The 52,816-nt window shown below is 40.0% G+C and overlaps 2 protein-coding genes across 5 annotated transcripts; both read left to right on the top strand.

The window, feature by feature from the left end:
* Positions 1-14,582: 14,582 nt before the first annotated feature.
* LOC125286368 (cGMP-dependent 3',5'-cyclic phosphodiesterase-like) lies at positions 14,583-34,153 on the top strand. Of its 4 annotated transcripts, none has more exons than XM_048231406.1 (29): positions 14,583-14,873; positions 18,616-18,705; positions 18,907-18,992; positions 19,153-19,262; positions 19,453-19,502; positions 19,625-19,684; positions 19,779-19,926; positions 20,024-20,076; positions 20,177-20,248; positions 21,537-21,578; positions 21,943-22,011; positions 22,155-22,285; positions 23,946-24,057; positions 24,326-24,365; positions 24,785-24,848; positions 25,050-25,131; positions 26,163-26,337; positions 26,449-26,561; positions 26,828-26,905; positions 27,118-27,240; positions 27,509-27,579; positions 30,099-30,221; positions 30,454-30,541; positions 30,665-30,712; positions 30,824-30,898; positions 31,353-31,452; positions 31,549-31,700; positions 32,349-32,455; positions 32,716-34,153. In XM_048231406.1, the coding sequence occupies exons 1-29, from the start codon at positions 14,772-14,774 to the stop codon at positions 32,861-32,863; spliced, it is 2,712 nt and encodes a 903-aa protein (XP_048087363.1). In that variant the 5' UTR covers positions 14,583-14,771; the 3' UTR covers positions 32,864-34,153. The 4 variants fall into 4 exon arrangements, 3 of the variants coding, with proteins under 3 accessions (XP_048087363.1, XP_048087371.1, XP_048087380.1); XM_048231414.1 differs by lacking the exon at positions 14,583-14,873 and adding an exon at positions 17,460-17,741; XM_048231423.1 differs by lacking the exon at positions 14,583-14,873 and having other exon boundaries at positions 18,617-18,705; positions 19,155-19,262.
* Positions 34,154-35,394: 1,241 nt separating this feature from the next.
* Positions 35,395-52,336, top strand: rnf128a (ring finger protein 128a). The gene is made up of 7 exons (XM_048231681.1): positions 35,395-35,995; positions 45,425-45,672; positions 47,717-47,788; positions 47,997-48,079; positions 48,277-48,373; positions 48,625-48,784; positions 50,685-52,336. The coding sequence occupies exons 1-7, from the start codon at positions 35,572-35,574 to the stop codon at positions 50,780-50,782; spliced, it is 1,182 nt and encodes a 393-aa protein (XP_048087638.1). The 5' UTR covers positions 35,395-35,571; the 3' UTR covers positions 50,783-52,336.
* The last annotated feature ends 480 nt before the right edge of the window (positions 52,337-52,816 follow it).

Genomic DNA, 52,816 nt, shown 5'->3' with positions numbered 1-52,816 from the left:
ACTACTGGGCGCCACCCCTGCACTCAGCACCCTGCAAGACCCAGCCTTATGAAGAACCACTCCAATGGATCGATCCCAGATGGATAAGTGGAGCTAGGCGGAACGAAATTCATCTGGCGAGAGTCAGGTTAAAAATGTGTAGCATTGTTATAAAACCTTTAAAATCTCTAAACAATCACAAGTAGGGCAGTTCATCAAAGTTCATCCATTGCAACTGGACTGATGAAAGGTCATGTACACCTGTAGGCTACATTGTATTTGGGAAAAGCAGAAGGTATCAGTTTTAGTTTTATTAATTTATTTATTAATAAACAAAACAATCCCTGTCAGTTCCATGCAGTTTTCAACAGCTACATGTATCAAGAAGAGAGGCCATGGATTTTTGTGAATGTTTCTTCTTCTACATAAGTTTAGTCATCTTTAGTTCATATGATTTTCAACTTTATTGTCAATGCACAAATTAAAGGAGAATTCTGGTGTGATATTGACCTAAAGTGTGTTGAAACATGATACCGAGTGTGAACTTTTGTCTCATAGCTCATCTCGGCTTGTCCCCTGCACTCCGAAACCTGGCGCTAGTTAGCTGATGCTACCAACAGGTTTTCGATGGGGGTGCCTCGGGCATCAGCCTAGCCATGAAAATAAATCAGTTTTACACCATTTACGAGGCTCAAAGTAGCTCCACACTTCATTAGTAGACTTCCGAGGGCCCTGACATTTAAAAAGAGACATTTAGAACTTTGAAAAAGTACTGGTAGTTTATTTACAAGACGATTTATACAGACAGTACCTTCAGGAAGTTTACCGTTCTCCGTCATCTTGAATTTAGTCACGATAAGTTGAGCGACGAGTACGAATGAACAGGTATGATTAGGGATCAGATTCCAAAAATAATTCCATGGAAATGTATGGATTCCAGTTGCTGCTACTGTATTAATAAATCTACATTGCAGCGAGTTGACACAAATTATTCACTTTGACGAATTTATGTAGTCAATTACGTCGTCTCAACCCTAGTTACTTTACTCTACAGCCCAGTATAGTTTGATATCTCTTTGTTCCATTAAAATTAATCCCATTCTTCCGACAGCTCAACCAAAGGCTATTTTAGATCACCTCCCTTACCTCTTGTACAGTAAGAATCAACAATGACATGCCAAGTGCAAAGACAATGACAAGCTTGGGACTGAAGCCATGCAGACTCGGCTAGATTTAACAGTGTTTCTCAAACTTTTTTTCTGGGTACCCACTTTTTAAAAATGACAGACTATCGCGACCTAACTCATGACTGTGGTAGTTAACAAACTAGATCAGTGGTTCTCAAACTTTTTCTTTCATTCCCCATTTTGAGGGGGCATTCTCGAGCCCCACCTGTCCCTCATCGCTCTAAGAAAGTGGTAGGTCAAGCTTAAAATTGTCAAATTTATTGAAATAATGACAAGTTCTAAATATATCCTCTTCAACAGAGTTAAAATCAGCTGGTGTTGCAGATATAATAATAAATAAATACATAACACACATATTTATGTTTTCCAGCAACATGTTAGGAAGCATAGGCCATTATACAGCATTGTACAATATATTCAATGAAATGCCAACATGCTGCATTAAATGGATCCATAATCCAGTCATACTGAGCACTGCTGGTTGGGAAATATTGTTGAAATAAACTTTGCAGGGATGTGATGTAGGCCTACTGTTTAATACATGGGATCACAAGAGTGCCTCCCAATCAGACGTTTCAGCGATTTCGCTCGAAATCTCAAAGGCATAATACTGTCGCGATCGAGGCGCCTGTCCCATACTCAAGTTTTTTTGGTGAATGCAGTAATCTTATTTGCTAGGTGAGGTAGGTGCTTGTCTTTGCCTTGTAACTGGACATTTAACTCAAATGTATCGCTAAGATATATCAAATATATCGCTAAGATAGGCCAGCTTCGTCAAGAAATGTTCACTAGTGAACGTGCTTGCAGATTCAAACATGCGCTCTTCCTCCAAGAAGAGGCAACTCGGAGCTCAAACACGCGCGACAGCACTTTACCAACCCGCGCCTTGCCATGCGGCTGCAGTCTACTTGGAAGCAGCGGGGAACATAGAACCCTTTTTTGAAAAAAGCGGGGAACATAGGACCCGGGGAACATAGGGATGACCCCACTTGAAACACCTTTGAAAATAGAGGATTAAAGTGGCCTAGTGGGTGTTTGGAATGAACGTTAGCTCAGATGCTTTTTTGAGACTTTTTGTGGTCTTAATGCAACATTTTACAAAGCACTGACAGGGCCACCAAGGACTGTGAGCGAATCAACAGCAGAAAAACCTATTTAGCAAGCAGAAATGTCCCAGCCCGGTGTTTAGGATGCATCATAGACAGGTTATCTTTCAATACACCAATAATCAAATTGGCCTCCATCACTCAGCCAATGCTAACGCTAACATTATTTTACCTAGGTCCTAGGCTATTGATATAACTTGTATAAACCTGCAGTATATCTCCCGGGACCAAACTAAATTTTTCCATAAAAGTCTAGTGGGGCTACATCCCTGTGTTTTGGCACTGCCACAAATTACCAGTTAATATAATTCCCCATTAACATTAAGCATATCATCATCACAGGGAAAGTGTGAACAAGTGGATGCAAGCTGAAATCACTAGCATTCTGAGCAGACTGATTGCTATATGGAGAAGAAGTGCTTAAAAGCATATGTTATTTGTGTTAGCAACAGTTACTCCCTACACAATGTGTGGCTGAAATGTTTATAACTAGATGTACCGCAGAGCGGTACAAAATATGACCGCCGCCCAGTCCAGCACATATTTTCCACAAAAATAAGTCACGCTGAAAGGCATATATGATTCTAACCAGTGATGGGCAGTAACGCGTTAGAAGTAACGCGGCTGTATTCCAATTCCTTTTTTCAAGTAACGAGTAAAGTAAGGGATTACAATTGCAAAAACAGTAATTAGATTACTTTTACTTTCCTGCAAGCAGCCTGCGTTACTGCGTTACTAAAACGTGATTTTGCCATAGACAGTAAAATAATTTGGGATTTTGCCATATGGATTTTGTGAGACTAACTCCTGACAATGATGTAGCTAGCTGTGAGATATAGATGTAAACAACAGACACACCTGTGCAAGACATGGAGTGCAGGAGAGAGCGGGAACATGGAGCATTTAATTCATTGCAGTTCAGACATTAAGAAAAAACATTAACGCTGTACACTCTTCTGGGAAGAAAAATGTTGTCTACAGCGAAAAATCCCACCTCAAATCTGAGCAAGCACCAAACAAGCCGGCACAGGAATGTGAAACTCATTCAGACACCCAGATCCCGACATGACGGCTACAGCAACAGGTGAAAATAGAGGACGTCGCGGGTTCCCTGTAGCCTACTGGCCCATTATAACAGGAGCCAGCACTGTAACAAGATTCTGTGATTTTCACAGCATCACTGCTGTTTTTGAGAAAAATGTGTACTGTATTTGTGAAAACAGTATGTTGCTGTGGTTTCGCTATGAATTATGGTCAAAAATGGTCAAACTACAGTAATACAAATTTGCTGCGAATCATAACACAGTAATAAATCTGACTCCTCCCTCACTTGTCAGTTTTTTGAAAATTTTGAAAAAACATGGTGGAAAATCAGTTGGGGTTTTCTGTTTTCTTTTTGCACATAAATACAAAGTTAAGCTCCCAGATAGCAAGGTGACATTGATATTATGTTGATTTTCCATCCAAATCATAATTTTGAAAACATATTGAAAAGTCATGGATTTATGGTTTACTGGGAAATTTTGACGTGGTGAAACGTGCACCGCGCGACGACGTTTGAACTGTCCGGCGGCCGGAGATCATTTTTGAGCAACAGTTCAGTCAGAGTCAGACCAACGGTGTTCAGCACTCTGTCAAGTTCGCAGCTCCACCTTAATGGTAAGCAAGCATTTATTTATGTGACGTTAATGTTTCATTGTGAAATTGTACTACATTAAATTCGGGCATGTGTACAGTCTATGTACGCTGTACTGTCTAACTTACAAACTCATCCATGCTTGTTGGATCAACTAAGTAAGTAACGTTAGGCTAGCTATCATAGTTGCTGTTGCTGTGACGGTGGCATTAACGTTAATGTTTTATGTTACGTTAACGTTTTGGCAGTCTCATTTATATTAGGCCTACCTTAGTTCTCAGTAAGTTACAGTTTATTATATTCATATAATTTATATAAAACATTCGCTAGTAGTGCTAGGCCGAGTATGTTACTGTCACAATGTTAGGCTGAAGATGATGTGCTGCTGGTTAACGTTAACGTGGAGGTTTAGCTGCTACCAGCTAACTTATGTAACGTTAACTCCTCGTGAATCATGTAACGGTTTTGTGAGTTTAATAGGCTAACTTTAGCAATATTGATATAAGTTAACTTTAAGTCACATCTGACTATCATTAACCGTTGTTCGGACGAACAGCGTGAATGGCTGTTGCTGCAAGCAAACATCATCAATGAGCTCACCCAGCTGGCTAACGTTAAATATACCGTGCGAAACTGAGTTATGCTAACACCATCTTCAGCCTGGCATTTTGACAGTAAACTCAAAAAACATACAGTGTATATATAAATGATTATTCTAAAGTTTCACTTGTAAGTAGCCTTCAGTTTCAGTTGAAAATTGTTATCTAACACTGTTTATCTTTTTTCTTCTATTTCTGCTAGGTGCTGCTTCACTCTGCTACTGGTGGTGGATCAGGCTGACTGCAACCGTTGGTCTAACGTTAGGAGGCAGCACAACGAGAATTTCTAAACGGAAAAAAGTGAATAAATGTACTTGCTTTTCAAACTGATAACAAGTTGTCAATGGTTATTTATGCAAGTTTGTGTAGCCTAAACCATACCTAGGCCTAGTCAAATTTATCCTGGCTGTAGATAAAGCAGGATATGAATTTCCCAAAATTACTGTATATAATATTACAGCACTGGTATTACTACTGTACTTAGTTACAGTATGATCCATAAGTACTGTGGTTAAAAATACGGTAGACAATTCAATACTGTATACATTACAGCACTGGTAGTACTACTGTAGTTTGCATTTACAGTATCAGGCATAGGTACTGTGATTTCATATACAGTAGGTGTACTGTAGAGTGAAATACAGCAACTTGCTGGTTATTTGCTGCCAGCAAGTTGCTGTAAATTTTACGTTAAACTTTTTACAGTGAGGGCATTATAATATTCTGGCTGAATTCACTGTGATTTGGAAAATGGGCAAAAATATAATGTGGTCTTTGCCTTTTTGTAATGGGGCTGGTGAGTGTTGAGGTCTTCAATAATCCAGTTTCCCTTAAACCAGCGTTTCTCTACTGGGTCGCGGAGACATGCCATAGGGCGCGAAAAACAGGATTTTTTATTTATTTATTTTTTTATCTGTAGCCTATTCCCAGGTAGCACCCGATGCGCAATGGACGCACTGTGTTATTCATAGGGAAGCGCTCGTGTCAAGGCAGCGTGAGCGCATGTTTGAATCTGCAAGCACGTTCACTAATGAACATTTCTTGAAGCTGGCCTGTCTTTGCGATATATTTGGAAAGCTCAATGAGTTAAATCTCCAGTTACAAGGCAAAGACAAGCACCTACCTCACCTAGCAGATAAGATTACTGCATTCACCAAAAAACTTGAGGTATGGGACAGGCGCCTCGATTGCAACAGTATGCCTTTGAGAATCTGAGTGAAATCGCTGAAACGTCTGCTTCGGGAGCCACTCTTGTGATCCCATGTATTAAACAGTAGGCCTACATCACATCCCTGCAAAGTTTATTTCAAAAATATTTCCCAACCAGCAGTGCTCAGTATGACTGGATTATGGATCCATTTAATGCAGCATGTTGGTATTTCATTTAATATATTGTACAATGCTGTAAAATATTGGCCTATGCTTCCTAATATGTTGCTGGAAAACAGAAATATGTGTGTTTAATTTACAATGGCACATTATGTATTTATTTATTATTATATCTGCAGCACCAGCTGATTTTAACTCTGCTGAAGAGGATATATTTAGAACTTGTCATTATTTCAATACATTTGACAATTTTAAGCTTGACCTACCACTTTCTTAGAGCGATGAGGGGCAGGTGGGGCTCGAAAAGGCCCCCTTGATCAAAGTGGGGAATGAAAGAAAAAGTTTGAGAACCACTGCCTTAAACTAAGCATTTACATGAAGCACAGTAGCCTATGCCGATTGAAACACATTCCGATCAGGTAGGTGCTACCAGGCTCATATAGGCTATCACTTTTAATTGTAAACAGAAAATGTCTAGCTAGCTGTTTATACAAACTTAATGTCATGACTATTGCTAATGTAGTGCCAAATGTGGAGTTTGTGGACTAGCCATAGGCTTATATTTGAATGGAGCTGATCATTATGAGAGTTGTGTAGATGCTCTTAAAGTGACAGCGCACCATTTATAAATTAGTTAAACTGCATCAAATTAGTAGTATTTTTTTAAGAAATATTTTAAACTAACAGTTCTGCTTTGGGCACCAAAATAGCCAGCAGCGGCACTGCACACACACAGTTCAAACACATACTCTTCTTGACAATAGAACAGCCTAAATGTGGCATGCAACAGCATTTTCTGTTTTGGTAAATGCATTACTCCTCTCTGCACTGCAACTGTTAAAGTATGTAAATGTTAATAGAGACTTTGGTTTTAATGTATTTTATTTACATCTATTCGAATGAAGGAGTATACACACCAAAAAGTTAAGATTGAAACTAATAAAACCAAGTTTTAAAAAAGCCAGGCTCATATAGGCTATCACTTTTAATTGTAAACAGAAAATGTCTAGCTAGCTGTTTATACAAACTTAATGTCATGACTATTGCTAATGTAGTGCCAAATGTGGAGTTTGTGGACTAGCCATAGGCTTATATTTGAATGGAGCTGATCATTATGAGAGTTGTGTAGATGCTCTTAAAGTGACAGCTAACCATTTATAAATTAGTTAAACTGCATCAAATTAGTAGTATTTTTTTAAGAAATATTTTAAACTAACAGTTCTGCTTTGGGCACCAAAATAGCCAGCAGCGGCACTGCACACACACAGTTCAAACACATACTCTTCTTGACAATAGAACAGCCTAAATGTGGCATGCAACAGCATTTTCTGTTTTGGTAAATGCATTACTCCTCTCTGCACTGCAACTGTTAAAGTATGTAAATGTTAATAGAGACTTTGGTTTTAATGTATTTTATTTACATCTATTCGAATGAAGGAGTATACACACCAAAAGTTAAGATTGAAACTAATAAAACCAAGTTTTAAAAAAAAAATTCAGGTTGTGTATAGCTAGTGTGTTTTTGTAAAGTAACTAAGTAAAGTAATTAGTAAAGTAACTAATTACTTTTGAAAATAAGTAATCAGTAAAGTAATTAGATTACTTTCTTGGATAAGTAATCAGTAATCAGTAACTAATTACTTTTTCCAAGTAACTTGACCAACACTGATTCTAACTGTCTCAATGAATTGCATTATGCACACTCAATTCTCACTGGTATCTGCTAGACAACAAGTACCAAAACATGATTAGTTCATAGATTTCACATGTAATATACATTTTATACAACCCCACCCCCATCTTGCCTGTTCATAATTCTGAGAAATTCTTGAATTGTGTGCATGTACAGCATGTTTATGTGTGTGTGGGTGTGTGTGTGTGTGTGCATGTGCTTGTGTGTTTGCCTGTTTATGTGCCTGTGTGTGTGCATGTGCATGCATGCTTATATATGTCTACTGTGTGAGTATGTGTCATACGTAGGATTACTGTAAATGTTTGTGTGTGCGTGTGTATCTGTTTATGCACATGTGTGCATATGGAATGGGTTTACATGACCCCTACAGATCAAAACGAAAACAGGAGGTTCCATGCTATCCATGTGGGGTTACATGCCCACCAAGTTTCGTGTACCCTGGTCTTACAGTGTCCCGGGAATCCTTGACGGAAATTTGGACATGCAGGGCGGTCATAATAATTCTTCAGTATACATGTCAAATGAGACAAAATAATCCAAAAATAGTGTCACAGCAAAGTTTGTGAAACACAAAATGGCAAACCTTTTGGTTATGACTATACACACACAGACACACACACACACACAGAGGGAAAGAGAGAGAGGCAGAGACAAAGTAATTTAAACAGCAAATAAGCAAACAGTACACAGAGTACACCCTTAAGGGGATGCCACACCAACTTTATCAGTAGAAGAAATTAAGTTGCTGTTTCTAGTTCTGCATGTTTTTTTTTTTGCCTGACTTCATGCCATGAGTTTCAAGCGAGGCAAAAAGCAATAAAAGCATAACACGGTTCAGAGTGACTATCTCAGAATCAGGCCGTTTTTTAACATATATGTAGAGTGGTGATTGAATAAGAATATTCTACAGAATTTGTTTAGATTAACCACCCACCTGCAAGCAGACCACACCCAAGGTTTAAGGCACTTGTGGCAACATGCAATTTCAAATTCTTTCGTCTCAAATCTACAGCTACTGTAGGTTCCATGTTTCAGAAAAATATGCTAACTTGTTTTAAACTCATGTACTTGGATGACATTCTCTACAATACTATGTGAATCACATACAGCAAGTCCTCCAGCATCTCCAAAAGAATTACCTTCATGGGTTGCAATGAGTGGGCCATATAAGTGGCCTTCTTAGGTTTCGGTGTCCATACTTTTTTTCTTTGTAATTCCTGTGGAAGTAAATAGAGCAACATGCAGCTAAACTAGTGTCTGATATCTACGCGACCTCCATTCATATTCCTGGGCCAGAACACCAGTGGGCTGGTTGCTCCAGGGAGACTGGTCCTGTAATAATTAGTGTGCTTGCTAAAGCAGGCACACTATTGTTCTTCTTAAGTTTTCTTATTATTATTATTCCTGTCATTTTTTGGCCAGCTCCTGCTCCTAGATCTTTTGAGATATTGCCACCGGTCCAACTCTGGAAGGTCCAGCCAGAACCGGTGTAAGTTGCTCGAGTTGCGTGTCGTTTGCCTGGTGCAGCAAGCAGGACGGTTGAGAGGTATCCATGGTTACAGATAACTTGTTACTTCCTTTAAGTTTCAAGTGCAAGGAGAGGTAAATAAACACAGGGGGGACCTTAAACAAAGGGAGTTGACATGTACATTTAGGATTCTGACAGCTTGTGGAAAAAAATGTCTCTGAATCATGTGGTGTGGGTGGTAATGTTCCGCTAGCGCTTGCCAGAGGGAAGTGAGAAGAGGGAGTGAGCTGGATGGCTGGCATCCTTGATGATAAAGTCAGCCCTCTTCTAACAGTGTGTGGAGTAGATCATTTGAAGCTGAGGGAGATCAGCCCCAATGATTTTGGATGCAGTCCTGAAAGTCCTTGACAACACTTTGCGATCGTGAGCAGACACGTTCCCCAGCCACACTGTGATGCATCCAGTCAGGATGCTCTCAATAGTGCAGCGATAAAAGTTCACCAGGGTTTTTGTTCTCACGCCAAAGCTTGTTAGCCTCCTCAAAAAGAACAGTCTCTGCTGTGCCTTCTTGAGGATTCAGGTGGAGTGTAGGGACCATGAGAGGGAGTCATGATCTGTATGCCCAGGAACCAAAAACTGCTGACCATTTCCACAGGTGAATCATTGATGCAGAGAGGGACGTGATTGCCACCTTTCTTCCTGAAGCCGATGACTATCTCCAGTTTTGCTGATGTTCAGGGAGAGGTTGTTGTTGTGGCACCATACAGTCAGGTCTCTCACCTCCTTTCTGTAGGAGGCCTCATTGTTGTTGCTAATGAGGCCAATCACTGTAATATCATCTGCAAACTTGATGATGCTGTTGTTTTCATGCCTTACACAGTCATGTGTGAACAGACTGTATAGCAGAGGACTGAGGCAACAGCCTTGTGGGACGCCGGTGTTGAGGATCAGCATGGATGATTTCCTGTTGCCTATTTTAACTAACTGGGTCAAGAAGTCCAGCACCCAACTGCATTATGAGGCTGCTCAGACCCAGTTCTCTGAGGTTTGACACCAGTTTTGATGTACAACAGTGTTAAAGGCAGAGCTGTAATGAACAGCATCCTGACATAGGTGTTATTTTTGTCGAGGTGAGTTAGGGCAGGGTGCCTAAGGTGCCAAGGTGATGGAGATGGACACATCCATGGACCTGTTGTGCTTGTATTTAAACTGGAGTTGATCAAGGAAAGCAGGGTGGTGTGTGTTGAGGTAAGCTGCAACCAGTCTCTCCAGGCACTTCATTACCACCTTCGACTTCTCATGTAACTTTACATTACAGTCATAGTGCCTAAAACATCTGATTTATACTATCCAACCAATTGTGGCTGCCAAACCCTTCTGTAATCGTTTATAGTTTAATAGGGTTTTTTGCTGGTAGCAGAGGCGTAGCTAGTCATATTTTAGAGATATGGCGGATCTAAAGTCCACATGGAGACAACATACACGCTGATTTTATTGAAAAGAAACAAATGCAGGGACTCATGAGCAGTTAATTAACTATCGGGGCGGGGTTATTTTTTATGATTCCCGAAACCCCATTCATGTTGTCATAGGGATTTTTCTTACGAACCGAAACATGCAAAAATGTTAATCAAACGCACACAAAATAACGGTAGTAACTACCACACTCTGTTCTACTTATTCACAACAGCATAGCCTATTGCAGATGCATTACATTGGGATTACATACTGTGGTGTGTGGCATGTTCAGGCTTTTTGGATTATATCCAGTGACATATTCGCTGATGATCTGATAAAAATGCCCTTTTCTTTTGAATTCTACACAGCAGCGCTAGTTGAAAGTTGGATAGCTAACATTTAAAGGGGTGATGTAAAGCAAAACCGAGTTTACCTTGTCATAGTTGAATAACGACAGTTCGGTAGGTAAAATGGACATACATTTCATTTGAGAACCTCAAAGTCCCATTGACACCTCTTTCATATGCAAATTTTTTGAAAGTTTGCAACCCAGTGTACAGTGTATTCAGGACACAGACAGCTAGCGGTTGGTTAGGTGATGCCCAACCAATGTTACATACCTATTTGGGACCTTGGAAATACCCTATATAATCATTCTATCACCCCTTTAAGTTAATCATGCTGGTCGGAGTGTTTAGTTTCTCACCATTTTTTTTAAGTTTGCAACTTTAAATGTAACCAATGTTTTCTCCTATGGGCCTTGGAAATTATGTTTCATAATCCATTGGGCCGGAAAAAAAACAATCAGTGTTAATGATTTAATAGTAACTTTTGTGGTTGATGTTATCCACTTGCACTAGTAGTAATTGACAAGCTGTAACGTGCTGATTTAAAAAAAACAGGCGCATTCAATCACTAGATTGACCATCTTGCCATAATTTCTCTAAGTAGTTTGGTGGCCTCGGTTAACAGCGATAATAACAAACTTAGCAGAGAATGTGCTTTTGGCTCTGGAATCGAGATTGAAATTAAAATGTGATTAATTGCACAGCCCTAACCTATTCCACTGTCTGTGTCATGAGCTCTCTCTCTGCCTGGTAACACGCGCTGATTGAAGTCTGATGACCTCCACCTGTTCCTGCTCTGCTCTGCCTCACCCTCGTTTACCTACCAGCTGCACTGCATTCACCACTCATCATGCCCTGTATATAAAGCCTTGCTTTTCAGTCCACACTTGTCAGATCGTCTGCAACCAGCACCAGTTACCTGCCTGTTTTGGAAAACGCCGCTGACTCTTTGCCTGTGATCCCGGACCCGCTCGACTACTTCTGTGTTCTCCAGCCCCGGTAATCTTGACCTGCCTTCCGTCCCTCTTCTACGAATACCGCCTAGTCCTTGACTGTACTGCTGCTTCGTTTCAATTGCTGTTGTGTGTGTGTGTGTTTCCCCCAGGACTTCCCGGATCATCCAGCTCCTGCCATTGCTGTTCGGCTACTGGGGGAACACACACACGCAGACTCTTGGAACTCCTGTACCCCCCCCGGAACCCCTGAAACCCCCTTAACCCCCAACCCTTAAATAAACTTTTGAACGTGACGCTTTTGTGGTCCTCGTCCTGTTTGGTGTCTGACAGTCTGCTCCTGTTGGTCAACCAAACCTGAGCAAGCACACTTTGCCGTTTCTCGGAATGGCTTTCTAGTTGACATCTGTAAGTCGCTTAAGTCGGACAAAACCATCAGCCAGAATTAAATCTAAAAAATACAATATAATACTAATAGTTTAATCAAGGTGAAATACACTGTTCACAGATGGAGGATAATGTTTTCAGGGAAATCTATAAGGGCAGTTCATGTTTTTTGACCCATATGGATTTGCATTGTATACACATCTGAGAGAACTTATCATGGACAATAAACACCACAGCAATAGTAATAAAAGCACAGCAGCAGCTATACTTTCTCCGCACACTCAGGAAAGCCAATCTCTCACAACAGCACCTGAGGTCCTTCTATCGCTGCTCCATTGGGAGTGTGCTCACCTACGGCATCCTGTTGTGGTATGCAGTTCTGCTGCAGGAAGTCACTGCAGAGGACTATAAAAACCACCCAAAACATCATCAACCAACAGCTGGACACCATCTTCAACTCCTGATGCTTGCAGAAGACACAACATTCTGACTCATTCCACCCTGCTAATGATCTGTTTGAACTGCTACCCTAAGGGAAACATTACAGGTCCATCAGCACACACACCACAAGATGCATGAACAGTTTCTATCCCAAAGCTATCACCATACTCAACTCTGACCTGAAAATAAACCCACTGATATCTGTCAGCATTAATCAATGCCATCAATACCTCATGCATTGCTCTGAACTTATTTATTTTGCACTACTTTGCATAAAATGGCACTGAGTAGATGGTATAGTGTATGACAACATGAATGTATTGAATGAATGAGAATGTATTATTTTACTGACTATTTATTATGCTACCTTTATTTAATGAGTCCAGTACGTGAGTGCACTGAATTTCGTTGTATTACTGTGCAATGACAATAAATCTCTATTCTATTCTATTACAATGGCTGGTTGGTTTCTGACACCAAAAAAATGCAAATAATACATTTGCTCTTATCGTAATTTTGTGCTCTGCTGTATTTGTTTGAATATATTACATTCATTACATTATGCATAAAAAAGTCTTGTAACAGTAGTTGTTTGTATGGTGATTTTCCACAAGAGGTCAGTAAAGAGCATTTTGCCATTTGAAAGCATAGCTTTGCAGTCTGTCAATTACTTCACAATGGAATAAGGTACCCTAGGGAGAAGTTTAGTTTGAAACTATAATTATTTCAAAGTAAAGTCTGAGGCTAGTCCGAGGCACTCATGAAGATTAAATAAAAAGGCTTTATTTAATTTAATCTTCATGAGTGCCTCAGGCTTTGTTTAAAACTTCTTGGATTCCTAACTGACCAGCACCAGAGGAACACCCAGTAGCAGCACTCCTTGCCATTTGTTTTTAGCTGAATATCTAGCTTGAAGCTACTTCTAGTAATTCTACTACTTTTAGTAATTCAACTATTTTTTAAAAATAATGGTCAAATACATTGCCGTATGGTAATATGACATAAAAAATACAAAAAAAGTCACGTCAACAACAAATGCCACTCAATTGAGCTGATTGGTAGCAAGTGACTACGTGTGACACAATCTAAAAATACCTCACAATTCATTGTAAAGTGCTAGGAATGTCAGCTTTGGTGTTGAATGTCATCATTGTCCATTAATCTGCCTTCCAGAAACTAGAATCCGGGCTAATCCCGTTTAATTGGCTAGTAAAGTCAGTGTTAATACACTGACCTTTATATGCGTTCTTAGATTTGTGTTTGATGTCTTTGCGGAAGAGTGTTTTACTCAATTGGCTTGCATAACTTACACTGCAAGAACTGTTTTTATCAAGTGGAGCTTGTCAGGGTCAGAGATTTAGATGGTTTATCCATAATGACGCTGTCACTGTGGGAGCGCCTACAGCAACGTAGATGCACTACCCAAAGGTCAACTGGTGGCTATACTGACAAATGCATTGACTGGGCGTGCCTTCACAGCAGGCAGAATGAAAGGAGAGGGAATGGTCAAAATGGTTTCAATCACAGAGAACCAATTAAAAATGAAATCAAAATGATTCCTTCCTTTTTAAGGATCATTGCTCATATAGTTTCAGTAGTGTATACTGTATACAAAAATTGTAAAAAGTAATGTAGCAATGTAAAAAAAAACACAATCAAAAGCTCATGAAAAGCGTACATGAAATATAGGTGTTCCAATCAAGAAACCAAGCTTTTTTTAATTTGTTTACTGTTATTGTTTACTTCACTCCTTAACCGCAACCACGTGCCCATGTCTGCTGATTTTGACGTGGACTGCATCCTCCACTCTCTCACTTGCTCTCTCTCTCTCTCTCTCTCTCTCTCTCTCTCTCTCTCTCTCTCTCTCTCTCTCCTCTCGTCATACACCTCACCTGCTGCCACACACACCCTTCCGCAGAGACAGCTTGCCCAACCAGTAGAAAGGGAGGGGTGGGGAGAGTGTAGTAGGAAGAGAGGTAGCTGAGACAGAGAGCGGGACAGGAGTGGTGACGAGACCAGCTGCCTTGTTTACAAAGGGACTCCACATTCTCTGCCTGTCACAAGGCAGTGACACACACACACACACATACAAAGAGGATCAGAGAGCAGAGACAAAAAGGTAGGACCTGGAATATTGAGTGAGACAGAGTGAAAATCTCTGTGATCCAGTGTGAAGAGAGGAGTTGAAATGGTGTTGGTGCAAGTGCTTGTTGAGCTCTTTCGCTTTCTTGGCGGACGACAGTTCATTCCTCGAGTGGAGAACAGAACAGCCTCACCTGTCGACTTGCAGGTAAAAACCACCTACATAATTGTTACATGAGCTTGGTTAACTAGTCTTTTAGGGAATTTAAAAACACATTTATTCTGCAACTTTAGTTCCTCTGTGTGGGGTTTCCCTAAAAGACACACTGATCCAGTTCTGGGCATTTGTGTGCGCTTCTATCCTTCATTTTGGTCCAGTTTGTTTATGTGAGGACCGTTCTTGCCGTCGGACTGTTTATTCACTGGAGCCTCACAAGCCGTTAGGGTTTAGTTAGGGTTCTTTTACTTGGCAACAGTATTAAATTATCAATAGTTACCTCCGCCAACGTGGCTACGTTGTTAGGTTTGTTTATCTGTTGTCAGCAGGATAAACTACTGCTCTGATTTTCATGGAATTTGGTGGACATGTGTAGTATGGCCCAAGGAAGAACCTGTTAAGTGTTGGAGGGGATTCTCAAATTAATTTTCACTTTTGCTAACATCATGAGATAGGGCATTTGGCCATGAAGTAGCTCTGGACCCTGTGTGTGCCCATTTGGTTATATTTTTACTTTGTCTGAGCCTTTAAATGTCAGCTCTCACCTAATCAATCTGTCTGCTGCTTTTTCAGCTTTTAAAACAGTCACGCTATATTTACAAACACTTTGTCGGTTCCCTGGTAACTGAGTGCTATAAGCGTATTGCTACTGACTCTGTGAACCTTAATGGACTTGCAGAGGGAAGAATAGCATGGGCATTCCTCAGACCTTCGTCGTAGTTTGTCGTCACAGTCCCTCTGGAATTCATCACATGTTCTTTTCAAATCTGTCTCACAGTTCGACAACTGTCTCTGGAGTACATCAGTGCAGACACGCCACACTCCAGGGCAATATAATAGTTTTTCACCCTAAAGCCCTTGATGAATTAATGGACTCTTTAATCTTTGTTCAGTGTTGGACAAAGTCTGTCTGTAGATAAATATGCATGCATGTGTGTGTGTGAGAGAGAGAGAGAGAGCGAGAGAGAACCATTAGCATAATCAAGTTTAATTTTTATTTTATGTGTTTCAAAGTATTATTGTAGAACTTCATTCAAATACAACAAAGCATGGATGCATGAAAACAGAACGCTACAGCAGTCCAGCCCAAAAGCAGTTAATATTGGATTGTTATTGTGTATTACGGTAAATACCATAAAGGTACTCAAAAGATTACACTTTCAGAAAAAGATAGGAAAGTCCCATATTCCAACCAAAGATTGGTAGAATGTTTCAGGGCTGCTGCTTGTCTAAAGGCATCATTTGGTGTCAAATTCACCTAACGCCAGCAATGCCTTTCAGCATATCAATTTACTGCACTGCAAGATGTGGTGTGACTGTTTGTGTGTGTGTGTGTTTTACGGGTGTAATGTCTGTGCTCATACCAGTGGTTTAAGTTTGCTTTGCAATCACCAATATTAGTCATATATAAAGCCAAGTCAAAAGCTGTTATCGCAAAAAGATTTTATGTGCCCATTCACGCTAGTAATAAAATCACGTAGCTATTAATGGCCTCTAATCTTGTCAACCTCATCAGAACACTGCATCAGGCCTAGTTTCTTTCCATTAAGCATGCGTTTTATCATAAACATAACCATAACATTGCCTACTGGTTAGTAACCTGACTCTCGCCAGATGAATTTCGTTCCACCTAGTTCCACTCACATCCATCTAGGATCGCTTCCGTTGGGAGTGATTTCGGCACCAGATTTTATGCTAGAGCCAATCAGGACGCAGGGCGGGAGTTTCATTGATGTGATGTTGCAGAGAAGCGACTGAAACTGTTTTGATTCAGACAACAATGGCGGCTCGCATCGAGGAAGCAAGCGTCAACATTGATGCTGCTATTTCACCCGTGTTGTCCAATCTACTCAATATTTTTTTGTTAAAAGAGGCTTTTGTTGGTGGAAACAATAAAGATGACGGACAAGTGGCTTATCCAATCATATGCAAGGATTTTTGATAAGGCCCAGCCTTCTGAAACACCTCTCCAATGGAGCAATCCCAGATGGATGAGTGGAGCTAGGCGGAACTAAATTCATCTGGCGAGAGTCAGGTTAACTGGTTAGGGCTTCGGGCTTGTAACCGGAGGGTTGCCGGTTCAATCCCCGACCAGTAGGAACGGCTGAAGTGCCCTTGAGCAAGGCACCTAACCCCTCATTGCTCCCCGAGTGCCGCTGTAGCAAGGCAGCTCACTGCTCCGGGTTAGTGTGTGTTTCACCTTACTGTGTGTTCACTAATTCACGGGTGGGATAAATGCAGAGACCAAATTCCTTGTATACGCAAGTATACTTGGCCGAGAAATCTGATTTACATTAATGATTTACATTTATATAAACAATTTGAACCTGCAGAGTTAATCTTTTAGAGTGAATCTCATAGCCTACGCCTTAAACCTTTTCTCGTCTATAACTTAAGGCCCAATTTATCTGACTTCAGTAAAGTCTTCAAAAAGTTTTCACAAGAGGTCATGTGATCTCTTTGTTCAACACCAAAGGGGAGTTGACATGTTTTGATATTCATGTGAACAGAAACTGAAATGGGGTTAATTTTCACATTTTTTATGGAGCATTAAATTGCATAAATTTCTGCACATAGTTTGCAAATTTGCATTGCAGTTCTGGAGTGACCTACAGTAGGCTAATAGCAAGTGGAAGACTGGAAGTGAATAGGCCTATCTTCCTCTGACTAGAATGGAAACTGGAAAGCAAATCACAGGATGTCTAGTCAAGGTGTTGCCATGCAACATGTGGCCTGAAAAGAGGCTATCACTTAGGCCTACAAAGGAATGGAAATTCACTAGGCTACATTACGTCTGCCAACCACGTCCGAAAACCGCATAGGCTACAGCAAGTAATGACAGGCCTACATGTCTACCAGGTGATAACGTTACACAAACAACTGCATTTTGATGACTGTGTGGCCGAAATAGGCTACGAAGCCTAATGTTAACCACTAATGTTAGCTATTCTGGCTAATGTTACCTGAAATGTTAGGCTTAACTTTAACGTTAGCTTCTACCCAAAATAACTGCAGTTATGGAACAGTTTTACAGCAGTTTTCCCTTTAAGTACTGCCGTACGTTTCATGTCCAAAATGTTGCATTTTTAAGAAAAACGATCAGTTTTAACACTTGAAAAGCCGCCGTTGTTTTTGTAAGCGCTAGCTTCTACCTAACTTATGTTAAACAAACTCCCTGCAACGTTAAAATGTGCAGACAGATATAAAGCAGAAATTCTAATGGGACATCTTACATTAGTGTAGCATAACATATTAGCCTACCTGCTGAAAGTGATGAAGTTACCAAAACTTTATCCATCCTGGAATCAACAAATATCTAACATAGGCTATATGTTCATGTTTGACAAAGAAACAGCGGGCTAACTCTTATTTCACCACATGGCCCTTTTGCAAGTAAGCAAATGTGCTGTTCCGTTTCTTAACAGTATGCATGCCTTAATACTTTAAGGATAGCACCTTACAAAAAATAAATGGTTTTCTTTTTTCTGAAGTGCAGTACAATGTAAAGCAATACAAGGTTTTCATTTTCAAAGTACTGCATTCCCTGCATATGGAATTCTTCAAAAACTAGACTGAACAAAAATGCAGTTATTTTTAGTATCCTAAGGGTCAGGAATCTTCAGTTAAGCCTTTTTTTTTTCACTATCAGCATTAACTGCCGTGTAGCTAGTGATCAAATGGAAAAGCTTAATAATGCCATCACATTAAAATGTCTCTGTCATTGCCTTGACAGGATTCTCTACTGTCACTAGCCTCAGTGACGGACTGTCCATCTTTGAGAGTAGCTGCTCAGGCTGCCCTCAGTGCTGTTCTATCTGGACCAGTAAGCTACTCCCTTTCCACCTCAGCACCCCACAGAACTTCAGATGCTTTACTCACACACACAACATTACTTCTACACACACTATTCTTGAAAGCAAGCAACTGAGATGCTTGCAAGTAGCAATTTCAGGAAAGAAAATTCATACAAGCTTATTTTCAACAGCTTTTGGATACTGCATTGCTTTTTTTTTCTGTCTTGAAGGTCAGTGTTTATACATATCTCCTGGAAGGTGACATCCTGAACTGTGAAGACCCTCAACATAACCTGCAGAATGAGGGGAGCATTCAGTAAGAGCTGTAACTCCAGTGATGTAGCTTAGCTACATCTGCTGTTAATAATGCTAGTAATTATGCAATACGATGATTACGAAAACATGAGCAGAGTAAAACTGGTTAACTTTTGAGACGGCACAAATAAGAGTAGTGTATCTGCACTCCCTGCTCCCAGAGAAGCTGTTGCTCAGCAGAGGAGGGTAATATGCGATGGCATACCTCCAGCAGAGCTGCATGAGGACCAGAGACCAAGCCTGGCTAAGCCACTGCCAGGACAACAGAAAGGTTTGTTTGTCTGTATGTGCTGGGGATGTGTCTTCATGGGGTGTTGTTTGTGCAAGTGTGTGTGTGTGTGTGTGTGAGCGTGTGCACGTCGTCAGTATGTAGTACAGTATGTATGTGTGCAGTATGTAGCCTACAATAAATTGTTCAAATCTGTAATATAATTCATATCTGTACTCCCTCTGTACTGTAGTTGTCATTACACCTCTTATAGATCAAGGAGAAGCTATTGCTGTGCTTTTGGTGAGGGTCCTTACAATTACCTATCTGATTTTGTAAGCAAATTCAGAAACTGATAAAAATGATCATACAGCAAGCTGATGTTTATTGGAGTAATTGTATGCTGTGTTTCACTGTATTTGCAGATTAGTTGTGGAGAGACCAGTGATGAGAAGGACAAGCATTTAGACTTGCTGGAGAAGCATGTAAGCCAAAAGGTCAAATATTTATCAGTTCTTCTGTTAATAGGAAACGACAGGCAGTAATAATGTCCCTTCGTGCCGTGCTGTCTCCTTTCAGATCACCGTAGCCTGTAAAAGAGTGCTCACTCTGAAGGCCAAGAAGTCATTTATGAGCCCATTAATCAATACATCCCAGAATCATTTACCAGCACCACTGGATAATGCAGGAAACAGAGACCTGGATCAAAAAGTCCTACAGCTTTGTGGTATGGGTTGAAATTGAATGTGGTTGTTACAGGGATGAAAACATATCATTCGTGTTTATATACGGAAGACTTGTTGTTAATGGACCTGTTTTCATAGGAAGTCTGTACGATTTGAATGCTGTGACTGTCCAGCAAAAAATCATTCAATATGTGAGTGATTATATTGTCATCATTAATGTTATTGTAATGGTGAGTCTGACAGAATGACTGAGAGACACAACCGGTTTACTTGCTCTGATTGCTTTAACAGCTGGAAAAAGAGATCAAGTCTGTGTACTGCTTTCTACTGGTTTCAGAAGACAGTCACCAGCTGCTTTGCCAGGTAACAAATACCAGTTCATGCACAAATACATCATGATTCTTTATATATGGAGATCTTGGTGGAAAATGACTTTAAGTATAGACATACTCCATTACCCACTGACAGTATGATGATTTGTTCTTTCTCCCTGTTTTAACATAAAATTACTCAAGACCTGTGAAATGACTCAAGAACTACTTTACCCCAATAAATTCAACACAGTCCTGTTGGTTAATAAATGATTGCTGTGAACACCATTGACTAGTAGGGTTGCAAATGGGCGGAAAATTTCCATGGGAAGTTAAGATGGGAAATTTTGGAAATATTCCAAATTGGAAACTTTCATGGAATTAAAGGAAATTATCGGAATTTACGGGAATTAACTGGGAATTTTTGGTAAATCCTACTGTTTCATATACAGACATTAACATTTTGTTTCGTAATAAGCAATATGATTTGTTTGTTCGTATTTTCGCTTAGCTTAGCATACAATGCTAGCTACCATGCTAGCAGGAATGCCATTCTCTGCCTATGGTTTACTGGCGTGCTAAGATAGCAACACTGAAACCACTAAACTGCCCAAGAGACACCACGCCACTCAACAACAAAATCAAATTGGTTGGAACATTGACTGACAATCATTTTGTTCAGTTAGAATCTCAGAAAATGGTAAAACAAATAAAAATATAATGACACAACATACCACCCCAACCAAACCTTAGATACATAACATAGATTATGTAAATTATATATAAATTGTCAAGCTTAATCAGACAGATTAATTGTCCCATTACAGTTTATGCAAAATGACGTACACCCATTTGAATGAGGACAAAAGTGACGACAAGCCCATAACTGGGCAACTCTGTTTGCAAACTTCCCCCAGTTTCACACCAGTTATTCCCACATGAGATGACATTTTCACTGGGAATTTATTTCCCCCCGGAATTTATTTTCCCCATGCACATGAATGCACCATAGGTTTCCTTTCTGTAGCCTATGCTGATTGCTGTGTGCATGGGATTGACGTATGTGCAGGGTAGAAATTTGACTGAAATTGCATTAAATCAGGTTGTTTTAACTAATATTATTCTGCAAGATGGGGTTTTGTCCACTACATTTAAGTTCCCTGTTATTGACTAACTTGCCATATAAAAAATTCCCAATTTATTCCCATTAATTCCCGTTTATTCCTGTTAGTTTCTGTATATTCCCGTTAATTCCCATGGAAAGTTTCCAACTTTGAAAATTCCCGGAATTTTCCCGGAATGCAACCCTATTGACAAGACATCTGCAAATGTGTTCACAGGTGATTGGTGATAATGTTTTACAGGAGGAGATCAGCCTTCCCGTGAGTTATGCAATTTATTCTCCCCTATTCTCTCATATATCATGATTGATGTTGGACAAATATTCCTCATCCACCAGTTTAATTTGGATTATGTCAGTGTATTGGATTGTCTTCAGAGCAGAACACACTCACAACCTCTGTAGCCTTCAACTGAGGCAAGGTGAACTAGCTTGTGCTACACTGAAACATGTGCGCCCTCTATTGGCCTACTGAGATAGCTTTTTTACATTCAAAGTCATATTATCATCAGTCGTACAAATTGAGGCTGCAAGGCCTACACGAGTGCCTAGTGTTTTACCTTAAGGAATAAAACTCATACTGGTTAGTGGTTAATGATAACCACTTCATAATGTGTAATTTATAGCTGGTCACAGGACATCTGGGGAAGGCAGTGAAAGAGAAAAAGTATCTCACTCAACAAGATCTCACCACTGTGAGTAACTTATACATCCTTTTGCATCACATTTCAATTCAATTCTATTGTATTGACACCGTATATAGCATCAGAACAATTGAATTGGTCTCGAGGGCCACCAATCATAATGGAGCCTCTTGTTGCCTTTGACGCTGTGGCAGGAGGACCTGCAGCAGCTGAGCGGTAAGCTGGCTCTTCAGGTGGAGACCATGCTGTGTGTCCCGGTCGAGTGCAGAGACACAGGGAAGGTGGCCGCCCTGCTCTGTTCCTTCAACAAGGAAGGTGCCAGCAGGTAGGACCAATCGGCTTTTGGGTCATTCCACGTCAATTCAACCACGGCCCACGCACTTAGGTCTCAAAAAATTCTGAAAAAATTACCAGGTGTACCTATGTTACCCAGGAGACACACTGTAAAATTACTCTTATGTAAGATCAATACTTTCCAAGATACAGCCAGTTTTACAGGGGGAGGGGGTGTCGATTTTGTTCGGGCTCTTTTTTTTGTCAAAGTTCACAAGCCCACAGCGCAAGAACTAAACCATGTAGGAGGCTCAAATTTTGCATGCTGGTACATAAATAGGAATAGTATGTAGCAAAATCGTCACGTTTGGTCTGGATAATCCTGCATGGTCATAGCTGTCCCTCAAAGTTGATACAAAATTTTGGCTGGGCTCTGTTTAAGCCTTCAGAAGACATATTTGTACTCAACATAGGCTCTTGATTTATTTTCCTTACTGAGATAAGTAGAAACACTCTCACAAAAAACAATGAACAGAAAATAAATTCCTTCAGGGTCTGAACAGCAGACCTTAGAAGTCTAAAAAATCATTTTGGTTGTCATTTTCAGAGCTCCTAAACACCTTGTGGGAATATACAAAGATTTTTTAAATATTTTTTTCTTTATTCTCCATGATCTTTTCTTTTTAAAAACACCAATTTGACTTGTCTTATGCAAATCTTTCTTTTTCACTTTCCACCCTGAACATGGGCAAAATGCACCATTGACATCAATATGTTTTGTATAGAGCTACCACAGGTTACTCTATACAACCACAGGTAACAGTGTGGTGACTCTATATAAAACATATTGATGTCAATGGGGCATTTTGCCCATGTTCAGGGTGGAAAATAAAAAGAAAGATTTGCATAAGACAAAGTACAATTGGTGTTTTCAAAAAAGAAGGGATCATGGAGAATAAGGAAAAACATATTTAAAAAAATCTTTGTATATTCCCACAAGGTCTTTGGGTGCTCTGAAAATGATAACCAAAAATGATTTTTCAGACTTGTGAGGTCTGCTGTCCAGACCCTGAAGGGATTTATTTTCTGTTCATTGCTTTTTGTGAGAGTGTTTCTACTTATCTCAGTAAGGAAAATAAATCAAGAGCCTATGTTGAGTACAAATATGTCTTCTGAAGGCTTAAACAGAGCCTAGCCAAAACTCCAATAAAATTTGTATCAACTTTGAGGGGACAGCTATGACCATGCAGGATTATCCAGACCAAACGTGACGATTTTGCTACATACTATTCTATTTTATGTACCAGCATGCAAAATTTGAGCCTCCTACATGGTTTAGTTCTTGCGCTGTGGGCTTGTGAATTTTGACAAAAAAAAGAGCCCGAACAAAATCGACACCCCCTCCCCCTGTAAAACTGGCTGTATCTTGGAAAGTATTGATCTTACATAAGAGTAATTTTACAGTATGTCTCCTGGGTAACATAGGTACACCTGGTAATTTTTTCAGAATTTTTTGAGACCTAAGTGCGTGGGCCCTGGTTGAACTGACGTGGAATGACCCTTTTGTTTATGTCTGTGTGTTTATGTGTATCTGAATCTATATACTGTATATGGTCTGTGGATGTTTCTGTGTGTACATTACATGTGTATGACAACATATACTGTATATGGTTGCCTATTAAAACATGTACGTATGGGTTGGGTTTAATCAGATACACAGAGGCAGATGAACACATCATTCAGCACTGTGTCCGGCATACCGCCCCAGTGCTAAGCAGCTCTCTGGCCCTTCAAAGGGAGCGCAAACTGCAGAAACAGTGTCAGGTAATATATCTCCAACACAGGCATAGTCTCAGCACATTTGGAACCTCAGGATAGCTTTACCTAATCAACTGTTGAAATAAAAGCAAACTATGGTTTCATACATTACAATGTTTTTACATTTAATATTTTAATCATTAATGTACTGTACCACCATACTCCATACCTTACTGTATTTGTTATAACTATTTGATTCTTATTTAGATTATTGTATTGTATTCTTTATCGTAGATTATTGTATTGTGATCCTCTTTACTGTCATGTTTTGCAGGCATTGTTGCAGGTGGCAAAAAACCTGTTCACTCATTTAGGTAAATACACTCTGTCTCCCTCCCTCCCTACCTCACACACACACACACACACATTCAAATATTTGAGCTTAGCCCAGTGATAAGGTGCAACTGTCATAGATTAAACAATTCAGTTGACCTGTGAGGATATTGTAGATGGTGTATGGTGTTTCAATTAAGCTTATAATTAACACATGGCATTATGTTTTTATATGACAACATAACAGTGTGGGTGTCATTTACTCGAGAAGTGAATTTACCTGGAGTTAATAAAAGGCTATGTAGAGCACTGGTGAACATTGTGCTTATTACTCTTTGTCTCTCACAAGCACACATGTATGAATACCTGATGCCACAGGACAAACAGGTGTAGACTGCAAACTAACACCAGACGTGTAGACTGTTCAAACTAACAGGGCCTCTTTCGTCTGTTTGTGCAGATGATGTCAATACACTGCTGAAAGAGATCATTGCCGAAGCCCGGAGCCTCAGCAACGCAGAGAGGTGAGAGAGTTATACGTAAACACGCATCACATGCAGTCACATCACGTGCACACATCTCATGCATCAGTTTAATCTATTATCATCTAATGAAACATTATCTTTCTCAAATGTTCAATTAAATTAAATTGATGCTGACAAAGTGGTGCTGAATGATCCCAAAATCTGAAATCTGAAATATTCCCATTGTGCTCCTGCCCTCAGATGTTCCGTGTTCCTGCTGGACAAAGCCAACGAGGAGCTGGTGGCGAAGGTGTTTGATGGAGGGATGGTGGGGGAAAATGAGGTGCGTGTCAGGCCTACAGTGAAAGCACAGCTGATGCAGAGTGTATGCAGAGCACAAGTAGAGAGGGTTAAAGCGGTTAGTAATTAAATGAGCACATATGAAAGCTAACAGTTGCACTATTCATTCAAACGTTCTGCTTCAGTTGTGTGTCTGTCTGCTGTAGCCTGGGCATCAGCGTCCATCTCCTCTAAGCATCAGTGCATTGCCACTGCCACTGCCCCTCCCATTTGGAATAGCTTATCCTTCTCTTGTCATGGCAGCTAATAGGGCCGGTGCTTCTACCCAGTTTCTGAGGTGCTAAGCAGACAAGAGTCACACAGACTCCCCCCTGAGTGGGACAGCGGTTCATCGCAGGACAACCCCCAGCCATAGCTGGTACACATACATCGGGATGGACTGAAGTAGTGCAGATAAAGTGGCCCATGCAAGGGCACAACGTACAATCTCAATTGACTATGCAGGGATTTTGAGTTGTACGCCTAACAAGATAGGTCATCACTAGGTGGGTTTATGGACACTTTTATTCCGATTAGAATCGGAATAACGGCTCAATCGGAATAGAAATGACACATATAATAAAACTGACAATCCGATCAGAATTTTAATCGGAATGAAAGAGGTGGTGTATTCTGTTCCTATTCCGATTGAACAGCCATGTATACGGTCTGTCGGATTGCCTGCTGTATCTTTTCAATGAAAAGTAGGCAACAACGGCTATTCTAAATCGCTTGAGAGCACCTGATCGGAATAGAACGTACCCTATGCAAAAACAGACACATTTTTCAATAGGAATAGTTTAATCGGAGTGACAAAAAAACTGTCTATGTAAACCCACCTACTTATCTCTGCAAACTAGTATTGTAATGCCAAATATGATACAGTATTTCATCAGCACATTGTCAGAAAGTGTTACCCTGACAGCAGTTGGCAATCTGACACCAAAAGGTCAAGTAGCCACTTCTTTTAGAAAGTCTCTCCAAATCTAATCAGTGTTCTTCTGTGGTGCGTTGCATTTTTGGCCTATCTTTTAGACTGAGTTGCACATTCCAGCTAATCAGGGAATCGCTGGTCATGTGGCAACAACAGGAGAGATCCTCAACATCAAGGATGCATACTCCCACCCGCTCTTCTACTGTGCCATGGACGAGAGAACAGGTTTTCACACACAGAATATTCTCTGCTTCCCTATTAAAGACGTCAATGGAGGTAAATGGTCTCCCTCTCTCTCTATCACTCACTCTCTCTCTTGTTCTTACTTTTTTATTTTGCTGAGTTTGCCCTCAATTTCAACTTCAATTATTCATACTTTTTTATCAGATATTGTTGGTGTTGCTGAGCTAGTGAACAAAATTAATGGACCGTGGTTCAACCGCTTTGATGAGGACTTGGCAATGACCTTCTCAATATACTGTGGCATCAGTATTGCTCATGTGAGAATCTACAACACTTAGTCTTACCACATACCCTTAGGAGAGAGAGTGTGGCATTTCATAGGAAAGAGCCAACAGTGTGTTTTAGGTACTGCAGATGTTAAATGGTTCCAAAGGGGAGGTTTGCTTTTTTATGTCACTACCAAACCCATCTATTCCTCTGTGGTCTGTTACTGTTACTTTTGTTATCATTAATGTAAGGGCCATCTGTGGAGGGGGTGGTGGTGTGAAGTATTGATGAGTCCTGATTATTTTTCCCTCTCCAGTCTCTCTTGTACCAGAAAGTGCTTGAAGCTCAGTTCAGAAGCACTTTGTCCAATGAAATGATGAGATACCATATGAAGGTATGGAAACATGCTGTGGGTGCATAATTGGAAATTAGCACCAGATACTAAATAAATGCTTACATAACAGGAAAGTGGCTGGTAGATTTCACGCACAAAATAATGACTTTCTATTGAGTAGCAGGTGAATTTAACTGTTAATCTGACATATGTTCAAGGTTATGTGTTTACCATGTAACAAGTAGTGTTTCTAAATCTCTACATCTCTGCAGTTGACTGATGAGGAGGTGGAAGGACTACTTTCCAGTGGCATCCTGCCGATCCAAAAGATCCACCCCTCTTTTGCTGAATTTAGCTACATCCCTCGCTCACTCAGTGATGACAACACAGCTACGGTGTGTGTGTGTGTATCTGTGTGTGTGTGTGTGTGTGTGTGTGTGTGTGTGTGTGTGTGTGTGTGTGTGTGTGTGTGTGTGTGTGTGTGTGTGTGTGTGTGTGCCTGTATCTGTGTGCCTGTATCTGTGTGCCTGTATGTGTGTGCCTGTATGTGTGTGTTGTGTTTCAGTGTGTATGCTTTATGTATGAATCAAAATTGTAAAACTAAAAAGGATTGCTAAGCAGCAGCTAAGTATCTCTTTTCCATCCTACCATACCCACATTTAGGCAGTTATCAGCATGTTTGAAGACATGGGGTTCATCAACACTTACAAAATAGAAAAGAACTCACTGGCACGGTAAGTTCAGAGACAGTAAAATCATTCATGCTCATATTAACATACAGTGCTGCTTGAAAGCATGTGAACGCCTTAAACAGTTTGGAGTTTTTTCTGTTGTTTTATCATGATTTTCTTATTTATTCACAAGTTTTTTAAATATAAACTGTCAGGTGTGTATATTTATCAAATGCATGGACTGGTTTAGAGGGAATTGCGTGAGAAGTCAAAAAATCATGAAACATGGAATTAATGTATGTACCAAAGTAAGTGGACCCCCTGCTGCATTGGTAATGTCAAGTAGATAATTGATTAATGTAAAACATATTTGGGTGCTGAAATAATCAATTAAGCATCCTAATCAAACAGACTTCCGTTGGAAAGGGTTTGAGCAGCCATGATTAAAAGAGAGAGGAAATCCAGCAAAGCATTGCAGTACCAAGGCATACCCACAGGGATCATCAATGCCAAGAGGAAAGGAGATATCTGAGGACATAAGGAAGAGAGTAGTGACAGCCCATCAGTCTGGTGAAAGCTACAAGACCCTCTCTAAAAGATTGCAGCTCCATGTATCCACTATAAGACAAATTATTTGCAAATGGAGGGCATTCAACATCACCTAGAAGTTGATGCCCATCAAAAGTATGACAAGATGCACCAGAAAGATAATAAATTGGGTAAAAGCCGACCCACACATCACCTCTAGAAAGTTACAGACCTCGATGGCATGATCTGGAATAAATCTACATGCGTCTACAATCAGACAAAACTGACACAACGTTCATGGGAGGGTTGCTAGATGGAAGCATCTGCTCATAACAAAGAACAAAACTGCCCGATTCAACTTTCAGAGGCCTTCTGGAAGTCCATTCTCTGGACAGGAGAGTCCAAAATAGAATTATCTGGTCACAATCCAAATCGTCATGCTTGGAGGAAAGCCAACACTGTATACCAAGAAAAGACCTCCTCTCAGCAGTGAAGCATGGTGGTGGAAATGTGGAGGTGTGGGGCTTCCTATGACTGGATGATGACTGGAAACCTGGATGATGTGGAATTCTCAGGTCTATCAACACATTCTTGATCAGAATCTCATGTCAGTCAGGGAGATGAAGCTAGGGAGGAAATAGATGTTACAACAGGACAATGACCCTATAAGCATTCAGGCAAAATTACCACAGAATGGCTTAAGATAAAGAGAATTCAAATTCTGGATTGGCCTAGTCAAAGTCCAGGCCTCAATTCAATAGAAATGTTTTGGCTAGATCTGAAGTGGGCAGTACATGCCAGTTGACCCTCCTACTCCTCCTTGCTGAGTTCTGCAAGTAGGAGTAGGCAAAAATCTGCAGAACCAGATGTGAGACACTGGTTAATGGGTACAGAAGATGTTTGGTTGAAGTAGTGGTTAGAAAAGGAGGTGCTACAAGAAATTAACTACATGGGTTCACATACTATTGCAAATGTCATATTTTGAATTTTTTGTGAACTAATATTCACAAAAAATACATAACTAATTATTTGGAAGGCCAGCTTTACAAATTGGGGTTTGGATGTACATTAAAAAAGGTTATTTTGATTTTTTTTTTAAAAACAAACAACTGACCATGACTGAGTGTTCACAAACGTTCAAGCATATATATATATATATATATATATATATATATATATATATATATATATATATATATATATATATATATTCAGGGCAGCAGTTTTCAGATTACATTATGTGCTTACATAACTGCAAAAGGGTTCTCTTCTCGACTGTTGTAGAAAGAAATGGCTGATCTTTAAAGTAATATCTACGTTGCCCATTATCAGCAACCATTCATCTAATTCATCTAAATGCACATTCTGTTTACTAAGCTGATATCATTTTAAAAGGCTATTATGTAAGCACATGAAATCTGAAAATTGCTGCCCTGATTAAAAAAATCATTTAAAATAATTTAAAAAAATACTTTACTTGAAGGTATTTACATAAGGGCTAAGCTACACCAGGGGCTTAACTGAAGCGTTCCGTTCGCGTTGCGTCTGCTGCAACAATTAGCTTCCACTGTAATCAATGGAAGTAGCTACACCAGACGTGATAGCGGCGCATACGTTTGAAAAAAATAGACAATTCTTCTAAAAATGGATTTTACGCGTTGCGAACGGAAAGCTTCAGTTACGTGCCTGGTGTAGCTTCCCTGTAGGAGTGACATGACACTGTCATGAATGTGTCATAAACATTAAACAAGTCATAAGCGTTTATGACATAACGCTTATGTCATTAAGTGTCATTCGTTTTTTGTCATGACAAGTTAGGGTTACGGTTCATGTGTCATGGCAGTGTCATGTCACTCTTATGTAGATACCTTCAAATAAAGTGTTACCAAACAATGCAACTGTTCTCAGCTGGTATTCTGTATATAATGGAGTGGAATGGACATTTCTAAGTGACCCCAAACCTTTGACCGGTAGTCAAAGCATACACACAAACAGATCCAAATACATAGCGATGTGGTCTCAGTCGAGAAAGCTAATGTGCACCTCTGTTGTAGGTTTTGCCTGATGGTTAAGAGAGGGTACAGGGATCCTCCCTATCACAACTGGATGCATGCCTTCTCAGTGAGCCACTTCTGTTACCTCCTATGTAAGAATTTGAACATGGGACAATATCTTGAGTAAGACCAAATTACCGCCACGCCCTCACTCTCCCCATTCTTTTCTACCTTCTGTTTGAAACATTGTAGTTTATTTCTGTGCTGTTTCCTGTTGAGATACTTGATTTCATTTGTGTGTCTTGAAAAAAGATTTTAAAAAAAGCAAACTGAATACATAGAATGTACAAGAATTTTGAGTACAAAAACTGATTGACACCTTTATGTGGCTGTCCATTTCACTGCTTTTCCATAGGGACATTGAGATGTTTGCTCTTTTTGTTTCGTGTCTGTGTCATGACCTGGATCACCGTGGAACTAATAACTCCTTCCAGATCGTATCGGTGAGTCACGTATACTTTGGTGTGGCTGGGTGGGGTTGAAGCTGTGAATACCCAGCGTACAAGAGCAGACAGCAGCTAATGTCTGTCCCTCTCATCCTGTGATTCACCTTTTGTCTCCTACAGAAGTCAGTCTTGGCTCACCTCTACAGTTCAGATGGATCTGTGTTGGAGGTGCCAAACTATTCCATCCAACACTACACAGCTTTTGAATAGTCAAAAATAGCTTTCATGGAAATTATTTAATTCATTCCTCATCACTTTTCCAATTCCCACCTTCCGCAGAGACACCATTTTGCCCAAGCTATATCCATCCTTAACTCGGAGGGCTGTAACATTTTTGACAACTGTTCCAGAAAGGTAAAAGCAAAAAGCTGCAAGTCCTTGTTTTACACACACTGTATGCTGCAACTTTGCCCTTAGGCTTCTAATCACCCTTGCAAGACACCATTTGAATATTTCTTTAGCTAAGACTGGGTATTTATTAAGCCAGGGGCACTCTTTTAATGATGTTGAGAAGACTGCATGGTCTGGATTCATAGATCAAAGACCTTTTATCACCAGAGGACTAGCTGTCAGAACATTTGCACTATAGTTCTGGCAATACAATTACTACGTAGATCTTTCACAATTGTGTGTGCTTTGGTGGCAGATGTATGGATTTTGAACAATGCTTAATGTACCGTTTCTGAATCTTGCATAGTTACATATCTGATGTAGAAAAAATGTCTTGCCTCTGTTAATGTCTTACCTCTATTAAACCAAAAATGCCTGGCCTCCATTAAACCCCTTTATACCCTGTCTTCATGGCTAGGATTATCATCGAATACTTGATCTGATGCATGACATCATCTTAGCCACAGACATCGCCCATCATCTGCGCATTTTAGGCGATCTACAAAAAATGACAACAGGTGAAGACACCCTCATTACAAGCAATACTTTCTTGCACGTCTTCTCTGTGTCCCGTTGTGTCCTAATCACCTACTGTATTTGTGTCATGCCCCCAGACGGATACGACTCTAACAAGCCCCAGCACCATGAACTACTGTTGTGTCTACTAATGAGCGCAAGTGATCTGTCTGACCAGACCAAAGATTGGAAGACCACCCGGAGAGTGGCTGAGCTCATCTACAAAGAGTTCTTCTCCCAGGGAGATCGAGTATGTGCCGCTTGTTTTGTGGCATCAATGGGTCTGCATGTTAATGTTGTTTCTATGGAAACAACGTTTCCAAAGATGGAAATGTCAACAAATATACAAATATTCAGGAACCTAACAAAGCCCATGAACATGCTTCAGATTTAGTGCGGTAGGTCTAAACGACAACAAGCATTTCAAACTCTAGCCATGTACTGTTTAAATGACCACCTAGGCATTCAATGTAAATAAGCTCAGCGTTTAAAGCAAATACCTGATGTGGCGTCATGTTGGTCTTGGTGATAATTACATGTCTGTGATAGCTCCATTCCCATACCTACACCGCAGTTGATCTCTTTACTCCAGGTGCCTAGGTGATGCCAGGTGGTCGCATGTTTTGTCATACTTCTCATGTTCTTGACCAGGATGGGCCGATTTAGTTTATTATCTGATCTTATGGACTTTTGATTCACCTTGAGACAACTTCATGCAGCAAATTGGGAAACTATGGAGACCACTAGCAGTATGCAAATTTGAGCACTGAGATTTCATGGCCTCAGCCTAAACTGAGGCAGGAAAACATATACAGTAACAACCTGTGTGTGTGTGTGTGTGTGTGTGTGTGTGTGTGTGTGTGTGTGTGTGTGTGCGTGTTATTGTGCGTGGGTGTAGGAGAAAGCCATGGGAAACACACCTATTGATATGATGGACAGGCAGAAGGCCTACATACCAGACTTGCAGATTGGCTTCATGGAACACATTGTTATGCCTATATTCAAGTAAGCAGCTGGATATTCCTCCAACTTCTTAATGTGAATATTAACCATTTGAATAAGATATCTTGAATGTTTTTTGCCATGTAGAAACCTTGTGTTATGGCCTTAGATAGTGACCAGCTATTAAGTATCTCTTTTGAGGTTTTGAAGTATTAAATTCTGATTATCTTATAATTCCATGTTTCCAGATATTTTGAATTCTTTCTCTGAAAAGAAAACATACTGTATGGTCTGTGTAATCGTCTCTGTATCCCTTTGAAAAGGCTCTTAAAGGATCTTTTTCCTGGGTCGGCAGAGCTCCACCACTCTATATCTTCCAACCACAGCAGATGGATACACATCTCCCAGAAGTACAGAGTGCAAGGGTTGCCTAGCAATGACTCCTTAGAGTTTTTAGATGATGAGTATTAGCCACCAGCAGCTGGACTATGGACCCAAAGGAGGAAAGGCAACATCTTTCACTATTGTGTGACCAATGGACTTCTGTGCCCTTCAAACTGAATTGTGGATGCCATGACAATAGGAATAGGAGGAGTTACCTGTCTGCATTGTCCGTATATAACTGTGTGAAGTATTTTCTTGATGAAGCATTACTATGATCAGAAACACAATTGTAAAGCATGCAGTGATGTACACCCTGATTTTAACTATATAGTGGAAGCATTTTATCTCTACTGTTTTTACTGTATTTAATTTAGTTTCTGTTTGTGTAATTTATTTTTCTTTGTATTGAACAACACCAGCAAATAGTAAATTTTTCTCTGCTGAAATGCTTATAATTGATGTAAGGACCAGTACTTTTTTCTGTAGTTATTTTGATAATATTTTGGGATTTGAGAGAGGATGAATTCTATGATTGATAATACGTTTCCGAGAGTGTTATTTCAGTCCGAGTTGGGAAAGATGTGGTCACAGAAAGGGCATTCACATGTTTTCCCTATCTGTGATAAACAATGTACTCTATTCATATAAAACTGAACGGCCAAATGGTTTGTGGGATAAATGCTTGCACTTTTTTTTAGAGGAAAAATCTACTTGGTGGCTGCATGTTGGCATGAAACCCAACAGAAGAGGATCAAACAATACTATGGTTACATACAGAGTAATGTAGGGTTACATACAGAGTAATGCAAAGATACTAGTGTCTAAATGTTTCTTAAAGTCATGCATTATAAGGCAGGTGATAAAACAAACCTGAGAATGCTGATGCAGACCTATTGTATGTAGGTCAACAGTAACATCTAGGACAATAATAACCACTTTCACAGCTGAGGTCAGTGTCACATTGACACTACTTTATACTTCAAGGTATTGCTGACAAATGATCCCTCTTGAGCTATCATGCTAGCATATCACTTTATTCATATATAATGTGACCATATGAACACTTACTTTTAGCCTATACCTTTACAGTCACCTCAAACAAAATAGCTTGAAATTGAGTGGGTACAGTGAGTGTCCATTGATGCTGATGTTTACTACATTCTCAGCGCAATGTCTTGTTTGTGTCCATGTCATGCTGGAAACACACTACCCAGTCTACACTACCAACTTGGTCCATCCCTCAGTGGTCATAAAAGATATTGCAAGATGTCAAAGACCATCAAGTCTTATGAAAAAATGTATTACAGTAAATACAGTAGCCTATTTTTATTTACAGCACTGAAAAAGATCTGGCAATAAAGATCTATCCAAACTGTCTTACTTGTCCATTTGTGGTTATTTCCCAAATGTCATGTTTTGTCTTGTAGGCTAGATATTCTGGTTTGGACATAGGTAGCAATCGATCTGAGAAGCCACACTGACTATGTTTTACAATACATCATCATTCGTTGTGGTGACAAGGCAGGCGCGCCTGCAGGTGTACGTCCATACGCACTGTGCGTACCATCAAGCTACTCAACAACAGAAATGTTCCCTTGTGTGTGTGTGTATTCACACCAAATTGGCCTGCATACCTTCCCAACTATGCACAGTATCCCTTTAGTTGCATGCCATTAGGCTATTTACCATTTTCTATTACGTAAAGTTAGTGAACACGTTATCAAAATTAACGTGCACGCATTTTGTTTGAACAGGAGAGAGAATACGTACGCAGACACGCAAAAGGCTACTTGTTGTTTTCTTTTACTCGGCTATCTATATATGGTTATCAGCACACAATGTTGAGCTAATTCACTAACTCAATACTCATCATGGATATCACAAGTTTAAACAACGAAAACAGAAAGGATGGAGGCAGCAAAGCAAGGAGTTATTCTAGATGGGCAAGAACAAGGTAGGCAATTGGTGTGCTTGTCAGAACGTTAGACTGCACTAAAGCCAGACGTCACGTTACGCTAGAACAAAACTAAAGGTAACTTTAGCCTGTATAGGGCTAAATACCATAGCAATTCCTGCAGGCGCCCCTGTGACAAGGTACGAGAGATTTGAAAATAGGACTAAGTAACCAGACCTACAGTAGATAATTTGCATTGGGAAGGATGCAACAGCCAATAGAGTTCCCGTGTAATTGGTTGTGGCATTTGGTTATTTGGTAAGTTGCCAAACCCTTTGTAAAGACAAAAGTTCAAACTTTCTGTGTTATTTAATATAGTATTTTTTCTCCATTGGAGATGGCCAAAACAACATAGGCCTAACAGCTGGAAAAATAAGAGCCGAGATTTTCAAGGGGGCGCACAAACTTTGCCTAAAATACCAAGACCACTTCAGGATCGCATCGATACTATTGATCCTATTCATCGTCCGACTCATCCCCGTTTAGGCAGCTGTGATATCAATATAATCGCTTCTTCAATGGTCCTTGAATGTCGTTTGTTTCGGCCAAGGAAATCACTGACTTTGGCATACGCGCCTGAACTTCGTAGTTGTACTGTAGCTGTACCTTTAAGAGAGAAATGGGGTGGGTTCAACCTGACCTCGACGAGGATAGATCGCACCCTGTTCCAACTAGTTCACCTGTTAGCAGCAGTCAGTGCCGAGAGAGCTTGGGAGGTTGGATGAAGGGAGCATTTATCACGGATTTCTTGTTCTTGTCTGACGTTGTTTCGGTCTAAATTAATAGCATAAATTCTGCTGAGAAGCATACGTGCCAAATCGGCATTGCGACCAGATAAGCTATGTCTCTGCTTGCGAAACGGCACCTGTTTTCGTGGTTGTTCGTCGCGTCGAGTCTACAGGTATCGAGTTTACATTTCGCACAGGCAACATACATATGCACAGCATATCTCAACCTATCTTTTGTCGCCCCACAAAGCAACGAAACTATCTGGCGATACGAAGAAATCGGACTATACGGACAGGACTCGCCAAAGGCGTCTGTAGTTGGAGACGTATACTTTCCCGACCCAATATACGGTTGTGACAGTGACACTGTTTATAACAATCCCAACGGATCCAAAGGCTGGATAGCCCTCATGCAACGTGGAAATGGGTGCACATTTTCAGAGAAGATCAACGTCGCGGCCAGCAAAGGAGCAATTGGAGCTGTTATATTTAACAATATCGGCAGTGATAATAGGGTCATACAAATGTCCCATCCAGGTAGGTTTCCCCTTGTACGCGAACTTGGGAATTCTTGAATGTTATGCAACTGGTCTTTTGTGGATGTTAAAACTTACCTGAGTTTCAGCTCAGACGCCCATGACGATGACCAAGCGAACTGGTGGCAGGGCCAACAGATCAGATTTGGAATATGGACATACAAGCTCTGTAGTGTGTGGCATTAGGCCTACTAATCCGAGGGGTGATATACTTTTGTGAAATGTTGTGATCAACTAAACAGTCAGTATGATCATCATGCTTTTTAGCCCTGGATTTATGGTAGCCTATCTGCCCCGCACTCACACACACTGGGGTGGGGGAGGTGGTGGTCGTGGAGGGGAGGGTCACAGGGTCATAAGAGTAAAAGTTAGACAACTCTAAAACAATGCAAATCATAGACCTATTATTCACTGACGGACTGACGTGCCCCTACGATCGTTGTGTTTGAGGTGATTAAGCCAAACAGAACAATCATATTCTGGATGATCCACCACAATTAGTCAGGGTGGAGGAAGCTTGATCTGTGGCCTGTATAGGAATACTGGGGACGATTCTGTTTTCACACTTCCTTACAATACTGTAATCTAAGTTTATAATCTATGTTTTAATATCCTGCAACAAAAACCTTTAACTTGCCCCGGCACACACAATTCATAATGTCAGCAGGTATTCCTTGTGATCTGTCGTCACCATCACATGAGTGTCAGAAATGGTTAGAGAATATCTGTATGGAAAGCAATTCATGAATCAGAATAGCCCATTATTCACATGTAGCGTAAATGACAGTTGTCTGTATGTTAACATGTTGGTCAGTGGTAACATTGTAAAGGTTCAAACTCCTCTCACTGTTGTGAAAGCTAGTTGGCACTTTGCTGCTTAAACATGAATGATAGTAGGTAGGCCTAATACTTATTTTGGGCTTGTGTTCTACTTTATCAGTGTTCCTCCCTCAGGTCAGACTATTCAGAAGATAACAGATCTTACCATTGTAGACAGGGGTGCAGTCCAGTGTTTCCCATACATTGACTTATTTGTGGTGGCCCACCACAATATCATCATTGACCACCACACAATGATTTTCCAGGTTGTACTAAATTGTGCTTAAATCTGATTAGCATCATAACCACACTGTGCTAATTTGTTAAAAACTGTTGCATTCAAGTTAATTCTGCAAACCAACCACCACAAATGGAATTCAATTCTCTGGGAAACACTGTAGTCGTAAAATAAGAGGTGGGTAATGTGCTATGCGGTATCTGATTTTTTAAAAAGGATTGATTATGGTGTAGGTTATTGTCCAATGTTTATAATAATACCAGTGGTATTAAATGGTTCCTGGAGTGATAAGGGTATATTGTGAATGCGGATAATACAGTGTGATTTTTGAATGTTAAAAGTTGATTGGTGAATAAACTTTTTTTGAGAGGTAGATAAACTCTACTAAGAGGTGGAAAAACTCTATTTCTAAAATGTCAGAGGTGAATAAACTGTGTTTACTTGCGTTTAGCCTCTACTACAGCCCTGATTGTAGAGCAATAGCCCATTACATGATGTGACATGGCAACAAAATAATTAGTTCCCTCATCTTCAAATGCTGTGTCTATGCTTCTCCGTCTGACGTTATGACAGGCTCTCCTATTTTGCAAGCTCTACCTTCTTTACAAAATAAGAAGAGAAAAATAAGAAAACAAATCTGTTTATTTCTTTAGAGAGGCATAAGGCACTAAGTTAAAACTATAAACACTTTTTTTACACTGTTTCAAAACAGTTGCGAAATGGTTATGGTATTGGTATAGTATGATATTGGTATGGTATGATATGGTATATGACACTTTTGTCCATAGCGCCTTACAGAATATGAACATTACATTAGTTGAAAATAACTCTGTTATAAAACAGAATAACTTATGTTTTAAGAAAAGTTGTAAAAGCGTGCATAAAGCATAATAGTAATGATAGCATTAATATCAATAGCAATGCAGTGAATAAATACATGATTCCAGCTTTTTCCCATTTTCTTCTTCAATACAGATATTTTGATGTATCATAGATTAGTCTTTTACAGTGTCTCCAGTATAGCTGAATCGGGATATAATCGTGGGCAAAGTATAGTGACTGTATCAATTTGTGACTTACTCTGCGATTCCCAGCTGTAATGGCCATGAAGGTGTCAATTACAATTGACTGCGTCAATTCTTTGAATTTCCCCTGGGGATCAATAAAGTATCTATCTATCTATCTATCTATTTATTAGTGCTATGTTCAGTGTAAGCTTTTGTCACAGATTAATCACAAGAACAAATATCGCCAACACAATAGGCTACCTTCTGTAAATAAATACAGCTGATTTTCACAAGGAGAAGGAGGCTAACACTGACTAAAACAGAAATCTAGTTTTGAGGCAGCATGGGCAGGACTGACTGCACATGGTTATAGTTCTGGTTAAGGTTATAAGTAGTTAGTAAGTAAGTGTATAAGTATATATACTCTTTTGATCCCGTGAGGGAAATTTGGTCTATGCATTTATCCCAATCCGTGAATTAGTGAAACACACTCAGCACACAGTGAACACACAGTGAGGTGAAGCATAATATATGATTTAGCAGACGCTTTTGTCCAAAGCGACTTAAAAATAAAAACAATACAATAATTAAAAATTAACAGTGAACACCAGTGCACAGTGCTGACCAGGTGCATCCTAAATCGAAACAATGGGAAGCCCAAGTTTAACGATCTCAATTATTTTCCAGAGATGCTCTCTAGGGACCTTTCCACGGGGTCAGAAGTGTTCCAGAGGCTACTGTCCTCTGGGTTGACTGCAGCACAGTCTATGGCCTTTGTTCAGGATGAAATGGAATACACCATTCAGTGAGGTCCATTAACAGTCAGCTTGAGCTGTAGGGTCAGTGGGGGTCAACAGGGCTCTAGAGAGTAAAATGTAGGGCAACTGACTGCATTGTACACTCTGTCATGCTGCGTCAAGGCATTGGGGAGCAAATCAGCAAAATATCAAATAAACTCTTAAATTTCTATCTACTTTGTAGTGACATCCCCCTAGTGTGCATGCTGCTGCACAAATGTTCTTTCTACTTTTGTTAACTTACTGTATAACAAGTAAGCCTAATAGAAGTGTGTTGGTTAGGCTGGGCAGATTTTGTAAGCTAGAATGTGGTGTACCTGGCTGTCGGTCAGAATCAATTGTAAGAGTCCATCTGCTTTTAGTAATTCCATTCTCTCTGTCTGTTTGTCAGTCACACACACACACACACACACACACACACACACACACAGATAAGGAACTTCTTAAAATAAGTTGTCTATGGTGGTTCCTCCAAAAAGAGACACAAAGTTTTATGCAGCTGGCAAATTGAGTCACAGAAGGTCACTACAATAACTTAACCACACTGGCATCCGTAAATTGATAATGTAGACTCACGTAGGAGTAAAGCAGGCTTATGTTATCCCAATGTCTAAACTTGTGGTTGAGCCCACTGTTTATGAATGTGCTGTCAAAAATCATGTTGGTTGCTTTTTGTCTTATATAATTTCTCTGCAGCAGAAATTAAATGAGCAGTAACGGTCTGTTATCAAAGGAGTTTGTAAAAGCAAGAAAAAACAGTAAAAGCTAATTGCCATGTCTGATAGTCAGGCTTTATCAGGTGATATTACTAGTTGCTGGAACGGCCTTGAGGAAGTTGGATTCATTTTTTTTTTTTTTGCTTCTGTATTTGGCAAATGTCATAGGGCCTTTATCAACCCCTCAAGTTTGGTTTGGTATGTAGTAGTGTTGTCACGATACCAAAATTATGACTTCGATACGATACCTGCCATAAATATCACGATGCTCGATACTGAAATGATACTTCGGCGAAATCCTAAGACTCATACCTCCTTCAAGTGTATTGAGTCATTTGTGTTGAATTCGGTGCACTTTTGTAGTGTGCAGGTCAATTCTGGGTTCTAAACTTCCTACATAATTATTATTTTTATAGTCAGTAAAATAGTAGGCCTATTTTGTGTGATTAAGTCCTTTATTTTTTGTTATATTTCATTTACATTGTGTTGTGTTGTGTGTAGCTTTAAATAGCCAAACTAGGCTAGATCAAGGTCAGTGTTGAAATTACTGCATGCAAATCACTGAATGCTATGCAGAGGGGCCTAATCTTTAGGCCATCTGATGTACAGTATAGGCTTCCCTAGGCCTTACCGTGTTCATGGGATTTCTTTGACAGTTGCAAAGGGGAAAATGTGAGGATAGTCTTTGCGCCCAGTGTACAAGTACGACGTTCCAACCACTCAGGTCTTCGTCAGATAGGCCTACACCATTACCTGTTGCAATATGTCTTTGTGCATTCCTACATTAGCCTACGTCTATTTTTTTGATAACATGATTTGCTACCACGTAACAATAAGCCGCTATTATTATTAGGACTCAACACGCTTTGGTGGTATTATATGCTGTGGGCTTTAATTAGCGCATTTCGGGTATCCTATCCTACATCTGGGCAATACTTATTGAACAAATTGCAGTCTACATGCCATGACAAATATTACCAGTAGTACTGACCGAACATGAAATAGATTTTACAAGTTATGGTAATGTTATTCTGGCGTGAACATTGCGCTTTCATCACGATAGCACCCTATGATTACAGCTCGTTATGTCTCGTCAAAATGATCACAGTTCTATATATACAGTCTATGGCGTGCAAGGAGCAGTGAGAGCAGCAGTTCACGCAGACACAGAACGTTAATTTTAATAAAGTATCGATTCTAAAAACGTCGGAAATCGTATTGTTTTTTGTGTGAAGGCATCGTGATACCTTTTTAGTATCGATACACCGTGCAACACTAGTATGTAGGCAGACATACTGTAAGTGTCATTTGCACCCAGGTGGATAGATTGGCTGGGTCTATTATAGTATTGGCTAACCATCACCTTTGTGAGAGTGTAGACCTTTTTTGCAAAAATCCCCAATTTTTTTCAGTTGCAAATGTATGCAAATATGACTTGCTTGCCGGTAAACCAATAGGACATTCAGGTTGGTTTGGTCCTGATTATTTGACAGAACATAGATAAATAGTGGTGACATCAATTTCTATACACAAAACACATGCAGTACACATTGTCCAGCTCATAGTAGGCTATGTAGTGTACTGTACATGCCTGCATACATGGCATTTGGACTCCTCCGATCTTTCTGGACTTTGATTTCTACAATGCTATTGACTGAACCAATAAACTGTGTTTATCTTGGTAGTCATGTGATCTGACAAATAAACAGCAGATTAAAGGTGAAAAAAGATTAAAGATTAAAACACTTTTACGCAAATTATGAAAGCCAGGAGAAGGCGCGTTTGTCACCTTGGGTGGCTACTGGAAAGATTAGAAAGATAATTTTTTTGGGAAATCATAACCATTGTCATCTTGAGGGAGGTCTAAGTTGGTGTCAAGTTTCTACACTCTTGACGTTTTTTCACTGAACCATTTCAGTCCAGTTCTCCTCAAGTATCATCTCTGTTTAAAAAAACCTTGACACCGAGACAGTCTTTTTTGAGTGTGTATTATAGACTAATATGTCTGTGTTGATAACTGTTGATTATGAACAGAAGTATGAGTGAAAGTTTTTTAGTTAGACAGAATTCAAACAGTATGATTTGACCAAGTTAATGAACATCCCTACCAAAGCTTTGTATTCAGTCATGATCAAATTTCCTTTTTCAATGTATGAACAGCATGAATGCAGAAAATAGTATAACACTTCTTGTTATAACACAAATGGGTAATTTTGCGTCAAATTAGACAGAATCCAGCAAAATGGTTGCCATACTGTCTCAGATTTTTCTCAATGTTTGTCATGTTTGGGTTCCAAAACTAAAGAGCCATGTTTTTTCCAAAAATTTTTGGCCATGTTTGGACTATGCTATGGTTTTTGGCTAAAACAATTTATGTCACTTACTGCAAACATCACCTAACCAACCGCTAGCTGTCTGTGTCCTGAATACACTGTAAAAAAAACACGATCTCTGTGGACAGCAGGCTCCCAAAACGGCAACAAAAACAACCTGGGCAAACCTAGCCCATAATAACAAACTGTTCCAGCAAATCACAGACGAGATGCGCGTTTAGGAGAGTTTCAATTGCACGGGAGCAGCACGGGAGGGAGGGGGAGGAAGTAGCGAGCTAGCTCTCTGTTTTGTTTGAAAGTCAACAGAAGTGACGTTACCCTTTAAAAAGTTTTATTCATAGCCTACCCAAACATGTTCTCAGTTTGACTGAAGCACTAAAAGTGTGTACTGCATCCCCATTGATTTTTATTTAAGGCCGTATATGATATTTTAAAATGAGTCTTGGAAAAAAATCTGTATTTTTTCTGCAGATACAATACTTTATTAATGTTGTGCCAACATTTGAGATCTTCACAACAAAAGCACATGAAGAGATTAAGGATAAAATTAGATGTATTTGATAATTTTAGGACTAAAATGGTATGTGGGGTAGTTAGTAGGAACACACAACAAAAATCTCAGTGGAATTAGCTCTCAAACTCATTTAGTGTACAAGTGCCAGTGTTGTACCATATTTTATTCAAGGATACACTTTGTTTTTTACATTGTATGCCCCTGCTTTTTCATTCTTGTCCCTGAGGTGAAACAATGTCTTTACCTCTATTTATGTATTGCCACACATAGATTTTCATGTGACTACTATACTAGGCTAGTTCCCCACATACCATTTTACTATAAATGACAGAGAATATGTCCATAATATTTTCATGTTCATTGTATGTGGATAAATGAAATAGTGGCACAAAATTGATAAGATAGTGTATTTAAAGAAAAAATATATCACAAAATATTTAGAATACCCCCAATGTCACTGCATATTTTTCCAAATCTAGGGCCTTACAGAAAGTCATTGAACTTGCCCTACAAACTTTTAATGGTTCAGTCATACTGAGAACATGTTTGTCTTCCATCCTACAAAGATTGGACTGGCTATAAATAATACTTTTCAAAATATTAATGGCCAAAATCTTTTGTTTCTCTGACTATATAATGAAATAAATGTATAAAATAGGAAAAAAATAGGATATTTTACAGGCCTTGGTTTTGGGACTTTTGAGAGGCAACCTTACCTGATACGGAATGACCTAAATGTATTCATATTATATTTATGCGCTATGGAAACTGAAAAGTATTAACAGAGGTTAAAGGAAAAGGATGTTCGACTCTCAGTCCAGTAATAGCTAGTTTCTTTTTCTTTGTCCCGGCTCTTGTGAATGAACTTGAAAAACTGGTCTTCCCTAAAGGGCACCACTTCTCCTAAATATGAGGTATTGGAACTCTCATTTTTGCCTTCCTGCATGTTGTGTAGTCTATGTTCCGATATGTAGGCCTATTTATAGAATATGCATATAAAACAATATTGGCTTTAAATTACTTGTGACGTTTTAAACAAGGTTGTATTTCTCTCTCTCTCTCTCTCTCTCTCTCTCTCTCTCTCTCTCTCTCTCTCTCTCTCTCTCTCTCTCTCTCTCTCTCTCTACTCTCTCTCTACTCTCTCTACTCTCTCTCTTTGACATAGTGAGTGTATTTGTGCTTGAGGAAGACTTGCTGTTCTCTTAATTGGCCTCCTATGAGGAAAGCCTTTCTGCCTCAGTAACAAGCAGGAAGTTGGGCCTTAAAAGAGGTTACGTTTAGTTGGTCTCCTTGCTGGTCACGTATCACCCAGACCATTGGTATCATATCACGTAACTGTGTTCTTTTTCTCTGAGATTTATCTCTGTATGACAAAAGCGAGCGGTACACACTCTCTTCTTGTTCAAATGTGAATAGGCAAAGTACTATATTTCACAAAGTGTTCCCAAGATTTCACAAGACTGCAATCTTTTTTCTCCATAATCTTTACAGCTAGTTGCTATAGATATACCTCAGGGAAAGTAAACTCTAGAATACCACAGAAATAGTGTGATATCCCGACCAGTCGGAATGGCTGAAGTGCCCTTGAGCAAGGTGCCTAACCCCTCACTGCTCCCCGAGCGCCGCTGTTGTAGCAGGCAGATCACTGCGCCGGGATTAGTGTTTGCTTCACCTCACTGTGTGTTCACTGTGTGCTGAGTGTGTTTCACTAATTCACGGATTGGGATAAATGCAGAGACCAAATTTCTCTCACGGGATCAAAAGAGTATATATACTTATACTTTACTTGTTGGAAACTGACTCAACCAAAATGTGGGAAAACACAATTAGTGGCTGGAGTTTGTACAGTTTAGAGGAATGTGAGAGTCGCACTACCTGAGGCCATAGAGCGATTTGCTGACACTGTTTTGTCAAGTCAGGTGGACGGCATGCTGTCTCACATGACATACTCAACACAGCTCATGAAGAGCTTTTGGCAGACATGGAGTCTTGTCTTGTCATTCTTTGTCAGACAGCAGTTGTTTTGCTTCCGATATTTCTGTCCTTGCATTGTGACTGGCTTGCTTCTTGCTTCCTGTGTGCTTATATATTTTGGAAATGGACTTTTGTGGTTTAGTTGTCACATGAGTCAAATGTTTGGCCAGTGGTTCCTGATTTTCACACCTGCATTTGACAAGAAGTGTTCAGACCGCAAATTATCTGCCCAAGCTAAAAGATTTCCTATACATAAACACTCACACTAAAAATTAGGTCATAGCAATGTGCCTGCTGGGAATTCCATGACAATTAGTCCATTCATACTAAAAAGTTTCATATTCCATTACTGTTTGTATGATCTGAAGGGAGTAATCTAATATGCAGAAACCGTCACGGGGAAATTTCCCCCACAATAAAGCCATAATATCTCAGTTAGTACTATTCATAGTAAATGTGCGTGTTTATTGTATGTTTGTGTATAAGCCCTCAAGAAACATTATGTTAGATACCTGTTTTTTATTTCTTAAATAGACAGTTTCTGTTCAACTACTTTTTCACCCCCAAACTGATGGTTACTGTCATCTGAGGTGGGAAGACCTATGACTGGATGGCTCATACGGATTGTATTCTTAGCTATGCCAAAGGTCTGGAAAGTCTTAATGGATGCTGGATGAAATACGTGTGTTTATTCATAACTGACAGAAAGCAGAATAGTACTGTGATGTGATGACAATGACCGAGCTGTGTGTGTGTGTCTGTGTCTGTGTGTGACGTGTGTGCACAGACTGTGCTGTGTAAGGGTGAAAACACAGATGGCTTTGTGTAGTGTTCTGTCTGAGAGCAGGCATGCACATTTGTGAGGAGAGTGTGTGTGTGTGTGTGTGTGTGTGGGGGGTGGGGTGGGGTGGGGGGGTTCCCAGCCTAAGAGCATCTACTGAGTTTAATGTGAAATTTCAGTGTTTCGTCATGAAATATAATTTTAATTTGAGAGTGAGCGCCTCTAATGTAGCCACATGCGCGTGATTCCAGGCACAGGTGACACAGTGGCCATTATGATCGGACACATCCGTGGGATGGAGATGGCCCGGCTGCTGCAGCAGGGCATCCAGCTCACCTTGTCCATCGAGGTGGGCAAGCTGCACGGGCCCTGGATGAGCCACTACTCCGTCTTCTTTGTGTCCATCTCCTTCTTTGTGGTGACCGCGGCGACCGTGGGGTACTTCATCTTCTACTCGGCTCGACGACTCAACACCGTCCGGCTGCAGAATCGCAAACAGGTATCCACCAACTCGCCCCGAGTTAAATCAGGCAAACCTAACACCCTTGTCCATAACCACAATGGAATGACAAGTGTTATGTTGGATATCACAAAAAACTTCCAACAGCCCTCTCTCTCTCTCTCAGGTGTCCTCAAAGAACAGGTTGGACCTGTCTGGTCTGACTGGCCACATAGTTTCTGTGTTTGTTGATATTCCTGTGGGGCCCTGTATATATGACAGAAACGATAGGGGCCCTTAATCTGCCTGCACCTTTTTTCCATGCTGTTGAGCACACCCACTTCTTGACATGGAGAAGTACACACACACACACACACACACGCTTCTATGCATAGAGAAAGCCAACAGCAATCCAGTAGATGAGCCTGCCCCACACTGCCATGAGCCAGGGAAGAATGCTGGCATGCCTGGGCTGCTCTTTGAGCTAGTAATGTTTGCCGTGGGCTCAGGTTCACCAAGCTGCTGCAACTCTGACAGAGACCTTTGAACTGCCAGCAGATATGCCTGTTCACCTTGCAAGGGTTGAAACAGTGAGGCTGAGGGGGCTGTTCCACATGCCTGATAAATGTTTTTGTCTTATAACTCCTTAGTGAAGGGGGAAGGAAAACACACACTCACACTCACACACACACACACACACACGTTCAGCTGCGAGTGTGTCACAGACAAACACTACTGTCAAACAGTCACCCACAGAGTGTGAAGTTCTGGGCAAAAAGGAGAGCATTGTCCTGCCCGTGTGAGTGTATGCAAAACACCACAGACACACTCAAAATGTCATGAATACACATACAAACCTGCATGCTCAACAAACCCACTCATGCTTGCTCATACACAAACACTCTCTCTCTCTTTGTCTCTCTTTCTCAGACGCACACTAACAAGCATAGAGGCTTTGTAAAAAAACATCCTGCTAATTCTCTCCAGAGATATTCTCAAGTGATTTGAGTAATCCCCGCTGTGATTGGTTGTGCATTACTCTTAGGTTCATAACAATTTGATGAGTGTCAATTTGACAGTATCAATCATTCATGTTACAAATGTTGTCAAATATACATTATGTATAGACAATATATGTAAACATATAAAGCGTGTGTGATAGGGTTTTGGTGTGCCTGCCATTTACGTCTCTAAAATCTCCAGTGACTTTTCCCCTGGGGAGTGTTTTAATGACTCGACTGAAAAACATCTAAGCCAAGGGTGAGGGTGTCTTGGTTCTTCCAGGATGACATCATCTCCTTCCTCTGGAACCCAGATGAGGATGGAGATTACCTTGACTTTGATGCTTGCACAACCGTATTCTAGACAAACAGAGCGTTCCAGAAGCACTGTAAATATCAACATGTGACTTGCATAACAACCCGTGTGTGGTTATATTCATATTTTGAAACCTGGCACATGTAAATTAGCAAGTTCAGTGACTTGCATAACAACAGTACACAGTTACATTTATATATTTTTATATACAATAGGATATAAAAATGTGTCATGGATTAACCACTGAGGTAAATCTAGAAAGTGATTACCATGTCATGATTATATACAACATAATGGCTGGCCCCAGACAGTATTGCTCTTAGGTTCATAACAGTGTGATGAGTTTGTCAATTTGACTATCAATCATTTCATTTGCATATGTTGTCAGATATACATTATGTATAGACAAGTTCAAGTTCAAGGTCAAACAAAGAATGTCAGAACGTAGAACTGAACAGCACCGTAGGTATGTAAATGTGTGTAAGACAGAGAGGGAGAGGGGACAAGAAAAGAATGAGTGAATGAGAGATAAAGAAGTGAAAGAATGAGAGATAAAGAAGTGGGAGAAAGAGAGATAGGAAGTGGCTGAATAATGCAAAACCATGCAATGTGAAACGTGGGAAAGCCAGAGCAAACGTATGCATTCATAGAGCATTCTCATGGCCTCTTGTTTACACGTGCTCCGCTGTAATCCACACTCCTCGTCACACATACACACACACACACACACCGACGAACTCCCTCATCCACGTCCTCTTGACATACTTTCCTCCTCTCCCCTTTGCAGAAAAAGCTTAAGGCCGAAGCAAAGAAGGCGATTGGCCAACTGCAAGTCCGCACACTTAAACAGGGAGATGAGGTACTGACCACCTGCCCTCCTTCATTTTTGTAACTTTCTTCACCTCCTCCCATCTCGGTCTTAGCACTTCCTGCTCCACTTTCCTCCCTTCCCTCCCTCCTTCCTTCTGCATGGAAATGAAACATGTCCTTTTGTACGTGGCTTTGGATGAAAACGTCTGCTATATGAATAAATGTAAATGGGGAAACATGTGGTGTTTACTTTGCAGGAGACGGGGCCAGATGCAGACACCTGCGCAGTTTGCATTGATGCGTACAAGGCCGGAGATGTGCTCTCCATTCTCACGTGCAAGTATGTAAAGCAGTGATTCACACCTATGAGGCAAATTTGCTTACAGTGCCGAGATCGTTAAAGTAATCGAAATGTACTATTTGTAATGATACAGTGATCTAAATAAAAAGTAAAGTAATATTTCAGTCATTTGAAAAGAATGGAAAATGTATTAGTGATAATAAAACGTGTGTTTGTGTGTCTGTGTGTGTTTGTAGTCATTTGTTCCATAAGCAGTGCATTGAGCCATGGTTACTGGAACACAGAACGTGTCCGATGTGCAAGTGTGACATCCTGAAGGCCCTGGGAGTGGAGGTAAGAACATTTACATTGTGCACTTGCTTGACTCCCATCTCCACAGCCCAAAAAATCCCCATCCATTTTCCTTGAAAGCACCTTAATTTGGATGTGCCCTGAATGTGCTGAGACATATTAGCTAATTTTTGAAAAATAATCACCCTCTCTTTCCCTCTCCATCCATCTCTCTCTCTCTCTCTCTCTCTCTCTCTGTCTCTCTCTGTCTCTCTCTCTCTCTTTCTCTTTCTTTCTCTCTTTCTTTCTCTCAGCCTGACATAGAGGAGCCGCCCCAGGAGATCACCGTGCCTCCGGAGCTCTCATTCCCCAACGTGACCGAAGACAGCCGCAGTGAGACGGCCTCGTCTGGCTACGCCTCCATCCAGGGCATGGAGCACCACAGCCCAGTGGACACTCCACACTCCAGCCCTGGTAATGCACCAGCCCCCTCGCTCTCGTGCTGTTATGTCTCTTAAATTCTGCCCTGCATACCTCTCACCCTCCTGTTAAAGGGTGCTCGGGCCTTTCACGCCTCCATGCTGATCATATGGCATGGGCTGGACCGCAACCTTCATATTTTTTTTTTCAACCTTTAGTATTCTGCCTATCATAAGACCTCAACAGCTGCCAACAAAGTTGATTTGAACATGACCCCTTTTTTATATGCTAGCCTTTATACGTTTTATGTTTATATGACTAAAGTGCATGTTTCTATAACTGTATGCACTTTTCCACATAGCATGATCACTGACCTCCCGTGTATGTGTATATATATATATATATATATATATATATATATATGGTAAACGGGACATACAGAACACTTTACACTATTTTTTTACACTGTTATTATCTGTAAATCTTTTTTTTATATTTTACACATTAGCTTATAAGTGCAGATGTGTACAGTGTATGGCCTGAGAGGGAGGTGTTAAATTTCAGCTACCAATAACACAACGTCTTCCAACGTCAATGTCATGACAATGTCAAGCATGTTGTGTCTGAGGTGAAGCTGCGCTTGAGAAGCACTTTTTGGAATTGCGCTGGATGGAAAAAAAAAAACAGAGCAGAGGTGTTGAAACTTGAGAGGCTGTTCTCACATTTCCCTCATCATCCTCTTTTACCTTGAAGTAAGACATGTGTTCGGAGAACGGACGTCATTCTTGAACACTGAGCCGCTGGTCACGTCATGAGCTCCGCTTGATGTGACAAAAAAGTGCGGAAAAGTAATAGGCTAGGGTGTTCCGTGAAGTTTGTTTTTTTCTGGTTTCGAGTTTTAAAAAGCAGCACTACAGTGTTGTTTTCCCATACAAGGCAGCCGATCAGCATAAAGCTCATTTAATTATTCATGTGGGTGCCAGATAAGCATGAGGGATATCAGCCAAAAGGCCCATTTTCTTCCCCAGCCTAATTATAGGGTTGGAAATATGCTTGTAAAATAGCATCTGAGCAAGTTGCATACCTCCTTCTATGTTGACATCAGAGAACAAGGTAAAATACTCTGTTCATCCATTCTATGTCATCTTTAATCTTAATTTAATTTTAGTTAATGAAATATGAGTGGCCATTTCATATTACACAATAAAAAAAATGTCAGGTTACTGACTTTCTGTAAATATATTATAAAAAGTATTATGAAAATTGGGAAACATGACTATGCCATGGTTTCTCGATTCTCAGCCAAATGCCCATGGCTCCTTGTCGTAAAATTCTAGAATATTCTGTGGTTGCAGAACATCTGCATTTTTCCAACAGAGGGTGATTGTAACATAAACACCATCAGTGAGACTGGGAAAGTAGAATCCTACTAGCTTTTCTTTTAAGTATACATTTGTGGGAGGTGTATTTTTTTTTTAATTATTTCATTTTCTACCCAATCTTTTACATAGCTTAATGTTCTGGGTAATTAACATATTCACCTATTCAGCGTAAGAAACATGTGTCATTAACATCTAATCCTTTTGTAAACAGAGTCATGACGGGTTAGAAAAGACAATGAGATGTTGCTACTGCAATTCTTTAGTGCAGGTCCAAATTTACTGACAATTTTGGATGGTTTGAATGGACTAGTTGATAAATAAGAACATGGTTTAGTGACAACCCAGAATAAGTAAGTGGTAAGCCACCTCAAAGAAGCACCTGGGGACTTTGTTATGCTTGCACAATGAAGCAATAGGAATCTTCTATTAAACCGTCAAGGAGGTTTACCACAGAGTTAACTTGTGTAGGGTGATGTCACTTAGCTTATATCACTAAACCACATTGTTGTAATATCCAACAGGTCCTTGTATCTTGTTGTATTGTGAAGGTTTGTGTTATTCTTGTGTTTCAGAGTCCATCCCTGACCTTGGATCAGTTCAAGTGGACATCCAGCCACATTACGACAACCTTGCCTTTGAGAGCGATAGCCCGAGAGACCCCAGAACATGAGTGTCGAATGTACACACACACACACACACACACACACAAACAAACACACACACACACACACACACAGTCACATCCAAGTCTCCTTTGATAACAGATGGACTTAGTTAAACTCAGGTTGGCCTAACTCTATCTATGCATATTACTGCAATCCCCACCCCTCAACACACACACACACACACACAAAAACAAAGGCTAAGTTAGCGGGAGTGGTATCTATGCATATTAGTTTTCATTATTTTGATATCAAATCTCTGCAGAGTATCTCTGCTTCAGGCCAGGACAAGCTGGACATCAGAATACTTTAATTGTATGTGATGTAAGTAATTTGAATCAGTAGGTTAGTTACTTGAATGTCTGTCATCAATCATTGTGTCTTAAGCTATGTGTTTTAATAGCTAAAATTCCTTTATGTCGATAGGACAGTTTTCTTTGTGTTTTAGCAGTACCAGTGGTGGATCATGAGGTATCGGACCACAAGCCAGACATTTTTCTTTGTTGCTTTGCTGTCTTCTCTTTTAAATGTAATTGTATGTGTGAGAGTGTGTGTGTATATATTGAGTGTATGGGTTTGTCCGTGTGTGTGTGTGTGTGTGGGAGAGAGAGAGAGAGAGAGAGAGAGAGTGAGCGATTTGATGCAGTAGTTTAAATGAAGTTTTATTATTTAAGGCTTTAGGCTTTTGGACACAGTTTAGTACTTTTTTTCTATGTTTGTACAGTGTGCATTCCAGAGAAACATGTATAAACAAGGCCTTACCACTTTCTGCCTGAAAATGTGGACATTAGTTTACATGTCCCCGTTTTAGAAAAACCTGTAGTGCTCCATCTGCTGTCCGTGTGTAATACTGTCAGCTATACCATCGCCAGCTACATACACAAGCGCATGTGTGAGACCACAGTAACTTTTTGTAATGAAAATGGGTGTTCTGTAATATCAAAGAAATGTGTTGTACTTTTCATTTCATAGTTTGTTGATTTCTCTATTTCATGTAGGTGAACCTGTGTGAAAAAAATAATCATGTCATTGAGTGCTTACCATTGTAAATGTTGTGAAAACCCTACTTTTATACAGGGATAGATGCTAGTCCTCCAAATGACATTTTGTATGTAATGCTGTCCTACATTTTTTTTGAGACATCCCTAAAAGTATTTCCCTGAAAAAAGAGTTTTTTTGTTTTTGTTTAGTCCTCACCTGGTCTTACACCGTTAAGTCATGTGCTCTGGTGTAAACTGGCTGTGCAGATAGTGTGCCTTAAAAAGTTATCATCTAGTAATGAATTATTTCCTCATATATCTCATACAAAACATGTGTTCTCACTTGATGAAATTAATAGTTTCTGCATGCACTTTACAAGAATGAATTGAATTATGTTGCAGTTTTTTTTTCTTTGCTTAAAGGTTCCAGTTCTTCGTAATGAAGAAATTTTAAGTGTTTTTGATTAATGTTAAGGGACAAAAGCAATTCTTACCTTTTCATTGTTAACTTGGGTTGTGTTGGGTCTTTGATAACAGCTATAAATTGCGAAAAGAAATTAATAAATTCTTGTTTTATGAAAACGGTGTGCTGTTGTCTGCTGTAGACAGTAAGCGAATAGTCCTACCGGTTTCATAGACAACTTTGTGTAGGCCTACTAATGTGACAGATAGAAGGACACAATCTAAATGATGGCCACATGAGTGGATTGGAGAGGTACAGAATAATGAGTACCTTCATCCTCACGCAAGACAATATCTTTTTAGGCTAGGTTTCTGTGTTCGGTGTCTTTTCCCACATTGTTCTCAAGAAAAGTTCAGTGTTCCCTAAAACCTTTAGAATGTACCCATGTAATTGTTAAATGAATTACTCTCTTGGTCTTTTAACTGTATAGCCCACTTGTTCTTTATTGGCTTAAGTAGCTACGCTGGTTTTATGATGGCGTGAGGAACGCTATACCCTGCATCATAATCGGTGTTTATCTATGCTTGAACTAGCCCGCTTGCTTGATTATGCAGTGTGCACATGCTGATTTTGGGTTGCCAGGTTTTATGACAAATAGA

The sequence above is a fragment of the Alosa alosa genome, chromosome 2 (genome assembly GCF_017589495.1).
Source record: "Alosa alosa isolate M-15738 ecotype Scorff River chromosome 2, AALO_Geno_1.1, whole genome shotgun sequence".
In the NCBI taxonomy this organism is placed as follows: domain Eukaryota; kingdom Metazoa; phylum Chordata; class Actinopteri; order Clupeiformes; family Clupeidae; genus Alosa; species Alosa alosa.
Note: the sequence above shows the minus strand (reverse complement) of the source record. Positions and strands in the feature narration are given on the sequence as shown.

What these genes read in the sequence shown, in the direction of transcription:
- rnf128a (XM_048231681.1), top strand. Translation starts at nt 35,572, where the DNA reads ATGTCTCTGCTTGCGAAACGGCACCTGTTTTCGTGGTTGTTCGTCGCG. An exon ending in GGCTGCAGAATCGCAAACAG is followed by an intron (nt 45,673 to 47,716) that starts GTATCCACCAAC and finishes TCCCCTTTGCAG; the next exon opens with AAAAAGCTTAAGGCCGAAGC. An exon ending in CTCTCCATTCTCACGTGCAA is followed by an intron (nt 48,080 to 48,276) that starts GTATGTAAAGCA and finishes GTGTGTTTGTAG; the next exon opens with TCATTTGTTCCATAAGCAGT.
- LOC125286368 (XM_048231406.1), top strand. Translation starts at nt 14,772, where the DNA reads ATGGTGTTGGTGCAAGTGCTTGTTGAGCTCTTTCGCTTTCTTGGCGGA. An exon ending in GTCACCAGCTGCTTTGCCAG is followed by an intron (nt 20,249 to 21,536) that starts GTAACAAATACC and finishes ATGTGTTCACAG; the next exon opens with GTGATTGGTGATAATGTTTT. An exon ending in GGATGGTGGGGGAAAATGAG is followed by an intron (nt 25,132 to 26,162) that starts GTGCGTGTCAGG and finishes CCTATCTTTTAG; the next exon opens with ACTGAGTTGCACATTCCAGC.